Source organism: Pristis pectinata, chromosome 37 (genome assembly GCF_009764475.1).
Source record: "Pristis pectinata isolate sPriPec2 chromosome 37, sPriPec2.1.pri, whole genome shotgun sequence".
NCBI lineage: Eukaryota > Metazoa > Chordata > Chondrichthyes > Rhinopristiformes > Pristidae > Pristis > Pristis pectinata.
The window spans coordinates 11,285,657-11,356,580 of NC_067440.1; the positions used below are offsets into that span (position 1 = coordinate 11,285,657).

Below are 70,924 nucleotides of genomic sequence, written 5' to 3' on the forward strand. Positions count from 1 at the left end.
GGACTTTTGTTGTAATTGTGTTCTTGTAAAAAATTGTGTATAATTTATGTTTAATTTCTGTTTTTCTTGTGAATGCTGCTTATCTGATGCTCTGTGCCTGTGATAATGCTGCAAGTTTTTCATTGCACCTGTGCACACATGGACTTGTGCAGATGAAAATAAACTTGACTTTGACTTTGAATGTCGAAGGTGGGTGATTAGACTCTCTCCCTGGAGATGACATTGCCTGGAACCTCTCACGTGAATGTTACCTGTCACCTGTCACTTGTCAGCCCGTGGCTGTGTGTTGCTGCTCTGTGTACAGTCATTGGCAAACATCCTCCACTTCTGACCTTTTAATAAAAGGAAGTTCGTTGAAGATGAATCTGGTTGGTATGGTTTCGCCTTGAGGCACTTGTCACAGACAGTGTGCTTCCTCTGAACGAAGTTGTTTAATGAGTTAACTCGCCCACACAGAGATAGGCACAGCACAAAAGGTCCTTTGACCAATCATACACATGGTGACCCATAAATCATAGACCATACAACAGTACGGCACAGGAACAGACCCTTCGGCCCACAAGGTCTGTGCCAAACATGACACCAATTTACACCAACCCCATCTGCCTGCACATGGGGCATATCCCTCCATGCCTGGCCTGTTCCTCTGTCCGTCTGAACGCCTCTTCAATGTTTCTATCACATCTGCCTCCACCCCCTCAACTGGCAGCCCGTTCCAGGCTTCCACCACTCTGTGTAAAAGACTTGCCCCACACATACCCCCTTTCACCTTATGCCCTCTAGTATTTGACATTCCCACCCCGGGATAATGGATTCTGACTGTCTACCCTATCTATGCCTCTCGTAGTTTTATTGACTCCTATCAGGTCGGGGGTCCTGTGGTGAGTGAGTCACCTCCTGACTCCCCATCTGCAGGGCACAGGTCAGGAGTGTGATGCAACACTCCCTGCTTCCCTGGGTGGAGTTAGTCCATGCACTCCACATCCGCCACATTACCTTTCCCCCATCCATAAGGGCATGGGTCTGGAACATGACGGGATACCCGACATTTCCCCGGGTGAGTACAGCTCCAACCACTCCCAAGAAGCTCTACACCATCCCGGGACAGAGCAGCCCGCTCGATCGGCACCTCATCCACCCCCTCCTTCCACAGTGCACCGCCTACAGAACGCACCACGGTTACCCGCCCAGGCTATTCCGACAGCACCTCCCGAACCTGCCACCCCTCCCCACCAGGAAGGACGAGGGCAGCAGGGGTGCAGGGGAGCGCCACCACCCGCAGGTTCCTTCCCACGTCCCACACCGTCCCCACTTGCGAACCTATCAACGTTCCTTCGTCGTCACTGGCTGAAGGAGGAGAAGTTTGGTCATGGAGACAGATTGAGTTTGGGATGTTCTACTGAGAGGTAGGGTATATGTCAGCACAACATTGTGGGCCGAAGGGCCTGTACTGTGCCGTAGTGTTCTATGTTGAGAGGTGTAGAACTGTGAGAAGGAAAAAATATTGACCGATTTTTATTGTGAGAGAGGTCGGAGTGGAGGGGACAGGCTCAGATTGACTGGTGGGAGAGTTAGAGGGGAGTTCAGGAGATGTCGTTGGTGAGGCCACGTTTGGAATACTGTGTTCAGGTTTGGTCACCCTGCTGTAGGAAAGATGCCACTAAGCTAGAAAGAGTGCAGAGAGAGATTTACGAGGATGTTGCCAGGACTCGAGGGACTGAGTCATGGAGAGAGGTTGAGCAGGTTGGGACTTTATTCTTTGAAGCGTAGGAGAATGAGGGGTGACCTTATAGAAGGTGTATAAAATCATGAGGGGCATAGACAGGGTGAATGCACACAGTCTTTGTCCCAGGGTTGGGGAATCAAGAACTGGAGGGCACAGGTTTAAGGTGAGAGGGGAGAGATTTAACAGACGTTTTCACCTAGAGAGTGGTCAGTATATGGAACGAGTTGCCAGAGGAAGTGGGTGAAGCAGGTACATTAACAACATTGAAAAGACGCTTGGACAGGTCCATGCACAGGAAAGGTTCAGAAGGATATGGGCCAAACACAGGCAAATGGGACCAGTTTAGATGGGATCTTGGTCAGCATGGGCCAGTTGAGCCAAAGAGCCCGTTTCCCCTGTAATGACTCTGTGTTTCAACTGAGAGTGCGCTGGGGGTCTGGGGGACACTGCAAAGGTTAGAGCCGCTCCAGACACCCCAGTTCGATCCCGACCTCCGGCCCTGTGTGTGTGTGTCTGCGCCTGTGTGTCCAGTTTCCCTCCCATGTGCCAAAACAGACTCCTGCTGTTTCCATGGGCTGATAAAGAGGGAGGGTGGAACTGGAGCTTCGAGAGGCCGGGAAAACTTCCAAAGTTTGAACAACTTTGGAGGAAGCCATTAAAAGCTCTGCCTATAATTGGAATAAACAACAGCTCAGTCCCGGAGAGATGCGAAGATCCCAGATAGACTGCGGAGGAAGCATACTGTCTCGTTATACCATGTCCTCCTATTTGACCTTGGGAAAAAGACTGTGTATATTCACCCTATCGATGCCCCTCGTGACTTTGTACACCTCATTCTCCTGCGCTCCAGTGAATAAAGTCCCAATGAGGAGAAGTTACCTTAATTCAGAGAAGTAACGGACAGTGGAGAAGCTCACTCAGAGCTCTCCAAGCGAAAAGAATTTGTTGGGGAATGTACTTATTCACTTACCGGGATCCGGCACGGCGGGCAAGGCCAGCATTTACTGCCCATCCCTAACGGCCCCTTGAGAAGGTGGGAGTGAGCTGCCCCCTCGAACCACTGCAGTCCTTCTGGTGGAAAGTGCTGTTGTAAGAAAGGTTCTTTGAGGTCTCAAAGGGCAAGGACTCTGGACACAGTCTTTGGAGTTTAAAAATGATTTATTCACAAAGATAAACACGGGACAGAATGAACGGGAACAGATGCACACTTGCGCGCGCACACACACACACACGTGATTGCGAACGTGGGGGAAATCACAACGAGGGTGAGATGCACACACACACACACACACACACACAACAAACTGGGTACAAACAAATCAAGGATGAAACAATATGACACCTGCCACCCTCGTTGACTCACTGCAAGCATCGGCTCTATGGTCCCAGGGATCCTTAACTAATTAAGTAGTGCACAGCTCACCTCAACATCCCTCAGAGATGAACAGAGAGACAGAACCAGGCATGTGGCACTTTTTATACTGCTGGAGGGCTGGGATGGTCCAGCCCAGGTCGTTCAAAAGGGCCAATGGCCCGGTGCCAGCAAGGACGAAGGTGTTTAAACAGGCCAATGGTTCAGGTGTGCACTTGATGGGTGGGGTGGGGTGGGGTGGGGTGGGGTGGGGTGGGACGGGACGGGACGGGACGGGGCCGGGCCAAACCTTGATTGACAGTGGTGTGTCTTCCGACTAGACGGGGTCAGTGTTGTCACGGTCACGTGACAGCCACGACCCTCCATGATACAGGTGCTCCCTCGGTGCCGGTGGGGAGGGAAGTCTCCGGGGTTTGGACCCAGTGGTGAGATATTTCCAAGTGGCGACTGTGTGGGACTTGGGCGGGGAACCTGCAGGTGGTGGTGTTCCCCCTGGAGCCTACCCAACCCCTCCCCCCCCCCCCACTGCCCTCGTCCTTCCTGAAGGCAAGAGGTGGTGGGTTTGGGAGTAGCCTGGGTGAGTAATGGGGGCATTTTGGCACTGCCTCCCCTCACCAACCATTGCCCCTGCTGCCTGTCCATTCCCTTGTTCCTCCCCCTCCTCTTCCCCTATTGCCTCTTGTTCCCCTTGTCCGCAGTTACCCCACAGTGACCCCCTCCCCTTCCTATTACCACCCCCCACCTGCCTGAACTCCCCACCTTCCTGTTACCGCTGCCCCTTCCTCCTGCCTCCCCTCCCCACAGTTGCCCCTCTTGTTGCAGCACGTTGTTCACGCCACTACCTCCTGATTTGTCAGTCTAGTTGCCCCTCTAATTGCCCCACTTCTTGCCCCCCTGTTGCCCCTACAGTTCTCCTGCCCCCCCCCCCCCCCCCCCCCCCCCCCCCCCCCCCCCCCCCCGTCAGTGCTCTGCTCCCTCCGGGCACTGACGTACTGGATCTAAGTCCCACCCCACTGGAAACCACTGTGGCATTAGACAAACCCACACCGTTCAGTGTTAGAGCCACGAACACACAGGACACAGCTCAAGGGGCATGGCCTCTCTCAGGGAAATCTGCTGGCTGAGCTCTTGGTTTGCCCTGGGGTCACTGCTGATGTGGTCGGGTAAGGTCCACGGTTCTGTGGCTGCTTGTTTCCGTTCACCTGTTCCTGCCGATCGCAGGCCAGGCAGTGTCAGAGTCTGGTGGGGAAGGATAGCTTTACGGGGATAGGGAGGGGTGTCAGGGCCGGAGGGGGTTACCGAGACAGGGAGGGTTGTAGGGGAGAGAGGGGGGGTTACAGAGACGGGGAGGGGTGTAGGGGCTGGATGGGGTTACACAGGGAGGGGTGTAGAGGGTTACAGGCACAGGGAGGGGTGTAGGGGAGGGAGGGAGAGGGTTACAGAGACAGGGAGGGGTGTAGGGGAGGGAGGGGGTTACAGAGACAGGGAGGGTGTTGGGGTCAGAGGGAGTTATAGAGACGTGGGAGAGGGGTGTAGGGGAGGGAGGGGGTTACGGAGGTGGAGTGGGGTGTCAGAACTGGAGAGGGTTTCACTCAAGATCGTGAGTTGGCCATCCTCAAGCAGGAAGCCATGAGAAGAGGTTCCCATGAGCAGCACTGTCTCGGGGAGTCTGGTGCAGGGACGGAACGGGAGAGTCTGGGAGAGCAGCTGTCCACCGCCACATCCCCGAATCTGTCACCACATTAGATTCATGTCTCCACAGCCCTGGCTTTTAAATCAGAGTTGCTGGATGAAGGTTGCTGCAAAGAATTTTTTCCGAAAAAATGGAAAGAAAGTGCCTTTGGAGAATTTTCACCAAGTTATAAGATGATAAGACACTGCGCCAAGACACAGTCTGCCCTTCTGTGAGTATGGGCTGCATGATTCTCATTACTGGGGTAACGCAGCTGGGTCCCATTAACAAGCTGCCTCTGACGGGAACCTCCGACCCGTGCTCTCCCTGACCCCGGGTGTGTGTGATGGGACGGTGTGGAGGGAGCTTCACCCTGTCCCTGACCCCGGGTGTGTGTGATGGGACGGTGTGGGGGGAGCTTCACTCTGTGTCTAACCTCAGGAGTGTGTATGGAGGAAGTTTCACACAGTCGCTACCTCACATAAGTTGTACAGAGCAGGCCGTGGTTTGGGGGGCAGTGCCAACCACTCTGGTGGGTCAGCGGACCCCCTGCCCCGGGGTGGATGGGGAAACCCAGCGAGGGAGATACCCATCGGTCCCTTGTCCGCTGCTGAACCTCATCTCCTGTTCCCTTCACAGTGTGAACCACAAGAGGCGGGGGAAGGTGTGCCTGAACTTCAGTCTGCCCTGGGTGAAGAAACTTAAGGATTATATCGATAATGGTAATCTCAGCAGCACTGCAGCACAAACAGAAGCCAGTCGGCCCATCGAGAACATCCCAGCCCCTGGAAGACCATCCCCATTACCACCACTGTGTGAATGGTCCCTCAATGTGTCCGTAACTTTCCCTCTCAACTCTTCCTCCAACCCAGTTGGCACCCTGTCCCGGACGTGCATATAAAAGGCCCCACCCCAACATCTGACCCCTATATTGTGCCCCCAGAAGTTTAACGGCAGATCTCAAAACAGCAAGTTTATTTTGTAATTCACACATCACGTGGAAGACCCAAAGAGTTTGCTCGTAGCTACTGGATAGGAAGATTATGGAGGTTTGAGCTTCATTGTGAAGAATGTGGATCATCAAAGTCGGGAGGTGTTGATGCAATCTAACAGGGCGCTGGTGAGAGGGACCTGGAGAACTGGGTAGAGTTTTGGAGACCACCTTCTCTCGCTCCCACCTAAAGCAGTTGTCTCTTGAATGCCCTTGGTGTGTGCAGGATCTGTAATATTTTGCAGATCCAACAAAGAGGCATTTATCTGACCCCCTTGCTTACAGAGTTCACCCCCACCTCTGTCCACCTACAGAGAGACAATCGGTGGAGACACAACAACATCTTCAGGGTGAGTCCTACCCACCCATCTCGCTCCAGCTCGCGTCCCACAGCGAGGTCTCTCCACACGTGGAGAGCACAAATCTCCCCTGTGCTCCAAGTGTCTCTCCTGCCCTCCCGTGACTCTCCTGTTCTTCAAATGTCCGTCAACCTCCTGTGGAGACGGAGTCACTGTGGAGACCAGCTTCCCCCTCCCCACCTAAAGCAGTTGTCACTTGAATGCCCTTGGTGAGTCACTGACTCTGGCTCCACAGCTCTTAGTGGAGAATTCCAAAGACTGAAATTGGAACTGGTTTATTATTGTCACAGGTACCGAGGTGAAGTGAAAAACTTTGTTTTGCATGCTGTCCATACAGATCATTTCATCACGTCAGTACATTGAGGTAGTACAAGGGAAAACAATAACAGAATGCAGAATAAAGTGTCACAGTTACAGAGAAAGTGCAGTGCAGGCAGACAATAAGGTGCAAGGTCATGACGAGGTAGATTGTGAGGTCAAGAGTCCATCTTATCGTACAAGAGGTCCGTTCAATCGTCTTATAACAGCGGGATAGAAGCTGTCCTTGAGCCTGGTGGTACGTGCTTTCAGGCTGCCGGATGGGAGAGGGGAGACGAGCGAATGTCCCGGGTGGGAGGGGACTTTGATTCTGTCGGCTGCTTTCCCGAGGCAGCAGGAAGTGTCGACAAGAGTCCGTGGAGGGGAGGCTGGTTTCTGTGACGGACCGGGCTGTGTCCACATCTCTCTGCAATTCCTCTTCACCTCGGTCTGAAATGGGCGACACCCCCACCACCATTCTGAAACCATACCCCCAGGTTCTCAAAGCTCCCACCATCCCCACTGTGATTCCCACCCTCATGATCTTTTGTTTCGATACCGTTGCCTCTCACTCTTCTGAACACCATGGGCCCAACCTGCTGAAGCATTCATTAAATGACCTCGCCGTCCCAGCCATTAACCCAGTGAACCTTCTCGCAACTGTCTCCAATGCAGGCAGGTCGTCTCGTAAACAAGGAGACCAAACCTGCACACAGTGCTCCAAGTGTGGCCTCACCAGCTTCTATGCATATCCTGTTCATATCCTGTTCATATCCTTTCACTCATCCTGCTGATATCCCCCCGTGGACTCTGCGTGACCTGCTCAGAAATTGCTAACTCATTGGTCAGTTTGACTGCTGGATTCTTGGCCCCCTACATCCAACCCCGTGTGTGCTCGAGGTCCCGGCTCTGATCCCTGAGACAGGCCGCTACTTACTGAGGGGGAATCGGAAATGATCCGTGTATCCCGTGAGCTTTTTCCACGCAGTGCTCCGGGCTGTCAGTCAGTGGATCAGAGGGTCATGCTCCCTCATGTATGAGTCACAAGTGGGGCTTGCTCCGGGGTACAATCCACGCCACACTGTGGGAGGGACGGTGAGGAGGGAGCGCTGCACTGGGGGAGGGGCAGTGAGGAGAGAGCGCCAGACTGACCCAATGCATCTCCTATACACAACAGCCCAGAACAGAGCCAGCCTCCCGAGAGCAGTGAAACAGTTCGACAGCAGAGATACAACGCCTGGGAGACAGGCAACCACGGGGGCAAATCCGAGATCCGATGGCCTCTCCTCAATCCTGCCCACCACAGCTGTTTGGAATTCCACTCTCTCTGTCAAGACAACACAAAGTAAGATGGCTATTGTGTGTGGAGATGTACTCGCCAGAGAGACAGAGACGGGGGATAGTGTCGAATCCAGGCAGAGGTTGCTGGCGGAAGGATATATTTCCAATTGGAGGTCTGTCACCGGTGGTGTTCCGCGAGGATCAGTGCTAAGAAAGTAGGTTTAATGAGCAAGTCTGCAGACGGTGATGCTGTGGATAGTCAGGAAGGTTGTCTAAGGATACAGAGGGTTATTGATCAGTTGGAAAGTTGGGCAAAACATTGGAATTGGAATTGTTTATTATTATAACGTGTACCGAGGTACAGTGAAAAGCTTGTCCTGCACACCGTTCGTACAGGTCAATTCATTACACAGTGCAATGAGGTAGTACAAGGGAAAACAATAACAGAATGCAGAATAAATGTTACAGCTACAGAGAAAGTGCAGTGCAGGCAGACAATAAGGTGCAAGGTCCAGAACATGATAGGTTGTGAGGTCAAAAGTCCATCTTATTGTACTAGAGAACTGTTCAACAATCTTATAACAGCGGGACAGAAGCTGTCCTTGAGCCTGGTGGTACGTGCTTTCAGGCTTTTGTAACTTCTGCCCACTGGGAGGGGGGAGAAGAGAGAATGTGCAGGTTGGGTGGGGTCTTTGATTATGCTGGCTGCTTTACCGAGGCAGCGAGAAGTGTAGACAGTCCACGGAGGGGAGGCTGGTTTCCGTGATGCGCTGGGCTGTGTCCACAACTCTCTGCAGTTTCTTGCAGTCCCGGGCAGAGCAGTTGCCGTACCAAGCCGTGATACATCCAGATAGGATACTTTCTATGGCGCATCGATAAAAGTTGGTGAGTGTCAAAGGGGACATGCCAAATTTCTATATCAGTAGTGAGGGTCAATGGGGACACTAATCCAGACATGTGCAAGGTGATGTGTTTTGGGAAGTCAAATAGGTGTAGGACATATATTGTAAATGGTCGGGCCCCAGGGAGTGCTGACGAACAGAGAGACCTTGGGGTACAAATCCACAGATCACTGAGAGAGGCAGTACGGGTGGATAGGCTGGTGAAGAAGGCATCTGGCACACTTGCCTCCGTAGGTCAGGGAACGGAATATGAGAGTTGTGATGTTATGCTACAAAGGTTAGGCCCTACTTGGAGTGTGTGTGCAGCTTTGGTCACCACACTATAGGGAAGGTGTGGATAGAATAGACGGTCAAAATCGATGGTAGGACCATCGACAACAAGTGGGCTCAGGCTTAAGTCAAGAGGAAGGAGTTTTAAAGGGGACCTGAGGGGTAAGTTTTTTTACACAGAGTGGATGATATCTGGAACGTGCTGCCAGAGGAGGTAGTGGAATGTACAATCACAACGTCTAAGAGACATTTAGACCAACACTTGAACAGGCAGAGAACCAGTCCTAATGCAAGCAAATGGAATCAGTGTTGATGGGGGAAAGGGTCAACATTGACGAGGTGTGTCCGGGGGCCTGTTTCTGTGCTGTACAATGCTGGTGTTTCCAATGAGTCACGTCAGGAATCCCTCCCTAAACCCACTGGTGTCCGACCACGTTAGTCTGGGGTCGGCCATGTTGGAGAGGAATGAGTGTAAAATTGGCAGGACCCTGGGGTAGATCCACAGTTCTGCTCCCCAGGTTTAGGGATGTACTTGCGTTGGGGATCGTGCAGAGAACGTTGGGTCTTGGGGTGAAGGAGGTGCCTTGGAGAAGCTGAGCAAGGTGCACTGGAGTCTGGAGAGGTGTCCTTGAGTTTGATTCATATCTCCTCTATGAGCTCCCAAACCCAGAGGAATGGAATTCAGGGAAAGTCCGTGTCGATGGAGATAGGATTCAGGGAAAGTCCGTGTCGATGGAGATAGGATTCAGGGAAAGTCCGTGTCGAGGGAGCTGGGATTCAGGGAAAGTCCGTGTCGAGGAAGCTGATTAAAGGGAAAATCCATGATCATTAGCTAGGATTTGGGGAGAGTCCGTGACTTGTGGAGAATCTGTGATCGGGAGCTAGGGATTTGGGGAGAGTCCACGATCGGAAAATGGGCGTGTCCATACATGGGGTCCCGAACCACTGCCCCTTGTCACCAAAGGTCTGAGCCTGTCCACAGCCCCTGAACCGACCACAACCCTCTCCCTGTTGGAGGAGCGTTTGACGTCTCTGGGCCTGTACTCGATGAAGTTCAGAAGGATGGGGCAGGGAATCTCATTGAAACCTACCAGACACAAAGGCCTGGACAGAGTGGACGTGGAGGGGATGCTTCCATCAGTGGGAGAGTCCAGGATCCGAGGGCACAGCCTCGGAATAAAGGGACGTCCCTTTAGAACTGAGATGAGGAGGAATTTCTTCAGCCAGAGGGCGGTGAATCTGTGGAATTCGTTGCCACAGGGGGCAAGTCATTGGGTGTATTGAAGGCAGAGATTGATGGGTTCTTGATCGGTGAGGGGGTTAAGGATTACAGGGAGAAAGTGGGAGAATGCGAGAAAAAAATCAGCCCTGATTGAATGGTGGAGCAGACTCGATGGGCTGAATGGCCTAATTCTGCCCCTTTTCCTTATGGTTCCCAAACAGGCAGCATGGAAACTCCAACATGGACTCCACCAGATCATCGACCAGTGACTGCAACCTCTGACCAAACACCAGGCGCTAACCCCTCAACACCAGAGGAAGAGAAGTCCGTGGTGATCTCGACGGTATTCCCCGGACCCACTCCCCCTCTGGGAATGAGGGGACGGAGCTCGGAATCCTCATCTCTTTCCCTCACCTCCGGTCAGTATTCCATTCCGGACACTCCTCCTCCCCCCTCACTGCCCCTCCTGCAGCGCGCCGCTCCCCCCTCACTGCCCCTCCTGCAGCGCGCCGCTCCCCCCTCACTGCCCCTCCTGCAGCGCGCCGCTCCCCCCTCACTGCCCCTCCTGCAGCGCGCCGCTCCCCGCTCACTGCCCCTCCTGCAGCGCGCCGCTCCCCCCTCACTGCCCCTCCTGCAGCGCGCCGCTCCCCCCTCACTGCCCCTCCTGCAGCGCGCCGCTCCCCCCTCACTGCCCCTCCTGCAGCGCGCCGCTCCCCCCTCACTGCCCCCGCTCCCTCCTCACTGCCCCACACACGTGCTTGTGTGCTGGACATGGGATTTTAACCCACAAGTCTCCAATTTGGAGATGTGAGCAAACAAAGATTGAAGGAGGGAGGGAGGGAAATAGAGAAAGAGGGGGAGGGGGGAGAGAGAGGGAGACGGGGGGAGGGAGGGGGATAGAGGTGGGGAGAGAGAGAGAGAGGGAGATCTATGCACAGCACCAAGGTAGAATGAGCGAGAGAGGGAGAGAGGCAAGAACAGGGTTAACCAGTGTCAGTGAACCACTTGGCCCTGATACACTTTCATTTCTTAATGCAGCCCAGAGTGAATAGAACAAGTGCTTTTCCCAGGAAAACAGGAAGTAGGGATAGGAGCTTTAGAAAGTCATCAAACAGAAGCTGTGCAGCTGGCAATTGTCAACCTCATCAAATAAATGTCCCTCTGCTGCCTGTCAATCTCTGTCGCTCTCTCTCTGTCGCTTTCTCTCTCTGTCTCTGTCTCTCTCTTTCCCTCACACTTTCTCTCTCTCTCCGTCTAATCTGTTTTTCTCTCTCTTTTTACCTTAATCTCTCTTTCTTTCTCTCTTTATCCCTTCCTGCCTCCTTCTCTCTCTTTTTTCCTTACTCTCTCTCTCCCCCTCTCTCCCTTCCTGCCTCATTCTCTCAATCTATTTCTCTCTTTCCAACTTCTCTCTCCCTGCCACATTCCCTCTTTCCTACTCCCTCCCCCCCTCTCTCCCCCTCTCTCTCTCTCTCCCCCCCTCTCTCTCTCCCTCTCTCTCTCCCTCCCCCCCTCTCTCTCTCTCTCTCCCCCCCTCTCTCTCTCCCTCTCTCTCTCTCTCTCCCTCTCTCCCTCTCTCTCTCTTTCTCTCCTCTCTCTCTTTCTGTCTCACACTTTCTGCCAAGGTCACTGGGTCCAAACCCCGGAACTCCCTCCCCAGCAGCACTGCGGGAGCACCTTCCCCAGAAGGACTGTAGCGGTTCGAGGAGGCGTTTCACCCCCACCTTCGGAAGGGGCTATAACTGCTGGCCTTCCCAGAACTCTCCAGATCCCAGGAATTATGAACAAAACATTGGGTTAGACGGAGCACGGGTGACGACGGAGAATGAGGGACAGACTAGAGGGAGCGAACATCCCGTCGCAATGCGTCCTGGTTTCCATCTCTAATTCCTGTGTTTTCCATCCAACAGGGCACAGAGGTTCCAAGGAGAATTTTTCAGAGGGCGGGATGTTCACCACTGATTCCAGTTCGGAGGGGAGCCATGAGTCACGGGTGCAACTATCCAACAGCAAGGCGGCATTGCTGATCTTCATTCCCGTCAGCTTCCTCCTCCTCCTCCTGTCCATCACTGCCTACAAATGGTGCAAGAAGTCCAAGTTAACAGGTGGGGGCAACTTTTTTCCCTCAAGGCAGAAGAAGGAGGCCACTCAGCCCATTCCCCCCTGTGACAACAGCTGAGTCATTTGGCTCTATAACCGCCTGCTGTCCAACACTGCCCTCAGAGAGGGAGCAGGGTCAAGGTCGAGTTTATTGTCATCTGCACAAGTCCATGTGTGCATGGGTGCAATGAAAAACTTACTTGCAGCAGCATCACAGGCACAGAGCACCAGATAAGCAGCATTCACAAGAAAAACATAAATTAAACTTAAATTGTACACAATTTTTGCAAGAAAGAACACAATTAGAACATTGTAGTGCAAAGTGGTCCCAGTGTTGCTGTACTGAGGCAGTGATTAGGGTTGTGCCGGTCAGTTCAAGAACCGAATGGTTGAAGGGAAGTAGCTGTTCCTGAACCTGGTGGTGTGGGACTTCAGGCTTCTGTACCTCCTGCCCGATGGGAGCTGTGAGAAGATGGCACAGCCCGGATGGTGGGGATCTTTGATGATGGATGTTGCCTTCTTGAGGCAACGCCTCCTGTAGATACTCCCGATGGTGGGGAGGGATGTGCCCGTGATGTATTGGGCTGAGTCCACGAATCTCTGCAGCTTCTAATGAGATGGAGAGAGAGGTCCCACTGCAGTTACAATAAGATCCTAGTCCGATAAGACAGACTCCTGACCTCACAACCTAACTCGTCGTGTCAGAATCAAAGACCCCACCCACCCCGGACATTCTCTCTTCTCCCCCCTCCCAGCAGGCAGAAGATACAAAATCCTGAAAGCACGTACCACCAGGCTCAAGGACAGCTTCTATTCCACTGTTATAAGACTATTGAACGGTCCCCTAGTACGATAAGATGGACTCCTGACCTCACAATCTACCTCATTATGACCTTATTACCTGCCTGCACTGCACTTTCTCTGTAACAGTAACACTTTATTCTGTATTCTGTTATTGCTTTACCTTGTACCACCTCTACGCACTGTTGTAATGAAATGGTCTGTACAGACGGCATGCAAAGCAAAGTTTGTCACTGTACCTTGGTACACGTGACAACAATAAACTGAGTTACCAGTTTAGTTAGAACAGCACTCTCTGCTCCTTCACACCTCTGGTGTTCAACCTCAGGAGGTCTGGCTGCTCAGCTTGGGACGGGGGAGTCAGTCTGGACCCACCAGCTAGCGGACCATCCGGAGCCTAGGCTGGACCCTCGACCCTCGACCCTCGACCCATCCAGCGGAATTCCTCCACGTGACCTCTGTCCCTCCCTGCCCCAGGGTGACTGAACCCGTCAACACTGCCACAGCCAACTGGTGTCCACCACCAGAGTGGTAGACCCACCCCTTCCTGGGACTGCGTGTGTTCTCCTGGTTTGGAATCCGCCCTGATTTCCAAGGGGGGAGACCTATCGATCACTTTTATAAGGGATAGCAGACACAGGCTGGAGTGTCCTTTCCCAGGAGGAGGTCTGTCTGCAGAGTGACTCCCCTTCCAACACCCCATCTACAGGACACAGGTCAAGAGTGTGACAGGACACTCCCCTCCTGCCCGGGTGAGTGAGGGTCCAACAACTCCTGAGGAGCTCCACACCGCCCCGGGATGGAGCAGCCCGCTCGATCGGCACCCCGTCCACCCCCCCAAACACCCCCTCACAGTGCACCGTCTACAGAACGCACCGCGGTTACTCGCCCAGGCTACTCCGACACCACCCCCCAAACCACACCCCCCCCCCCGACCCCTCCCCAGCAGGAAGGACGAGGGCAGCGGGGGTGCAGGGGAGCGCCACCACCTGCAGGTTCCCCTCCCGGTCACACACCGTCCCAACTTGGAAATATCTTGCCGTTCCTTCACCGTCGCTGGGTCCAAGCCCTGGAACCCCCTCCCCACCAGCACCACGGGAGCACCTTCCCCAGAGGGACTGCAGTGGTTTGAAGGGGGCGGCTCAGCCTCGCCTTCCCAAGGGGCAGTCAGGGATGGGGAATAAATGCTGGTCTTCCTAGTGAGGCCCAGATCTGGAGAATGAAGACTGCAATCAATGAGAGAGAGGGCACCGTGCTAAAACCTGTCGCCGTTCCCTTTCCTCAGGCACCGAGCACCATTCCAACGCCTCCATCCGGTGACATCGAATGGATACCCATGTGTCGGTCAACGTGAGCCGCAGTGCAGCTGTTTGCAGTTTCAGTCATCGTTCCCTTCCGCCGGTCCCCATCGGTGTAACCCGTGTCAGCCCCATAACCTCCTGGCATCGTCTGATCCTGGACTGCCGGTCACTTCCACGGTGCGGCCGTCCCTTGGCACTGCCTCTCGCGCACGGCTCTCTCCTGGCACTAACCCAGCAAGTGTGGCGCTCCCCCCCCCACTCGCCGCCCGTCCCGCAGTGCGGAACTCCCTCACCGCCCCTCCCACAAGTCCACTGCTCCCGTGCTGCCCCACCAAACTGCTGCCGTGGGATTGTGCCCAGTTTCCCAGCGTGGGGACTCGAACCCTCGACCTCCATCCTCCAGGACGAGACGCCTCCGTTCTGGGCCCCGCGAAGTTTCTGATCACTTGGAAAAGAAACAAGAGAGTCCTGCAAACACTCAGCAGGTCGAGCAGCTACTGTGGAGAGAGAAACAATCCGAGTTTCAGATAAGGAACCCTTCCTTCATCTGCCCTGAGGGAGAAGGGTCAGGATGGGTTTGGAAATGCTGGTGGAACAGAGAGAATTTCTCGGATAAAATTACGCCACGTAGTAGCTGGAGTGTGAAGTAATGGGGGTACAGTTTGCTACTGTTATAGCATGATCTGACTGCACACAGAGGGAGAGAGTTAAGGGGACGGTGGGGGGGGGGGCAGCAAATTATATAAACAGACAGGAAGCCAGAGCAAGTTACTTACAGCTGGAGAATTCGATTCCGAGCCCTGCAGATTGCAGTGTGTTGACCGAAGATGAGGTGTTGTTCCTCCAGCTTGTGTTGGAATTCACCATAACAGAGCAAGAAGCCACAGACCGATTGGTGGGAGTGGGAATTGGACGGACAGTTAAAGGGACAGTGTCCGGAGCGCTGAGGGTCACTCCTGAGGACCGAGCGCAAAGTGGTCACCCAGTCTATGTTCGGTTTCTCTGGTCTCGAGGAGGTCTCATTGTGATCACCGGTACCAGCACAGTTTAAGGTGAGAAAGAGGGGAAAGATTTAAGGTGAGAGGTGAGAGATTTAAAAGGAACTTGAGGGGCAACTTTTTCACCCAGTGGGTGGTCCGTATGTGGAACGAGCTGCCAGAGGAAGTGGTTGAGGCAGGTACATTAACGACATTTAAAAGGTACTTGGACAGGTCACAAGATCACAAGACAAGGGAGCAGAAGCAGGCCATTCGGCCCATCGAGTCTGCTCCAAGGAAAGGGAAATAGAAATGAGAAATGGGGAATGGGGGAAGAAAAAAAACTATTCTAATCCCAATTTCCGGCCTTATCCCCATATCCCTTGATATCCTGACTATGTAGATATCTATCTATCTCCTCCTTGAACGCCCCCACTGATCTGGCCTCCACTGCTGTACGTGGCAAGGAGTTCCACAAATTCACCACCCTCTGGCTAAAGAAATTTTTCCTCATCTCTGTTTTGAAACTGTACCCTCTATTTCTAAGATTGTGCCCTCTGGTCCTGGACTCACCCACCAAGGGAAACAGCCTAGCCACATCTACTCTGTCCTTTCCTATCAATATTTTAAATGTCGCTATGAGGTCCCCTCTCATTCTTCTGTACTCCAGTGAGTACAGTCCAAGAGCCGACAAACGGTCTTCATACGTAAGCCCTTTCATTCCTGGAATCATCCTCGTAAATCTCCTCTGAACCCTCTCCAACGTCAACACATCCTTCCTAAGATGTGGGGCCCAAAACTGCGCACAATATTCCAAATGAGGCCTCACTGTCGCGTAGAGCCTCATCAACACTTCCTTACTTTTATACACTATACCTCTCGAAATGAATGCCAACATAGCATTCGCTTTCTTTACCACCGATCCAACCTGGTGGTTAACCTTTAAGGTATCCTGCACGAGTACCCCCAAGTCCCTTTGTACTTCCGTACTTTGAATTTTCTCTCCTCCTAGATAATAATCTGCCCGCTTATTTCTGCTTCCAAAGTGTACAACTGCACATTTCCCTACATTGAATCTCATCTGCCATTTCCTTGCCCATTCTCCTAAACTGTCTAGGTCCCTCTGCAACCTTCCTATCTCTTCAATACTCCCTACTCCTCCCCCTATCTTGGTGTCATCCGCAAACTTAGCCACGAAACCATTTATTCCATCATCCAAATCGTTAATGTACAAGGTAAAAAGGAGCGGTCCCGACACCGACCCCTGCGGCACACCACTAGTAATCGGTAACCAACCAGAACGAGATCCTTTTATTTCCACCCTTTGCTTCCTGTCAACCAGCCAATGCTCCACCCATTCTATTATCCTACCCGTAATTCCATGACCTCTCATCTTATTAATCAGTCTCTTGTGAGGCACCTTATCAAAGGCCTTTTGAAAGTCTAAATACACAACATCTACCGCCTCTCCCTTATCCACCTTGCCTGTGATTTCTTCAAAAAACTCCAATAGGTTGGTCAGGCAGGATCTTCCCTTCACAAAACCATGTTGGCTAGGACCTATCCTGCCCTGCGCCTCTAGGTATTCCGTAACCCCGTCTTTGAGGATAGATTCCAATAACTTTCCCACCACTGACGTCAGACTAATAGGTCTGTAATTTCCTTTATGCTGCCTCCCACCTTTCTTATACAACGGAACTACATTTGCAACCCTCCAGTCCTCCGGAACCACGCCGGAATCTATCGATTTCTTGAAAATTATCACCAATGCCTCCGCTATCTCTAAAGCCACCTCCTTCAAAACCCGGGGATGCACCTCATCCGGTCCGGGAGACATCAGTCTTTAGCCCATTTAGTTTTCCTAGCACCTTCTCCCTAGTAATCTTAACTGAACTCAATTCCATTTCGTGAGACTCCTGACTAACCGGCACATTGCTGATGTCCTCCACGGTGAAGACCGATGCAAAATATTCATTCAATTCCTCTGCCATCTCTCTATCGTCCATTATAATAGCTCCTGCACCGTTATCAATTGGTCCTATATCAACCCGTGTCTCTCTTTTACACCTTATGTATTTAAAAAAATCTCTTAGTATCCTTTCGAATGTTATCCGCCAACTTCCTTTCATAATTCATCTTTTCTTTCCTAATGACCTTCTTAGTTTCTCTCTGCAGGTTTTTAAAAGCTTCCCAGTCTTCTGTTTTCCCACTAATTTTTGCTTTTGCACGCCGCCCCTTTTGCTTTTATTTTAGCCTTCACATCTCTCGTTATCCACATTTGTGCCTTTTTTCCATTAAAAACCTTCTTTTTTCTTGGAATATATCTATCCTGCAATTTTCTTATTTCCTGTAGAAATTCCTTCCATTTCTCCTCTGCCGTCCCTCCAGCCAGCTTAGTCTTCCAATCAATTAGGGCCAACTCCTCTCTCATACCATTGTAATTTCCTTTGTTCCACTGAAATATCGATACACCAGTTATCAGCTTCTCCTTCTCAAACTTGAAACTGAACTCAATCATATTGTGATCACTGGTTCCCAGTGGTTCCTTTACCTTTAGTTCCCTAATCACCTCCGGTTCATTACACAGCACCCAATCCAAAACAGCCGATCCCCTGGTGGGCTCTTCAACAAGTTGCTCTAGAAAAATGTCCCTTAGACATTCCACAAACTCCCTCTCCTGAGTACTACCGCCATTCTGGATTTCCCAGTCCACCTTCATGTTAAAATCCCCCGTAATTATCTTCACATTGTCACTCTGGCATGCTTTTTCTATCTCAAACTGCAACTTATCGTCCACTTGCTGACTGCTATTAGGGGGCCTATATATGTCCTTTTACCCTTGCTATTTCTTAGCTCCACCCACAAGGATTCCACCTCCTCTGACCCAATATCCTTCCTTTCTATTGATTTTATATCACTACTAACCATCATGGACACACCTCCCCCTCTGCCTACCCCCCTATCCTTCCTATACACTGTGTACCCCTGGACATTCAGTTCCCAATCACATCCGTCATAAAGCCATGACTCGGTGATTGCCACAATGTCGTATTTACTAACCTGTAGTTGTGCCACTAGGTCATCTACTTTATTCCTAATGATACATGCATTTAAATATAGTACGTTTAGTCCAGTATCTGCTATTAAATTTGTTGTACTTCTATTGTTCAGCAGATTATCCTGACTTCTCACCTGCCTGTCCTTCTTACCATCTTCACTACATACTACCTTAGACATGTTCCTATATACCTCATCCCCTATCCTAACATTCTGTATCCTAACATCCTGACTTGTTGTACTTCTATTATTCAGCAAATTATCCTGACTTCTCACCTGCCTGTCCTTCTTGCCATCCTCATTGGACTTGTTTCTATAAACTCCCTCCTTTACCTTAGCATCTTGTAACCTAACATCCTGGTTTCCATCCCCCTGCCAGATCAATTTAAACCCTCCCCTACAACTAAATCAAACATTCCCACCAAGATATTGGAACCTCTGGAGTTTAGGTGCAACCCATCCTTAGCGAATAGGTCATGCCTCCCCCAAAAAAGCTCCCAATTATCCAAAAATCTGAAGCCCTGCCCCCTGCACCAGTCACTCAGCCACGCATTCATCTGCCAGAGCTTTCTATTCTTCCTATCATTGACACGTGGCACAGGTAGTAATCCTGAGATTACTACCCTTGAGGTCCTACTTCTCAACCTTCTCCCCAACGCCTTGTATTCCTCCTTCAGGACCTCTTCTCTTTTTCTACCTATGTCATTGGTACCTACATGTACCAAGACTTCTGGCTGCTCACCCTCTCCCCTCAGAATATTCTGGACCCGGTCCATGATATCCCGTACCCTGGCACCAGGGAGGCAACACACCATCCAAGACTCATTGTCAGTATTGCAGAATCTGCTATCCGTACCCCTTACTATAGAATCCCCAATAACCACTGCATTTCGCTTCCTCCACTGGACCACAGTACCAGGCACGGTGCCAAGGTCCCGGTTGCTGAGGTCTTCCTCTATCAGGTCATTCTCTCCAACCGAATCTAAAATGAGATATCGGTTTTTGAGGGGGACCGCCACAGAGGTGCTGTCTACAAACTCTATATAACTCCTATCTATTTCCTGCTCGCTCTCCCTAACCAACCGAAGGTCATCGAGCTGCAGCTCCAGACTCTCAATCCATTTCTTGAGGAGCCGCATCTCGGTGCACTTTGCGCAGATGTAGTTATCGGGGAGTCTGGTAGTCTCCCAGGGTCCCCTCATCTGACACTCCAAACATAAGACCAACCCTAGATGCATCTTGCTGAATACCACTGAGTTCAACAAATAAACTAATAACTTACCCCCTCTCTATTAGTCTCGCCTCTTTCCCGCTCTCGCCGAAGCCCATTGAGCCAAAGCCTAACCCAATCTGCTCCCTCACGTTCCGCTGCCCGCTCTGACGCTGCCCGCTAGATATGTTGGTCTGCTATTTAAATCGCCCGCGCGCTTCCGAGTGACGTCACACGCCTGCGCAGTCACTTGCCGCTATCCCGAATGCTAGAAGAAAAAAAAATCGCTCCTTGTTAATTTCTGGCATTCTCCGCTCTCTGGTCGCTGGAAAGGATACGGATAAGAAAGGTTTGGAGGGATAAGGGCCAAATGCGGGGAATGGGACCAGCTTAGATGGGAATCTTGGTTGGCATGGATCAGTTGGGCTGAAGGGCCTGTTTCCGTGCCCTGTGACTCCAATAGGAGAGGCTGGTGTGAAGCTCTGTCGCAGGCTTGAAGCTCTGCAGCTGTTCAATGCTGTAAATGTGCAATATTTTGTAATAAAATTATTATTTTTGGATGACCATGCAAGTATGAGCTTATCTTCACAACATTTTTTTCCAGTCTGTATTCTGTTTTAAGCCCGTTGAACATGGGCTCTCGTGCTGGGACCCACCCAAACTTTGCTGCCCCTTGTCCCAACTCACACCATTCATCCAGGAAGGGGAACTTTGCACATGGTCCCTCAGCTTTCACCAGGAAGGAGCACTTCGCACATGGTCCCTCAATATTCTCCACGAAGGGGACTACGCACACGGTCCCTCAGTGGCCTCCTCTCTATTGGACCAAGACCTCAATTGGTGTGGTCCACGTGGTAACTGGTGGGCAACTGCTATTCCACTCCAGAAGGAATCACGCAGGGCACTTTCTGTTCTGCATTGGCAGCGACATATCCTCAATCCCGAGGGACTGCCAATGGAAAAAGGAGATTAGTTGATTCTGATCTCCTGTAAAGGTCAACATTCCATTTCCCTCCCCAACTGCTTGATTAACATTGAGTCAGACAGCATAGAAACAGGCCCTTCGGCCCATCGAGTCCATTAAGCACCCATTTACATTGATCCCATGTTATTCTCCCCGCATTCCCATCAATTCCCCCCAGATTCTACCCCCTCACCCACACACTAGTTGGGATGTGGGAGGAAACTGGACCATCTGGGGCTGTAAACTCCACACACACACACACACACACACACACACACACACACACACACACACACACACACACACACACACACACACACACACACACAGCGCCGGAGGCTGGGATTGAACTCTGCTCTCTGGGGCTGTGAGGCAGTGGCTCTGCCTTCTGCGCCACCCTTTATGGGAGATGTTCTCATTTTGAATTGGCCCTGTCTGTATCGATGGTGCTGAGGTGAAGATGGATGACAGCTGAGGTTCCTCGGGTGTAAGTATCACCAACAACTTGTCCTGGTCCGATCACATAGACGCCACGGCCAAGAAAACACGCCGACACCTCTACTTCCTCAGAAGATGAAGGAAATTTGGCATATCCCTGATGACCCTCACCAATTTTTACAGATGAACCACAGAAAGCATCCCATCCGGATGCATCACACCTTGGGACGGCAACCCTGCGCGAGTCGTCAGTGGCTCTACTTCGTTAGGAGTTTGAGGAGATTCGGTCTGTCACCAAAGACTCCTGCAAATTTCTACAGATGTACGGTGGGGAGCATTCTGACTGGTTGCATCACCGCCTGGTGTGGAGGCTCCAATGCACAGGATCACAAGAGGCTGCAGAGGGGTGTAGACTCAGCCAGCTCCATCACGGGCACAACCCTCCCCACCATCGAGGACATCTTCAATAGTCGGTGCCTCAAAAAGGCGGCATCCATCACTAAGAACCCTCACCACCCGGGACATTGCCCACTTCTCGTTACTACCATCGGGGAGGAGGTACAGGAGCCCGAAGACCCACACTCAGTGATTCAGGAACAGCTTCTTCCCCTCCGCCATCAGATTTCTGAACGGTCCATGAACCCATGAACACTACCTCGTTATTCCTCTTTTGCACTATTTATTTATTTTTGTAACTTGTAGCAATTTTTACGTCTTTATGTCTCGCACTGTACTGCTGCCGCAAAACAATACATTTCACAACATATGTCAGTGATAATAAATCTGATTCTGATTCTGAACATAATCAAGGATCCCTCCCAGCCTGGACATTTTCTCTTCTCCCCCCTCCTGTCGGGCAGAAGATACAAAAGCCTGAAAGCACGTTCCACCAGGCTCAAGGGCAGCTTCTATCCTGCTGTTATCAGAGACTTGAAGAGACCTCCCAGACATTAAAAGTTGAGCTCTTGATCTCACAATCTACCTTGTCGTGCCCTTGCACCATATTGTCTGCGTGCACTGCACTTTCTCTGCAGCTGTAACACTACATTCTGCATTCTGTTTTCCTCTTTACTACTTCAATGTATTTCTGTACAGAATGATCTGTCTGGAAGGCATGCAAACAAAAGCTTTTCACATGTACACGTGATAATAGTCTTATCTCAGTACATGTGATAATAATAAACTAATTACCGATTCTGGTATTCTGGAAATTCTTGGCCAGTCACATCACTGTCTAATGCACAAGACCCTCAGAAAAATCTTGGCCTAATATAAAACACAGAACACAGAACAGTACAGCACAGGAACAGGCCCTTTGGCCCACAGTGTTGTGCTGAACTAATTAACCTAGTAATTAAATGCTTAACTAAACTAATCCCTTTTGCCTGCACAATGTCCATCTCCCTCCATTCTCTGCGCATTCATGTGCCTGTCTAGGAGCCCCTTAAACCCCTCTATCATATCTGCCTCCACCCCCACCCCTGGCAGCACATTCCAGGCACCCACTACTCTCTGTGTAAAAGAAAACTTGCCCTGCACATCTCCTTTGAACTTCCCCCCCTCACCTTAAATGTATGCCCTCTAGTATTGGACATTTTGACCCTGGGAAAAGATACTGGCTGTCTACTCTATCTGTGCCTCTCATAATCTTATAAACCTCTATCAGGTCTCCCCTCAGCCCCCGCCGCTCCAGAGAAAACAACCCAAGTTTGTCCGACCTCTCCTTATAGCTCATGCCCTCTAATCCAGGCAGCGTCCTGGTGAACTTCTTCTGCACCCTCTCCAAAGCCTCCACATCCTTCCTGTAACGGGGCGAACAGAATTGGATGCAATACTCCAGATGCAGTCCAGATGATATCTTGATGTTTACAACAGTTGCGTTATCACAATGGAGAACAAGGCCTGTTAACTTGATGTTCTCACCCTGGGAACTCTCCTAATACCCCGGAGAGCTTCTATTTTTTATGTTCCATTGAAGATGAATAAAATTAATCATTAAGCAGTGTTCAGCAGGGACTGTTGACTGCATATTTCAACCCAATTTCCTGTCCAACATGATATTTAATCCAAGACGAAGTCTGGCGAGATCTGTAAAACATGATGATGCTGGAACTGCAGCTGCAGTCCTTTGTGTCGCTGCCCAGTTCTGTAGCTGACAGACAGTTGTCCCACATTTGCCGCGACTCCATATGTTCGTGTGGGATCCCCGCACACCAGCTCCCTGGGAGCACAGTGGCGTAGCAGAAGAGGTGCTTCCTCACTGCTGCAGAGACCCTGGTTCGATCCCGACCTCCGGCGTGTGTGTGTGTGTGTGTGTGTGTGTGTGTGTGTGTGTGTGTGTGTGTGTGTGGAGTTTGCACTTTCTCCCTGTGACCGCGTGGGTTTCCCCCCGGGTGCTCCGGTTCCCTCCCACATCCCAACCACGTGCGGAGTCGGTGGGTTAATTGGTCGCTGTGACTCGCCCCCTGAGCGTGTGTGGGTGAGGGGTAGAATCTGGGGGGAGTTGACGGGAATGTGGCGAGATGAAATGGGATCGGTGCAAATGGGTGTTTGAAGGTTGGCATGGACTCGATGGGCCGAAGGGCCTGTTTCTGTGCTGTGCAACTCTGTGACTTGAAGAACTTTGCTCTGTCTCACAGTCATCCAGCCAGAAACACCTAAGCTACTCCCATTTGCCTGTGTTTGGCCCCTAAACCTTTCCTATCCGTGTACCTCTCCAAGTGCCTTTTAAATGTTGTTAATGTACCTGCCTCAACCACTTCCTCTGGCAGCTCGTTGCAATTACGGACCACCCTCCGGGTGAAATATTGCCCCTCAGGTCCCTTTTAAATCTCTCCCCTCTCACCCTAAACCTGTGCCCCCCCCCGTTCTTGATTCCCCAACCCTGGGGAAAAGACTGTGATCATTCACCCTGTCTACGCCCCTCATGAGTTTATACACCTTAAGGTCGCCCCTCGGCCTCCTTCGCTCCAGGGAAAAAGGTCCCAGCCTCTCGTTATACCTCAAGCCCTCCAGTCCCGGTAACGTCCTCGTGAATCTTCCCCGCACCCTTTGGCAGATGCCTCAAGGAGCAGGGGTTGAAACATTCAGGAGAAAGGGTAGTTGATGGTCGGCATGGATTTGATGGGCCAAAGGGCCTGTTGCTATGCCGTATATCTCTCTCTCACTATCTATCCCTGCCCTGGATACGTTCACCGACTCTGCCCCCACCCTGCCCCCCGCCCCCGTAGTTCCAGAGATCCCAGAGTGATCCCATTTCGGATGTCGGGATCGAACCTGGGTCTCCGAAGCTGTGAGTCAACAGTTCTACCTGATGTACCGCCCTTCCTGCCTCCTGACAGGTCTGAGTGTGAAACTGTATAAGATTGGCCTTTCTGGGATATTTCCAGTTCTGGTCGCCTCATTATAGGAAGGATGTGGAAGCGTTGGAAAGGATGCAGAGGAGATTTACCAGGATGCTGCCTGGCTTAGAGAGGATGCATTATGAGGAGGGACTGAGGGAGCTCAGGCTTTACTCTTTGGAGAGGAGGAGGATGAGAGGAGACATGATAGAGGTGTACAAAATATTAGGAGGAATAGATAGAGTGGACAGCCAGCGCCTCTTTCCCAGGGCACCAATGCTCAATACAAGAGGGCAAGGCTTTAAAGTAATGGGTGGGAAGTTCAAGGGAGATATCAGAGGGAGGTGTTTTACCCAGAGAGTGGTTGGGGCATGGAATGCGCTGCCTGGGGTGGTGGTGAAGGCAGGTACATTGGTCAAATTCAAGAGATTGCTAGATAAGCATATGGAGGAATTTAAAATAGAGGGATATGTGGGAGGAAGGGGTTAGATAGTCTTAGGCTGGGTTTAAAGGTCGGCACAACATTGTGGGCCGAAGGGCCTGTATTGTGCTGTACTGTTCTATGATTCTATGAAACGTGTCTGGGCTGAGCTGTGGATTACTGGGCTTGCTGAAGGTTAATCTCCACATTTATTCCAATTTCTTGGTGGGATTTAACTCCCTCTGAAGAGTCAAGGCCTTAGATGCTACTCCAGTAACTTCTGCCTGAAGAAGTTGGATCTGTACTCTTTGGGAGGTCAGAAGATCGAGGGGGTGACATGATTGAAACGTCTGAGGTCCTGAGGGGTCACAAGAGGGTAGATGTGGAGATAGTCCCACCAGCGGGAGTGTCTTCAACGAGGGGACACAGTTACCAGATGAGGGGATGGTCATTTAAAATGGAGGGCGGTTGGGGATTTAGAGTCATGGAGAGATACAACAGGGAAACAGGCCTTTCAGCCCATCGAATCCATGCTAACCATCAACTGCCCATTTACACTAATCCCACAATTAAACCCACAATCTCATCAGCTCCCCCCAGATTCTACCCCTCACCACACTCTGGAGACAATTCACAGCAGCCAATGAACCCACCGACCACCCCCCTGCCCCCATCTTTGGGATGTGGGAGGGAACCGGAGCACCCGGGGGGAAACCCACGTGGTCACAGGGAGAACGTGCAAACTCCACACACACACACACACACACACACACACACACACACACACACACACACACACACACACACACACACACACACACACACACACACACAGCACCAGAGCTCAGGAGTGAGCCATTGTCCTCACTGTGCTGTGCCTGAGCAGATAGCCTCAGATATCGGCAGGCACGGTAGTGTAGCGCTTAGCATAACGCTGTTACAGCGCCAGTGACCAGGGTTCAATTCTGGCCGCTGTCTGTAAGGAGTTTGTACGTTCTCCCCGTGTGTCTGCGTGGGTTTCCTCCAGGTGCTCCGGTTTCCTCCCACATTCCAAAGACGTACGGGTTAGGAAGTTGTGGGCATGCTATGTTGGCGCCGGAAGCGTGGCGACACTTGCGAGCTGCCCCCAGAACACTCTGCGCAAAAGGTGCATTTCGCTGTGTGTTTCGATGTACATGTGACTAATAAAGAAATCTTAAAATCTTAATCTTAATATCATCCTTTATTTTCCAATATTCTTACCCACTGTCTTAATCTAACTCCTTCGTCCGGATTTTGCACATAAGCTTGCCTTTGCAGGCTTTCTAATTCCTGGAAGAGCTGGTAGCCATTCAGCAAGTAATCATGCAGTTTACTGCTGGAAAACCCACAGCAGTAACTTCGTCACACGGATCACGAGGCATGGACACAAACAACAGTTCAAATTGCAGCTGTAATTAGAAAGTGATTTCATCTCAGGTTCAGTGTAGCTTTATTCCCCTCTGAGCTTTTCCAAGTTGATGGATCTTTTATTTGGAAACTCCCGGGATTTTCCCAGGAGGCTAAAGAAAGGAGCACATATCACCATGTAAACATTCAGCTCATTGATTGCTGGCTCTCAATCCCCGGCTAATTCTCCCACTCATCTGCACTCGTTCCTTTCCAAACAAGATTCCACCCCTCACCCACACACTTAGGGGGCAAGTTACAGCAGCCGGATTAACTCACCGATTCCACACGTCGCTGGGACATGGGAGGGAACCGGACCCCCCGGGGGAGACCCACAGGGTTACAGGGAGCACGTGCTAACTCCACACACACACATAGACAGTGACGGAGGTTGGGATCAAACCCAGCTCTCTCGCGCTGGGAGGCAGCGGCTCTACCTGAAAGAAGTTTACAAGAATCATAAATAGACAGCCAGTAACTTTTTCCCAGGGTCGAAATGTCAAATACCAGAGGACATGCATTTAAGATGAGAGGGGGGAAGTTCAAAGGAGATGTGCAGGGTAGGTTTTTTTTACACAGACAGTGTGGGTGCCTGGAATGTGCTGCCAGGGGTGGTGGTGGAGGCAGATACAATAGAGGCTCCTATATAGGCACATGAGTATGCAGAGAATGGACCGATGTGGACATTGTGTAGGCAGAAGTTCGAAGTCGAGCTTATTGTCATCTGCACACGTCCATGTGTGCACAGTTGCAGTGAAAAACTTACTTGCAGCAGCATCACGGGCACAGAGCATCAGATAAGCAGCATTCAAAAGGAAAACAAAAATTAAACATAAATTATGCACAATTTTTACAAGAAAGAGTACAATTAGAACAACAAAAAATCAATTTCAGTGCAAAGTGATCAAAGTGGTCCCAGTGCTGCTGTACTGAGGCAGTGATTAGGGTTGTGCAGGTTGGTTCAAGAACCGAATGGATGAAGGGAAGTAGCTGTTTCTGAACCTGGTGGTGTGGGACTTCAGGCTTCTGTACCTCCTGCCCGATGGGAGCTGTGAGAAGATGGCACGGCCCGGATGGTTTAGTGTCATGGTTAGCGTAACACTATTGCCGCGCCAGTGACCCGGGTTCAATTCCAGCCGCTGTCTGTAAGGAGTTTGTACGTTCTCCCCGTGTCTGTGTGGGTTTCCTCCGGGTGCTCCGGTTTCCTCCCACATTCCAAAGACGTACGGGTTAGGAAGTTGTGGGCACGCTATGTTGGCGCTGGAAGCGTGGCGACACTTGCGGGCTGCCCCCAGAACATTCTACGCAAAAGGATGTATTTCACTGTGTTTCGATGTCAATGTGACTAATAAAGAAATTTTACTTATCTTAGATGATCTTTGATAAAGGGGCTAGTGTAGTTAGACGTTCAATTACTAGTTTAGTTAGTTCAGCACAACACTGTGGGCCAAAGGGCCTGTTCCTGTACTGTACTGTTCTATGTTCTAACTGTTCCATACTTCTTCACCTCCAGGTTAAGATGTGTCCAAACACTTTTATACTACGTTTGTGAACCTACCTTGAATGCAGATGTTATGCTTTAGGTCAAGAGCAGGATTGACAGAGTCTTCTATGTATACCATGAAAAGTAGCTTCTCTAAGCTTTTTCTATACAAAAGTAAACCAGAGACCAGTACAGAGATAAAGACAGAGAGATACAGCTTCCTGCAACTCTTTGCCAAATTCAAAGTTCAGGAGGGAAAGTATGTTAAAGTTCTTGGCACTGCCAATTTAAAATATTTCTATTTGAAGCCCATTTAGCAGTCCAAGCTCCCCAAACTTCCTCTTGGTCAGCAAGGAACATTCTCAGCTGGAGCTGATCCCACGAACAGAACGTCATGATAATCAGGTGGATGGAATTGCATGTAATTTTCTCAGGAATATTCTGCCACCAGCCCTCGGAAGTCAGGCCCCTGGACTCGGGGGTTTGTGTCTTGTTGAAGAGGTGGTATCACTCCAGGGAGCTCCCTCCTCACCGCCCCTCCCACAGTGCGGCACTCCCTCCTCACTGCCCCTCCCACTGTGCAGTGCTCCTTCCAGACCAGGAGACTCAACCTGACCTCCGGAGAGGCATTTAACCAGAGCATTTACAGTCAAAACCAAAATACTGCAGATGCCAGGAACCTGAAGCAAAAACAAGGAAGGCTGGGAACACTCAGCAGGTCAGGCAGCCTCTGTGGGGAGAGAACAACGGTTAATGTTTCAGGTCAAGCAGACAAGCAGAGTCACAACAGAAGGACACGACCATAAACGAGTAGGCTTGTGGATGACACAAAAGTTGGTGGCGTTGTAGATAGTGGGAAGGTTGTCCAAGGATATAGCAGGATATAGATCAGTTGAAAAACTGGGTAGAGCAGAGGCAGATGGAGTTAAATCCTGACAAGTGTTAAGTTATACATTTTGGGACGTCAGATAGGGGAAGGACGGACACTGTAAATGGCAGGGCCCTAGGGAGTGTTGATGAACAGAGGGGCCTTGTGTTACAAGTCCTGAGATAGAACCATAGAACACTACAGCACAGAAAACAGGCCATTTGGCCCTTCTAGCCTGTGCCAAAACTTTATCCTGCTAGTCCCATTGACCTGCACCCAGTCCATAACCCTTCAGACCTCTCCCACCCTTGTATCTATCCAATTTATTCTTAAAAATTAAGAGTGAGCCCACATTTACCACGTCAGATGGCAGCCCGTTCCACACTCCCACCACTCTCTGAGTGAAGAATTTCCCCCTAATGTTCCCCCTAAACCTTTCACCCTAAAGCCACGTCCTCTGAAAGTGGCCACACAGGGTGGTGGCGGAGGCATAGGTTGTGGCGTAGAGACACGTTGCAGCTTTGCAGGTTAGACCACAGCTGGAGTACTGTACGCAGTTCTGGTCACCCCACTACAAGTGTTGCTGGAGAGAGCGCGGAAAGATGCAGGGATTTATCAGGAGAGACTGGACAGGCTGAATTTGTTTTCCCTGAGGCGAGAGCGGCTGAGGGGGAACCTGATAGAGGTATTTAAGATGATGAGGGGGATGGATAGGGTGGGTAGTGACAATCTTCTTCCCATGGGTGTCTAAGATAAGGCACAGGCATGAACATTGAGTTCTCCCACTTCAGGTAATCCTCACCCCCCCTTCCCCTCAACACCACCCCCCCCCAACTATGCTTCTTCCCTTTTTTTCCCTACATTTCTCTACTTACCTGTGACCCATCTCCCGGTAGATCTGCTCTCCCCTCCTCCCCCGCACCTGCCCGTCACTATCTCTTACCTGCATCTACCTATCACCACCCTGTGCCCACCCTGCCTCCCCTCTTTTGTCCACCTATCACTGCTCTGCTTTTCCCTCCTATATATCGGGCTTCCCCCTTTTCCTCTCTTCAGTCTTCAAGAAGTGTCCCGAGTCGAAACGTTGACCGCCTGCTTTTCTCCACGGATGCTGCCCGGCCAGCTGAGTTCCTCCGGCATCGTCGTGTTTGTCATTGGCACATGTTTAGTGTTCAGGAGGGAGCTGTGGGACACTTTTCACTCAAGAGCATGGTTGGAATGTGGAATGTGTTTCCAGAAGAGGTGCTGAAGGCAGGAACTCTCACATCATTTACAAACTGGAATTGGAATTGGTTTCTGCAACTGCAGGTCTGAGGAAACATTTAAGAAAAAAAATTGCAGAGTAGGTTTAGCCAAGACTGGAAGTTGGCAGGAAATTGCTTCAGTTACAACTCAAAAGGGAAGAGAGAGGCATTAATGGACCCAACAAGCTGTTATGTTACAAAGGCCGGATAACCCATAGTGATCTTTGTTAGATCTGCACACTCTTTCCCTCCTACTCTTGTAAATTATCTCACTCTAGCACCTGTCAAAGTCCCCTTTTAAAACAGGTAAATTGGTTTATTATTGTCACATGTACTGAGCAACCTGTGAATATCTTGTCTTGCATACCGTCCACACAGTGCATTGTGTATTGAGCCAGGTTGCCACTTGGTGAATGTCCCTTTAAGGCACCTGGACAGTAGAGTAGTGGTGTGTGTGTGTGGCGTTATCTACAAGACGGCAAGACTATAATTGGAGCTGGACTGGCTGTTTGCACAGAGAGAGGGAGGGAGGGAGGGAGGGAGGGAGGGAGGGAGGGAGGGAGGGAGGGAGGGAGGGAGAGAGAGAGAGAGAGAGAGAGAGAGAGAGAGAGAGAGAGAGAGAGAGAGAGAGAGAGAGAGAGAGAGAGAGAGAGAGAGAGAGAGAGAGAGAGAGAGAGAGAGAGAGAGACTCTGCTGGTCTCTGTATTGATGGGTCTGTCACTACAATCCATGTATGGATTTTTGGAGCAATCAAGTGGACTCCACTTTGTCGTTAACCTGCAGTGGGAAACAGGTATTTCTGTGGACGGCCACGTATCAAATGACTTCAGGGTGGCAGAAACTTTGGAACAAAGCAGTGGAGATCTTCGCAGATTGAGGTGTCGTATGGGTCCCATCGTGGAACATGTGGATTTCGTAAATTCTCTCTACATTTTCTCTTCAGTCAACAGTGGTTTTGCAAAAGCCTTTGCTCACATTTCACCTTATGACTTGCTGAACTGAACTTTGAGAACTATTCCAGGACTTGGGGTTTGAGATTTTGCCACACACACACACTTCGAGTTTAGTTTTGGGGTCAATGTTTAATATCTAACATTTTTACTTTTCTTATTATTACAAGTAGTATTACTAAAATAGTTTCTAACACTTAGACATGACTCGTTGTGTTTCTATTGTTGCTGGTATGTAACAATTGAGGTAGTACAAGGTAAAACAGTACAGAGTGCAGAGTGAAGTGTCACACCTACAGTACAGGTAGATAATAAGGTGAGTACCTGAATCCTAAGGAAGAGAAGGATATGAACTTACTGATGGTAAATGAAATTAATGTGGACAGGTGCCATGCACATGGAGCACAGAACAGTACAGCACAGGAACAGGCCCTTCGATCCGCGATGTCTGACCTGAACACAATGCATAATGAAACTAAATCTCTTCTGCCTGCAGATGATCCATATCCCTCCATTCCCAGCACATCACAGAAACCAGCCTCCCCTCCACGGACTCTGTCTACACTTCCCGCTGCCTCGGGAAAGCAGCCGACATAATCAAGGACCCCTCCCACCCCGGGCGCTCTCTCTTCTCCCCCCTCCCATTGGGTAGAAGATACAAAAGCCTGAAAGCACGTACCACCAGGCTCAAGGACAGCTTCTATCCCGCTGTTATAAGACTATTGAACGGTTCCCCAGTACAATAAGATGGACTCCTGACTTCACAATCTACCTGATCGTTGCCCTTGCACCTTATTGTCTGCCTGCACTGCACTTTCTCTGTAACTGTAACACTTTATTCTGCATTCTGTTATTGTTTTCCCTTGTACTACCTCAATGTACTGATGTGATGAAATGATCTGTATGGTTGCATCATGGTCTAGTACACCAACTCAAATGCTCAGGAATGTAAGAAGCTGCTGAGAGTAGTGGACTCAGCCCAACACATCACAGGCACATCCCTCCCCGCCATCGGGAGTATCTACAGGAGGCGCTGCCTCATGAAGGCAACATCCATCATCAAATACCCCCACCACCGGGGCTGTGCCATCTTCTTGCAGCTCCCATCGGGCAGAAGGTACAGAAGCCTGAAGTCCCACACCACCAGGTTCAGGAACAGTGACTTCCCTTCAACCATTTGGTTCTTGAACCAACCGGCACAACCCAAATCACTGCCTCAGTACAGCAACACTGGGACCACTTTTATGTGTTTCTTGTGAATGCTGCTTATCTGATGCTCTGTGCCTGTGATGCTGCTGCAAGTAAGTTTTTCATTGCACCTGTGCACACACGGACTTTTGCAGATGACAATAAACTTGAGACTTTGACTTTAGAACAAAGTTTTTCACCGTACCTCGGTACACGTGACAATAATAAACCGATTTACTAATCCCATCTGCGGTGGGTATGAATGAGTTGGGCCAAAGGGCCTGGTTCTGTGCTGATGGCAATGCAGGTGAGAGCAGAGAAAACACAGAAGGAAACTGCACGTTTCTAGATTTTTCTGTGGCATGTGGGCTTTAGGTTCTGCAAGGGATGTGGTGAGACAGCCAGCTTGGGGCCAGACAGGAAGATGACGCAGTAAGGTGGAAAGTACGCCGCATTGTTGAAGGAGAGTGTGCACAACGTCTCTCGGTGGATGTTCCTCAGCACTCGTAACCTCTCCCTCACAAGGATGGCATCTTTCCTGTTCCTTGTGTGCTGCTGCAATTTCTGGATCACAGGTACGTCCACCCCAAAGCTCACGATTGAGAGTTACTGGGGTCCCAAGAGATCCCAAGACTCTGCGTACACAGGTCACTGAAAGTTGGTCTTTACTTCAAGAGGATTTGAATACAATAGTGCAAGCATTTTTCAGAACCCTGGGGATATTCCATCAGGAATATATCCACAGTTTCCCTGCGTGAACAGCCTGCCACAGAGGGAGAAAGCTCCAGAGATGATGGATTTCAGCATAAACTGACTGGCGCCAGAGTTTAGAATAAAAGTTAATTTCAATGAACACTGACAAACTTGACTTAGTGCAGTTCTGGTCACTCCCGTTACAGGAAGGATGTGGGGTCTTTGGAGAGGGTGCAGAGGAGGTTCATTAGGATGCTGCCTGGATTAGACGGCATGAGCTATAAGGAGAGGCTGAACAAACTTGGTTTGTTTTCTCTGGAGCGGTGGAGGCTGAGGGGAGACCTGATAGAGATTTATAAAATTATGAGAGGCACAGATAGAGTATACAGAAACATTTTTTCCCAGGGTGGAAATGTCAAATACTAGAGGACATGCGTTTAAGGTGACAGGGGGGAAGTCCAAGGGAGATGTGCAGGGCAAGTTTTTTTTACACAGAGAGTGGTGGGTGCCGGTAACGGGCTCTCAGGGGTGGTAGTGGAGGCAGATACGATAGAGGGGCTTAAGAGGCTATTAGATGAATATAAGTTGATTTCTTTATCAGTCACGTACATCGAAACACACAGTGAGACGCATCTTTTGCGTAGTGTTCTGGGGGCAGCCCGCAAGTGTCGCCACGCTTCCGGCGCCGACGTAGCACGCCCACAACTTCCTAACCCGTATGTCCTTGGAATGTGGGAGGAAACCGGAGCACCCGGAGGGAACCCACGCAGACACGGGGAGAACGTACAAACTCCTTACTGGCAGCAGCCGGATTTGAATCCCGGTCGCTGGCGCCGTAAAGCGTTACTCTAACCGTTACGCTACCGTGCCTGCCCGGTATGTAGGGAATATGCAGGGAATAGAGGGATAAGAATCATTCACAGGCAGGAGAGATTTAGTTTAATTCAGTATCATGTTTGGCACAACAATGTGGGCCAAAGGGCCTGTTCCTGTGCTGTACTGTTCTAAGGTTCTAAGACTCAACAGGGTAGCTGCAGAGTAGATGTTCCTCTGGCGGGGGCGGGGGGGTGGGGTCTACAATCAGGCCTCAAAATCAGAGCACTCGGCACAGAGAGGAGAAGTTCCTCAACCCAGAGGGTGCAATCTTTGGAGTTCTCTCCCCGAGTGGCTCAGTCACTGAGGGTGTCCAGGACTGGTAGACTTGTGGATATTAAGGTGAGTTCAGGAGGGTGTGGCTGAGGTGGACAAGGTTAGCCATGAACACACTGAATGGTGGGGCAGAATCGAGGGGCAGAATGTCCTCCGGGTTCTTCACTTTTGTCTGTTCTCCTGCTCGCCCGGTACCAGGAGGTACAGCACCCTGAGACCTCCATTTTCATCTGAAATTCTCACCAGATCCTGGGAAGGGAATTGGTTTATTATTGTCACTTGTACCGAGGTACAGTGAAAAACTTGTCTTGCAAACCGATCGTACAGATCAATTTATTACACAGTGCATTGAGGTAAAACAATACAGAATGCAGAGTAAACTGTCACAGCTACAGGGAAAGTGCAGTACAGGCAGACAATAAGGTGCAAGGTCATAATCAGGTAGATTGTGAGGTCAAGAGTCCATCTTATCGCACTAGGGGACTGTTCAATAGTCTTATATCTGTGGGATAGAAGCTGTCCTTGAGCCTGGTGGTACGTGCTTTCAGGCTTTTGTATCTTCTGCCCGATGGGAGGTAGGAGGAGAGAGAATGTCCAGGTTGGGTGGGGTCTTTGATTATGCCGGCTGCTTTACTGAGGCAGCAAGAAGTGTGGGTCTGGTGGGAATGCGATGGACAGGTCCGTAGAGGACCTTTCCCACCACAGGACGTCCCAGAATAGTTCAGGCCCATTGGGACTTACAACGTGAACCACATCTACTGTAGAGACTGGACAAGAACAAAACACAAGGACAAAATCCCCAGTGTTCCCATCCTGCTACCCCCTGTGGGGGTATTTTTTTGTTCCTGAATCCCACAGCAAGATCCAACAGCTACCAATTACTGACTGATGGGTCTTGGGCGGGGGACTGATTTTGGCCACAGGAGGTGGTGCTTCTCTGAGATGGCAGTGGTGGGATTTGGGGGCAGGGGGCAGATGGTGCACACACAAGGTCTCTGACAGAGACACAAGAGGTTCTGCAGATGCTGGGATCTGGAGCAACACACACGAAGTGCTGGAGGAACTCAGCGGGTCGGGCAGCATCCGTGGAGGGAAATGGACTGTCCTGATGAAGGGTCTCAACCCGAAATGTCCATTGGTTATTTCTCCCCACAGATGCTGCTCGACCTGCTGAGTTCCTCCAACACTTTTCGTGTGTGTTGTCCCTGACAGAGTGGCTCTCCCTCCTCACCGCCCCTCCCGCAGCGCGGCGCTCCCTCCTCCCAACCCCTCCCACAGCACGGCGCTCCCTCCTCCCAACCCCACCCACAGTGCGGCGCTCCCTCCTCACTGCCCCTCCCACAGCGCGGCGCTCCCTCCTCCCAACCTCTCCCACAGCGCGGCACTCCCTCTTCCCAACCCCTCCCACAGCACGGCGCTCCCTCCTCACTGCCCCTCCCACAGCGCGGCGCTCCCTCCTCCCAACCCCTCCCACAGTGCGGCGCTCCCTCCTCCCAACCCCTCCCATAGTGCGGCGCTCCCTCCTCCCTGCCCCTCCCACAGTGCGGCGCTCCCTCCTCACTGCCCCTCCCACAGCGCGGCGCTCCCTCCTCCCTGCCCCTCCCACAGTGCGGCGCTCCCTCCTCCCTGCCCCTCCCACAGTGCGGCGCTCCCTCCTCCCTGCCCCTCCCGCAGCGCGGCGCTCCCTCCTCCCTGCCCCTCCCACAGTGCGGCGCTCCCTCCTCCCTGCCCCTCCCGCAGCGCGGCGCTCCCTCCTCCCTGCCCCTCCCACAGTGCGGCGCTCCCTCCTCCCTGCCCCTCCCGCAGCGCGGCGCTCCCTCCTCCCAACCCCTCCCACAGTGCGGCGCTCCCTCCTCACTGCCCCTCCCACAGCGCGGCGCTCCCTCCTCCCAACCCCTCCCACAGTGCGGCGCTCCCTCCTCCCAACCTCTCCCACAGCGCGGCACTCCCTCTTCCCAACCCCTCCCACAGTGCGGCGCTCCCTCCTCACTGCCCCTCCCACAGCGCGGCGCTCCCTCCTCCCTGCCCCTCCCACAGTGCGGCGCTCCCTCCTCCCTGCCCCTCCCGCAGCGCGGCGCTCCCTCCTCCCAACCCCTCCCGCAGCGCGGCGCTCCCTCCTCCCAACCCCTCCCACAGTGCGGCGCTCCCTCCTCACTGCCCCTCCCACAGTGCGGCGCTCCCTCAGCACGGTTATTCCAACAATGGGAAGGGTGTCGGCCGGGAATTTGTTCCCGTGTCCGTTTTCTACAATAGACCTGGTTGGGGACCTGAACACCGACAACTCAGGTTGTCACTGGGTATTTCCCTCGCTGCTAAACGAGTAAAATTGAGCTTGGAAATCCCCCGGCTCTGTGCTGTACCAGAGGCTGATGTAACTGCTTGTAATTTCTGTGCTGGAATATTTCAGTGAGGTGCAAAGTCAACCTTTACTCTGCTTCTGTCAGCTCTTGTGCCCAGAGTCTGTGTGTATTCTGTCGCCGTTGGAGTGGCTGTGGGGATCCCTGCTTTACCTGCACATTCTCTGAGGTTTAAGGACTGCCGGTGTGCTGACGGAGACTGGTCCCTGAGTGTTTCCTGCCTCTCTCTCCGTGGTCCCTCCCTGCGTACTCTCCCTCGACCCCTGCGTACTCTCTTTCCCTCTGTATTCTCTGTGTGTGGGGGCCTTCGGTCACTCTCTGAAGAATCTCTCTCTCTGTTTAAGGACTCTTTGCCTCTCTCTCTCTCTCCCTCTCTCTTTGTCTCTCCTCTCTTTTCCTCCTCTCTCCCTTCTCTCTCTCCTCTCCCTCCTTCTCTGCCTCCCTCTTTCTCTCTCTCCCATCTCTCCTCCCTCTTTTTCTCTCTCTCTCTCTCCTTTCTCTCTGTGAGGACTCTCTCTCCTGTGTTTGACAACTCTCACTCTCTCTCTGTAATAACTCTGTGCCTGAGAATTCCCTTCCTCCCTCCCTCTCACTGAGGAGAACTCTCTCCGGGTCCCCCCACCGAGCCTCCTTGCCCTAAGCTGAAGGCTCTCTCTCTCCCCCGACCCTGCCCCTCTCAGCGATGGACCCCTTCCCCTGGACTCTGCTCGGCTACCTCCTCCTCAGCCTCCAGGTGACTGGTAAGTGACTCTTCTCCCTCAGATGCTGCTGGGACTCTGGAAATCTCTTCCTCCCAAGAAGCAGAGTCTGTGAATATTTTTAAGATGGGGGGGGGAATATTGGTTCATGATAAGAGAAGGTCACAAGAGGTGGGCAAGGATGTGGAGTTTAGGTCCCAGCCAGATGTCAGGATTAAATGATAGAATAGATTTGATGGGCCAAATGGCCTCTTGCTTCAAACGTCTATAATCCTCCCTCATTTTGCCCCCCAATGTCTTCAACCTCCTGCCCCCAGTGATGGAGACACCTGTGTCCCAACCTCTGGGGATCACTCCTTTATCCCCACCGATGCTCCCCCCTACCCCGAAAAGCGACCCCTGAGTGACTTTCCCCAACCACCCCGCATCTGCCAATACTTGACCACAGTAAGTTAAGCTTTAATCAACTGTGGTTGAGATGGGGGCGTCAGAGGGTTGCGGGAATGGACAGGGGCAGGGAAATCTTGGATGGGACGTTTAAAACTAAGGTTCGCAAAGATGTTCCTGGGATTGGAGGGCTTGAATCATCAGGAGAGATCAGATAGGCCTGTTTTCCCTGGAGCGAAGGAGGCTGAGGGGTGATGTGATAGAGGTGTGTAAAATTATGAGGGGCTTAGATTATGGTAGGTAGTCACCATCCTTTCCCCAGGGTAGGGGAGTCTAAAACCGGAGGGCACAGGTTTAATGTGAGAGGGGAGGATCTGAGGGGCAAGTTTTTCACACACAGGGTGTATGAAATGAGAAAGTGGGTGAGGCATGTATAATAACAACACCTAAAAGACCTTTGGACAGGTACACGGGAAGGTTTAGAGGGACATGGGCCAAATGCAGGCAAATGGGATTACCATATGTCAGCCTGTTTCATGCTGTACAACTCGATGGATCTAGGAATATATTTAACCAGAGGCTGATATTGTCGGTGAGTATGGCAGGAGATCACCCTGAACAGCAAGGATCACATTTTAATTTAAAATTGTTGTGAGTATTGTATTGGTATTAATATAGAACATTACAGCACAGTACAGGCCCTTCGGCCCACAATGTTGTTACTGTGAGTGATGCAAAGTTATTTCTATAAAAAAAATTGACGGTGATGGATCACAGTTTTGAAACCTTCTACCTTTATGTAATGGAAATTCTTGTTAAAACCACATGAACTAATGGTTTTAAGTTTGCAAGTGAATGTTAAACTGATGACTCACTAATGCTAAGCTGTGGAATAATGTCACTTTATTGTGACAACTTGAACGTTCTGAGTTTAGAATTTTTTTAGTGAAGTGTATTTTACACAGAGCAGTACAGCACTGGACAGGTCTTTCAGTCCACGATGTTGTGCCGACCTTGATGCCAATTTATACTAAACGTCCTCCTCCTGTGTATCATCCACATCCCTCCGTTCCCTTCATGTGTCTGTCTAAAAGCCTCTTCAACTCCACCAAACTGCCTGCCTCCACTGCTAACCCCTGGTAACCCATTCCAGGCACCCACCGCTCTCTGCGTAAAAAAAACTTGCCCCTCATGTCACCTTTAAACTTCCCCCCACCTTAAATTAAAAAGCACGTCCTCTTGTGTTTGACATTTCTACACCGGGGAAAAGATTCTGACTGTCTACTCTATCTCTGCCTCTCATAATTTTAAAAACCTCTTTCGGGTCTCCCCTTCAGCCTCTGCCGCTCCAGAGAAAACAACCCAAGTTTGTCCAACCTCTCCTTATAGCTCATGCCCTCTAATCCAGGCAGCATCCTGGTGAACCTCTTCTGCACCTTCTCCGCAGTCTCCACGTCCTTCCTGTAATGGGGTGACCAGAACTGCACACAGTACTCCAAGTGCAGCGTGACTAAAGTTTTATACAGCTGCAGCATGACTTAGAAACATAGAACATAGAAAACCTACAACACATACAGGCCCTTCGGCCCACAAAGCTGTGCCGAACATGTCCCTACCTTAGAAATTACTAGGCTCACCCATAGCCCTCTACTTTTCTCAGCTCCATGTACCTGTCCAAAAGTGTCCTGAAAGACCCTATCGTATCTGCCTCCACCACCGTTGCCGGCAGCCCATTCGACACACTCGCCACTCTCTGAGTAAAAAACTTACCCCTGACATCTCCTCTGTACCTACTCCCCAGCACCTTAAACCTGTTGTGGCCACTGTTTCAGCCCTGGGGAAAAGCCTCTGACTATCCACATGATCAATGCCTCTCATCATCTTATACACCTCTATCAGGTCCCCCCTCATCCTCCGTCGCTCCTTCCTTACTCTTGTACCCCTACCAGTGAAGGCGAGCATGTGGTACACCTTCTTTCCCACCTCATCCACTTGTTCAGCCACTTTCAGTGAACTATGGGCTTGGACCCCGCGATCCCTCTGTACTTCAATGCTATTCAAGGGCCGACCATTAACTGTAAATTTTGAGAAAAGAGTGGGAGGTTTGCAAGTTATGTAGATATTGGAGATAACTCTCACTGCGGAGGAAGCAGGAAGCAGCATCTCTGCAAAGATCAGTTATCTAAATCTCGTCTGCTAACACTAAATGTGTGATTGCCAGTTGACCGGGGTATTTTATCTCCAGTTCTAGGTGTTCGTCTCTCAGGAAATACAGGAGTCCAGCAGTGTGAGCGGATCCTGCAACGTGAACTCCCCAAGGATATCTACAAAATTCTGAAAAGTTACAGGTTGATACCAAGCATTGGACACCATCCAGAATATGTGGAGTAAGTACTGGGCGACTCACGGTGGGTAAAGCAGGTTCTGAGACACAATTTCATGCTGTAAATACTAGGATATAACACAGTGTAACACCGGGATACAGTAGCAGTGGGCATGGGTCTGTCGCTGTATAACACTGGGGTACAGTACCGGTGGGGACGGGTCTGTCGCTGTATAACACCAGGGTACAGTACTGGTGGGAACTGATCTGTCACTGTATAACACTGGAGTACAATACTGGTGGGGACTGATCTGTCACTGTATAACACTGGGGTACACTACCGGTGGGGACGGGTCTGTCGCTGTATAACACCAGGGTACAGTACCGGTGGGGACGGGTCTGTCACTGTATAACACTGGGGTACACTACCGGTGGGGACGGGTCTGTCGCTGTATAACACCAGGGTACAGTACCGGTGGGGACGGGTCTGTCACTGTATAACACTGGGGTACACTACCGGTGGGGACGGATCTGTCGCTGTATAACATTGGAGTACAGTACCGGTGGGGATCCATAGTGCTGAATGAGACCATTCTGCTCATTGTGTCCATACTGGTTTGTGCTACACCGACCCCATTGTTTCCCGAGCATCTGCTGACCCAGTCAGCACCTCCCTCAGCCTCAAACCTGAACCCCCGCCTCACTGCCGCCTCATCTGTTGATCTCCAACTTCTTGCCACAGGTTCACGACCACCAAAGGGTGGACATTATGTGTGAATCCACGCATGGCGCAGTCAATGAAGGAATATGTCGATTCCAGCACCAGAGGTGAGAATTTCAATCCCACTGTGATCTCCCTGGCGAGTTAGGGTCTGGCTCACCGCACCAGAGACCCGTGTTCCATCCCCAACCTCCGCCAGTGTGTGTGGGTGTGCGCGTGTGTGTGTGTGTGCGTGTGTGTGTGTGGAGTTTGCACGTTCTTCCTGTGACCGTGTGGGTTTCCCCCCGGGTGCTCCAGTTCCCTCCCACATCCCAACCACATGCCCCCTAGTGCGTGGGTGGGGGGGTAGAATCTTGGGTGGGGTGGGGTTGATGGGAAAGTGGGGAGGATAACATGAGACCGGTGTAAATGCCTGGTTGATGGTCAGCAGGGGATCAGAGGGGCGAAGAGCCTGTGTCCGTGCTGTACGATGCAAGTTCCTCTCTCAAGCCAGCATTTATTGTGCATCACTAACTGCCCCCTTGGGAAGCAGGGACTGAGCCACCTCCTCGAACCACTGCAGTCCTCCTGCTGACATTGCTCTTGGGGAAGGAGTTCCGGGTTTCAGACCCAGTGACGGTGAAGGATATGTAGCAAGGGGAATAAAACAATTGTGATTAGTGCTGTTGCCTTGTTGACGGTACAGTGGTAGTAAATTAGACTAAAGCCCCAGACTAACAATTGAGAAATCAAGTTCAAATCCCAACATGGTAGCAATGATTCTTAACCAGTTAATAATCTGGAATTTAAACAACTAGTCTTAGTACCGATGGTCTTAAAGATCACCTAATTGTCATCAGTAATACATCTGTTTCACTCTTGGCCTTGGGGAAGGGATTCTGCCATACTTGGGCCTACAGACCATAAGATATAGGAGCAGATTTAGGCCATTCGGCCCATTGAGTCTGCTCCGCCATTCAATCGGGCTGATTTATCTTCTCAACCCCATTCTCCTGCCTTCTCCCCGTAACCCTTAACCCCCCTTACCAAACAAGAACCTATCAACCTCTGCCTTAAATACACCCAGTGACTTGCCCCCTGTGGCAACGAATTCCACAGATTCACCGCCCTCTGGCTGAAGAAATTCCTCCTCATCTCAGTTCTAAAGGGATGTCCCTTCATTCTGAGACTGTGCCCTCAGATTCTGGACTCTCCCACTGATGGAAACATCCTCTCCACGTCCACTCTGTCCAGGTCTCCAGTGACTCCTGACCCACTCTTAAAATGGCCAAGCAGCCAACTCTATTCAGGGGCAATTAGGGAGGGGGATTAAAGCTTGTCCTGCCCAGTCCACCCACATCCTGATAGAAGTGGTGAAAACAGAGACTCTTGCAATGTTTAAGAAGTATCCAGACAAGCGCTTGAACCATCAAGATGAAGAAGACCACAGACCAAGTTCTGGTCAATAGGATTAGTATGGATAGCTACTCTCACCTTAAACCTGAGAGTCATACAGCATGGAAACAGGCCCTTCGGCCCAACAGGTCTATGCTGGCAAAGATACCCATCTAAGCCAGTCCCATTTGCCCGCATTTGGCCCATATCCCTCTAAACCTTTCCTACTCATGTACCTGTCCAAATATCTTTTAAATGTTAACATACCTGCCTGAGCCACTTCCGCTGGCAGCTTGTTCCCTATACGGACCACCCTTTGGGTGAAAAACTTACCCCTCATGTCCCTCCCCTCTCACCTTAAACCTGTGCCCTCTAGTTCTTGATTCCCCAACCCTGGGGAAAAGACTGAGTGCATTCACCCTGTCTATGCCCCTCATGATTTTATACCCCTCTATAAAGTCACCCCTCATTCTCCTACAGTCCAGGAAAAACAGTCCTAACCAACTAAAAGTTGGGCTACTCCACAGAGGAACAGACTCAAGGGGCCGAATGGCCTGGCATGACAGGGTAATGAAGGCGGGCGGGCAGGATTTCCAACCACGGCAGTTTTTATCCAGATAGTCCAAACTTTCTGCCCGTCAGGAAAAAAGGGGAATCTCGCCGCGTTCCCCACACTTCCCTCCCTGGAAGGGTCTCGTCAGAATGAAATGGGCAGTTGGGAAGCGCGGGCAACTGTTGACCTTGCATTTCGTTGTCACAGGTTTCGCGAAGCAGAGGGCGATGCCCAGAGCTCCCAGCTCAGCGCTACCCAATGCAGCACCAACTGGTCCGGTGGGAGAGGAAGGAACTGCCACCCCCAGTCCGTCCACCACACTGTTCCCCGGGTTGGAGGAACAGGACCCTGGCATTGGTCTTTCAACCTTTACTTTCCTTCGGTCAATGGTGACTGGACCTCCTGAAGAGGAAGGAACATCAGCCATTGGTCCATCTGCCAAGCCCCTCCCTGGGCTGCAAGAACAAGAAATTGGCACTGGTCAGCCAACTCAACCTTCCCACCAGCAGTCAGCGGCCAGGACCCACGAAGATGAGGGAGCACCGACCTCCAGTCTGCCCATCACACCGTTCCCTGGGCTGAAAGATCAGAACCCTGGCATTGGTCCATCAACTTTCCCTTTCCCTCGGTCAATGCTGACTGGACCTCCTGAAGAGGAGGGAACACTAGCCATTGGTCCATCTGCCAAGCCCTTCCCTGGGCTGCAAGAACAAGACATTGGCACTGGTCGGCCAACCCAACCTTCCCACCAGCAGGCAGCGGCCAGGACCCATGAAGATGAGGGAGCACCGACCTCCGGTCCACCCACCACACTGTCCCCTGGGCCGCCGGAACAAATGGGGGAGCCGTCACTCCAGGTCAACACCCAGGGCCAACCGGTGACCCGCGGAGATGTCCCAACTGGGCAAGAGCCGACAGAAACTGGCAGGGCGAGGTACACGGGTGCCCCGGTAAACCATCCGGACGGGAGCGAGGCGGATAAAGGCAGGACCACTGCACGCGTCCCCAGTCCAGGTAAGGATCACATTCTCAAGGTAGGGAACTGGGAACAGTAACCCCTGTATACCCTGCAGCCCCTGTACAAATCATACGGAATAATATCTGGGGCTATCCGCAGTAAAACTCCAATAATCCGGCATCCTTGGGATTTTGCCGGCACTGGATTGGCAGATATTCCCACAACGGATGCTGCTCGACCCACTGAGTTCCTCCAGCAGATTGTTTGTTGCTCAAGATCCCAGCATCTGCAGTCTTGATTTTCCGAACTGTCGGATATCACTATTATTACTCATTTCACTTTTTTTCTTACAATTTTCCAGTAAATCCGGTGGGTTTAAAGGGAGTGGGAAACATACAAATCTCTGGACCCTTTCCCCCACTTCAAACCTTCCCGCATTCTGGACCCTATGTCCCAGATCCCCAATCCCGGCTCCCCACCACTCTTCCCACTTCAACTCCAGACCTCCTGGTTCATGTTCCAAGAGCAGCAAGGGTTTCCGAAGAATTTGGATGCCGGATTATCGGAATGTTAAAAATAGGGAATGATATTCCTTCTGTACTTTAAGTACCGCTGTGTAAGTTATGGGGAGTGGTGTATCCTAAAGCCAGAACATGAGACCATTAGATATAGCAGCAGAATTAGGCCATTCAGCCCATCGAGTCTGTTCCGCCATTCAATCATGGCTGATTTTCTCTTTCAACCCCATTCTCCCACCTTCTCCCCGTAACCCTGAACCCCCCATCAACCTCTGCCTTAAATACACCCAATGACTTGCCCTCTGTGGCAACAAATTCCACAGATTCACCGCCCTCTGGCTACAGAAATTCCTCCTCATCTCAGTTGTAAAGGGATGTCCCTTTATTCTGAAGCTGTGCCCCCGGATTCTGGACTCTCCCACTGATGGAAACATCCTCTCCACGTCCGCTCTATCCAGGCCTTTCAGTATCCAGTCCACTTATACTGACCGTGGACCCACTGTTCCTCTGAAAGAGCTCCCCAGTTAATCCCGCCTCCTCGTTTCCCACACATTTATTTCTGCCCGAACATTTATCCGACTCACTGCTGAAACAATCCAGATGAAGCCACCTCAGGCAGCCGGTTCCCGATCAGGTCCTGGTTCGCCTCCCTGCCTCTCCCCCTTCCCATCCGTCGCTCCCCTCCCGCCACCCACTCCTTCCCTGGTGAGCAACTGAGTCAGCAACCCACCCGCACAGCAAGATCTCAGCTCCAACCGCTTTCAAAGGATCCGTATGTGTCGATGTTCCCGCAGGGACCACGAGGAGAGGCGGGGGTCCAAGATCAGGGGAAGGGGTCTTGTTCGGAATCACTCCCGACCCCGGATCTTCCCAGAAGCGTCACGGAGGCGCAGGAGATGGAGGTGGAAATAAGTCAGGTCTTCATGTGTTCCTGGGAATTCTAGGAGTCCTGACCTTTCTGATCATCCTCGGAATGATTGCCCACAAAAACTGCAAGCGTACAAGAGTGCTGCAAGGTAGGTCAACGTGCGAAGTGAGTGAGGCATGACTGCCATGTATTGGTAAATCAGTTTATTATTGTCACATGTACCAGGGTACAGTGAAAAACTTGTTTTGCATGCCACCCAGACAGATCATTTCATCACATCAGTACATTGAGGTAGTACAAGGGAAAACAATAACAGAATGCAGAATAAAGTGTTACAATTACAGAGAAAGTGCAGTGCAGGCAGACAATAAGGTGCAAGGTCATAGTGAGGTAGATTGTGAGGGCAAGAGTCCATCTTATCGTACTAGGGAACCATTCAATAGTCTTATAACAGCGGGATAGAAGCTGTCCTTGAGCCTGGTGGTACGTGCTTTCAGGCTTTTGTATCTTCTGCCCGATGGGAGGGGGGAAGAGAGAGAATGTGCAGGTTGGGTGGGGTCTTTGATTATGCTGGCTGCTTTACTGAGGCAGCAGGAAGTGTAGACAGAGTCCGTGGAGGGGAGGCTGGTTTCCGTGATGTGCTGGGCTGCGTCCACAACTCTCTGCAGTTTCTTGCGGTCCCAGGCAGAGCAGTTGCCATCCCAAGCTTTCAACTCTTCAACTTCAACCAGCTTGAAAGGTTGGTGGGGCGGCAGAGTAGCAGAGCTTCTCAGCTCCAGAGACACGGGTTCGATCCCGACCTCCGGCGCTGTGCGTGTGCGTGCGTGCGTGCGTGTGTGTGTGTGTGGAGTTTGCACGTTCTCCCTGTGACCATGTGGGTTTCCCCCCGGGTGCTCCAGATCCCTCCCACATCCCAACGATGTGCGGGTCACTGTAAATTGCCCCCCTAGTGTGTGGGTTAGGAGTAGAATCTGGGGGTGGGGGGGGGCGCAAGTTGATGTGAGAAAGAATAGGTTACAGGGGAACAACAGGGGGATTGGAACTTTGATCACTGCATAGACTCGATGGGCCGAACAATGTTGTAAGGAAAATAGGTCAATGGCTAATCTAAGACCAGGAACTGGGGGCAAGGATATTAAATGGGAGCTGTATCTATAAGTGGAATCTTACTTGAAGCCTGACACAACAGTCCGATACAAATGGGTCACGGAGGGGTCTCAGCCCGAAACATGGACTGTCCGTTTCCCTCCACAGACACTGCCTGACCCGCTGAGTTCCTCCACCTTGTGTGTTGCTCCAGATTCTAGCATCTCTTGTGTGTCTGCCCCCTGGCGGAGGTTTAACCTATCCCTTCTCCTTCCATGAATGGACACAGGGTGGACCAGATGCCTCTGGGCCTGTACTCAATGGAGTTCAGAAGGATGAGGGGGGAGATCTCACTGAAACCTCCCGGATACTGAAAGGCCTGGATAGAGTGGACGTGGAGAGGATGTTTCCATCAGTGGGAGAGTCCAGGATCCAAGGGCACAGCCTCAGAATAAAGGGACATCTCTTTAAAACTGAGATGAGGAGGAATTTCTTCAGCCAGAGGGCGGTGAATCTGTGGAATTCGTTGCCACAGAGGGCAAGTCATTGGGTGTATTTAAGGCAGAGATCGACAGGTTCTTGATTGGTAAGGGGGTTAAGGGTTACTGGGAGAAGGGAGGAGAATGGGGTTGAGAGAAAAGTAAAATAAGCCATGATCGAATGGCGGAGCAGACTCGATGGGCCGAATGGCCCAATTCTGCTCCTATACCTTGTGGTCTTACGAGTTTTCATATCCAACAGCTCAGAGGGACCTCAGTGGGTAGCAGATACCCCTGACACTGCTGCACTCCCAATGGATTGTTTATAAATGGGTTTATGTAATGCCTCTATTTGTGTGATGGACTGGGCACACAAACCAGCCTCCCCTCCATGGACTCTGTCTATACCTCTCGCTGCCTCTATAAAGCAGCCAGCATAATCAAAGACCCCACCCACCCCGGACATTCTCTCTTCTCCCCCCTCCCATCGGGCAGAAGATACAAAAGCCTGAAATCACGTACCACCAGGCTCAAGGACAGCTTCTATCCTGCTGGTATAAGACTATTGAACGGTTCCCTGGTACGATAAGATGGATTTTTGACCTCACAATCTATCTTGTCATGGCCTTGAATCTTATTGTCTGCCTGCACTGAACTTTCTCTGTAACTGTAACACTTTATTCTGCATTCTGTTATTGTCTTCCCTTGTATTATCTCAATGCACTGTTGTAATGAATTGATCTATATGGACGGTATGCAAGACAAGTTTTTCACTGTTCCTCGGTACGACCATAATAAACCAATTTCCAGTTTGGTTCCACAGAGCAAGCTTTGCTCTGGGATCCCACTGTAGTCATTTCTAATATAGTTTCTTTACCCATCTGCACTTAGCTGCCCAGATCAGACTGATCCGTTACTCCAGGATTATCGGCAGTGGCGATGAGATCGTTTGAGAAGGGAGGTGGGCTGCGCAGTGAAGAGGGAAGATTGATCGACATCTGTCAATACGTCCAAGCCAACCATCATCCCTCCAACCTCCACTTGCCGATTAAGACGCCAACTGCAAAATCCCTTGCTCAGGATTCGGAGTGGAGAAATCCAGGAAGGACATTGGCACTGTTGGAGAGAGTCCACTGAATACTGCAGATTCTTTAATCCCTTCCATTCTCCCAGAAGATGTAACACCTCAGTATCTCTCTGGGTCACAACCTCATCCTCTCCTGGTGACGTGGTCCATTTACAAAATGTCCCCCCACCCCGACCCGGGACCATGGGGGAAGGAGGCAATGGGAGAGCACTTCAGGTCTGAGAACCATCTCCCCAACTTGCTCCAAAGTTGACCCCCACGTCCCCAACCGCCTCTTGCACTGCTGCTCTTCCGCTGTGGAGATCGAGGAGGGATGTGGTGTTGAAGCTGAGGTTGGACCGGCCAACAGAGACCAGAGCCAACTTCCTGATGCTTCCATGGCCGCGATTAATCCCACAGGAGGACCTTCGGATTCTCTGGCGGATCGACGTTAGGGGCCGCTCCTCCGAGACACTCCAGGGACTCGCACCCCCCCTCCCTCACCCCCCCGCCCAGGCTCCCTGAGGAGGTCCACGCCCGTCTGGCATGAGGGAACACGGCACAGCAAGATCCCATCGTCCAGAGAATCTGCTCTTTGAGTTCAGTGCGGATGGGGTGCAGAGGGGAGGGGGGGAAACATATTGGCACCACTCTCTTCGTACACACATCCCCGTGACCCCCAGGGTGAACCCCACCCACACAAGATCCACAGGGTCAATGGGATCTTGTATGTATGACTGAGAGTGCGGATGGGGGCACAGGGTTGGTGGTGTTCTTGGGATAAGGGGAGAGGCAGAAACACGCTTGGACCCTTGAAGTGAAGTATTATTTTACTACAAATCACCAAACACCAACTGTTCCTGCTGCCTGAGCATGGGGTTGCTGCTTGATGGTGCCTGTTGTAACTATTTCCTGATGGGACCTTCCAAATGCTGATTTATTTTGGAACTTAACAACTACTGATTTACTTTTGATTAATTTATGCTTGTTTGTATTTTAATTAAAGTGGTGATTTTGGTGATCTTTCCTGAGTGTGGTCCTTGCTTTGGGGAAGTGAGAACAAGGGTTTATGCATTTACTAATGACGTGCAAGGTTTTAATGTGTGTGTGTATGGATGGGTGTTACTCTGGCTGGAGGTCTGTGATCAGTGGTGTTCTGCAGGGCTCACTGCTGGAACCTCTGTTGTTTAAGAATTGGATAAAAATGTAAGTGAGCTGATTGGTAAGTTTGCAGAGGACACAAAAATTGGCCCTGCCGTTCGCTGTGCAAGTCCTATTTTGATTTGACTTCCCAAAATGCAGCTTCTCGCTGTGCCTGCGTGGGGTTCCCCCGGGTGCTCCGGTTTCCTCCCACATCCCAACCACCTCAGTGGGTGAGGGGGTAGGATCTGGGGGGATGGATGGGAATGGGTTACACGGAAATAGGTGGGAGAATGAGATTGATTTGGGAGAGCTGACATGGACTGGATGGGCTGAACAGCCACCTGTTATGAAATGATGCCGATTTCAGATTAGGTTATTGTCATATACACCAGGGTGCAGTAATATTCCTTGCTCCTGTGAATATCACAGAATAAACAGTGTACGTGGTAATACTAAATACATCAAGTGCAACAGAATGGTGCAGAGAACGTAGGGCAGTCTGAGGTAGTGCAAAAAGAAATATTAACGTGACGTTAACGGAATAACCAAGAGAGGGAGAGTTAAGAGTCTGAGGATGTGACAGTACGTTGGGGACAAGGTCTACTCACATTTGGAAAAGCATGGCCTTATTCGGGACAGTCAGCATAGCTTTGTGTTGGGGAGGTCCATGCCTCACAAACCTTGATCAAGTTCCACCGAGGAGGCGACAAAGAAGATTGATGAGGATGTTAGTCTACATTAGTAAGACCCTAGTAAGTCCCTCATGGTAGGCTGATTCAGAAGATTAAGGCGTATGGAATCCACGGAGACTTGAATTCAAAAACCGGCTTGGCCATAGAAAGCAGGGCAGTGGTGGATGGGTGTTATTCTGGCTGGAAATCTGTGACCAGTCATGTTCTGCAGGGCTCACTGATGGGACCTAGAACCATAGAACACTACAGCATAGAAAACAGGACATTCGGCCCTTCTAGTCTATGCCAAAACTTTATTCTGCTAGTCCCATTGACCTGCACCCAGTCCGTAACCCTCCAGACCGCTCCTGTCCATGTATCTATCCAATTTATTCTTAAGAGTGAGCCCGCATTTACCACGTCAGATGGCAGCTCGTTCCACACTCCCACCACTCTCTGAGTGAAGAAGCTCCCCCTAAACCTTTCCCCTTTCACCCTAAAGCCACATCCTCTCCTACTTATCTCTCCTAATCTAGGTGGAAAGAGCCTACTCGCATTTACTCTGTCTATACCCCTCGCAATTTTGTAAACCTCTATCAAATCTCCCCTCATTCTTCTACACTCCAAGGAATAAAGTCCTAACCTGTTCAATCTTTCCCTGTAACTCAACTCCTGAAGACCCGGCAACATTCTAGTTAAGGCCTATCTTGATTTGACTTCCCAAAATGAAACACTTCGCGCTTATCCGAATTAAACTCCGTTTGCCATTGCTCAGCCCACTTACCCAGATGATCAAGATCCCCCTGTAGTTTTTGATAACCTTCTCCACAGTTGACAATATTACCTAGAGAAACAAAAGGATTGCAGATGCTGGAATCTCAATGAAAAACACGATGATGCTGGAGGAACTCAGCAGGCCAGGCAGCATCCGTGGAGAAAAGCAGGCGGTCAATGTTTCCGGTCAGGACCCTTCTTCAGGACTGAAGATAGGAAAAGGGGAAGCCCGATATATAGGAGGGAAAAGCAGAGCAGTGATAGGTGGACAAAAGAGGGGAGGCGGGGTGGGCACAAGGTGGTGATAGGTAGATGCAGGTAAGAGAGTGATAGGCAGGTGCAGGGGAGGAGGGGAGAGCAGATCTACCGGGGGATGGGTCACAGGTAAGGAGAGAAAGGAAAAAAAAAGTAGAGAAAAAAAAGGGAAGAAAAGAAGCACGGTGGGGGGGTGTTGTGGGGAAGGGGGGGTGGGGATTACCTAAAGTGGGAGAATTCAATGTTCATGACATTAGGCTGCAAGGTTCCAAGATGGAAAATGAGGTGCTGTTCCTCCAGTTTGCGCTTGGAATTCTCCTGGCAGTGGAGGAGGCCGAGGACTGACATATCTGTGATAGTGTGGGAGGGGGGAGCTGAAGTGACTGGGAATGGGATGTATCAGTGACAGTGTGGGATATGTCTGACGACAGGTTCGTAGCTGATGTCTGACGATATTACCTACTTTAGTGCCATCTGCAAACTTACTAACTGTGCCTCACACACTCTATTCTGAACCGTTGGTTTAGATGGAGGTTCAAAACAGAATGTTTCCCTTAGCTCAGCAGGGGACGTGGCTTTGAAGGAGTCAGAAACATAGAACATAGAAAATACCTACAGCACAATACAGGCCCTTTGGCCCACAAGCTGTGCCAAACATGTCCCTACCTTAGAAATTACGAGGCTCACCCATAGCCCTCCTATTTTACTAAGCTCCGTGTACCTATCCAAAAGTCTCCTTAAAAGACCCTATCATATCCGCCTCCACCACCGTTGCCTGGCAGCCCATTCCAGACACTCACCACTCTCTGAGTAAAAAACTTACCCCTGACATCTCCTCTGTACCTACTCCCCAGCACCGTAAACCTGCATCCTCTTGTGGCCACCATTTCAGCCCTGGGGAAAAGCCTCTGACTATCCACACGATCAATGCCTCTCATTATCTTATACACCTCTATCAGGTCAGTTGTGGAGGAGAAATAAGAGGAGAAACTCCCCAAGAGGGTGGTGAGGGTCTTAAGAGTGGGGTCCGAACAGGAGGGTGCGGAGATTGACGGGAATGGCTCCAGGGATTTCAGCTCCAGGGTTAGATGGAAGAAGATAGGAAGGTAAAGTGGAGATGTAGACAAGACTGAGCTGGGTCAACAAAGCCCTGAGCTGAACCCTTCAGCTAAGTGGTGATGATCTGGAGCTCACTGCCAAAGGAATCATGAGGGATGGGATAATTCGTAGGGGAAGAGCAGGGAAGTGGGACTAACGGAGGATGTTCTACCTGGGGGCCAGCATTTGAAATGATAGACTGAATGGCCTGCTTCCGTGCTCTGATGGCTTTAAGACTCACAGCTCTACAAAACTCTGGTTAGACCACACTTGGAGTACTGTGTCCAGTTCTGGTCAGTTCTTATAGGAAGAATATCGAAGCGTGGATAGGGTGCAGAGGAGATTTACCAGGATGCTGCCTGGTTTGGAGAGTATGCATTATGAGGACAGACTAAGGGAGCTAGGGCTTTACTCTTTGGAGAGGAGGAGGATGAGAGGAGACATGATAGAGGTGTACAAAATATTAAGAGGAATAAATGGAGTGGACAGCCAGCGCCTTTCCCAGGGCACCAATGCTCAATACAAGAGGGCATGGCTTTAAAGTAATGGGTGGGAAGTTCAAGGGAGATATCAGAGGGAGGTTTTTTTACCCAGGGAGTGGTTGGGGCATGGAATGCGCTGCCTGGGGCGGTGGTGGAGGCAGGTACATTGGCCAAATTCTAGATAAGCATATGGAGGAATTTAAAATAGAGGGATATGTGGGAGGAAGGGGTGAGATAGTCTTAGGCGAGGTTTAAAGGTCGGCACAACATTGTGGGCTGAAGGGCCTGTATTGTGCTGTACTGTTCTATGATTCTAACCCCCCACTCCCCGCCAGCAGGCGCCAGCTCGCCATTGTGTCTCTGTGAGGATTTCCTGCAGTAAACCACAGCCCAGATGTGGCTCAGCAGCTCCGAGGCTTCCAACACACACAGCACGTCCCACAGCCCCTGTGCACCCTCTGCAGTATCATCAAACACAGGGGCACAGCAGCAACAGACAGCCACTAACCACAGCCCCTCCCTGCAAAGCAGCAGTGCAAGACAGGAGCCACAGCTTATACCAGAGCTACCGCTGTACACCGTCCTCATTAGCAAGTCAACCTACACTCAGCCGGGTGGTCATGGGAGCTAATTTTCTAAATCAACTTGTGGCAAAGCCAGCATTTATTGCCTATCCCTAACTGCCCCTTGAGGAGGTGAGGCTGAGCTGCCTCCTCGAACCGCTGCAGTCTTCTGGTGAAGGTGCTCCCACGGTGCTGTTGGAGATGAATTAGACCCAGCGACAGTGAAGGAGCAGCAAGATATTTACAAGTGGGGATAGCGTTGTGGGACTTGGAGGGGAACCTGCGGGTGGTGGTGCTCCCCTGCTGCCCTCATCCTTTCCTGGTGGGGAGGGGGTAGCGGGTTTGGGAGGTGGTGCCAGAGTAGGCTGGGCGAGTAACCGCGGTGCTGTCTGTGGACGGTGTGCTGTGGTGGAGGGGGGGGGGGTGCTTAGGGGGGTGGATGGGGTGCCGATCAAGCGGGCTGCTCTGTCCTGGGAGCTTTAGGAGAATTGTTGGAACCGCATTCACCCAGGCAAGTGGGGAGTCTTCCGTCACACTTGGAGATTGCGGAAAGGCCTTGGGGGTGTCAGGAGGTGAGTCACTTGTGGTAGAAATCCACTTCCCCACACGTCTGCTGTTGGCTTGACCCAGTTCCAACCAACGCAGTTCCTGTTGGAAGTGAGCTGTTGAATACACCCCCCGACAACAACCAACTCCTAACCCCCTCCTCACCCAAACCTTGGCAAATAGGCAACAAACCAGCCAAGAGTGTCTTTCCCCGATGTATTGAAGCAGTCAACCCAACACGCTCTAGAAGGACAAGTGGTTGGGTCCCACCACTTCCAGAGAACGTTTTCCCAGAGTCCTTTCTATTTCCGGACCATCCCACCCAATCAGAGACCCTCCCTTCACTCTACCAGAGAGGGCAGGGATGGTGAGCTTCAGTGTGCTGGAAGAGACGAGTCGACTGTTTTGTCTGGGAGGTGCCTAATGAGTAAGATTAAGGAGAATCCCAAGGCATTTTATACGTATGTTAGAAACAAGAGGGTAATTAGGGAGAGGGTAGGACCACTTGAGGACAAAGGAAGGGATTTATAACTGGGACCAGAGGAACTAAGCAAGGTACTATTCACCAAGGAGAAGAACTTGGGACGATAGCGAGATCAGGGAGGGATATTCTAGGGCATGTTGAGATCAAGGTGTTGGGTCTTTTGAAGAACATTAAGGTGGATAAGTCCCGGGGGCCTGGTGGGATCGATCCCAGGTTATTGAGAGAGGCAAATAAGGAGATTGCTGGGGTCTTGACAGAGATCTTTGTATCCTCTTTAGTCTCAGGGACTGCAGAATAGCCAAAGTTGTTCCTCTGTTTAAGAAAGGCGGTGGAGACAAACCGGGAAATTATAGGTTGGCGAGCCTTACGTCAGTGGTAGGGAAATTATTAGAGAAGATCCTTAGGGATGGGACCTACATCCGGAAAAGTATTGACTTATTAGGGACAGTCAGCATGGCTTTGTGTGCGGATGGTCAAGTCTTAAGACACAATTGAGTTCTTTTGAGGAGGTGACAAGGATGATTGATGAGGAAGTTGTCCACACGGACTTTAGTAAAGCCTTAGTAGGCTGATCCAGAAGATTAAGGAGTATGGAATCCATGGAGACTTGAATTCAGAACTGGCTTGGCCACAGAGGGTAGTGGGTGGAGGGGTGTTATTCTGGCTGGAGGTCTGTGACCAGTGGGTTCTGCAAGAGTCTGTACTGGGACCTGCTGTTTGTGATATGTATAAATTACCTGGATGAAAAAATAGACGTGCTGATTAGTAAGTCTGCAGATAATACAAAAATTGGCAGAGTTGTGCATTGCTTGGAAGGTTGTCAAAGGATTCAACAAGATGCAGATCAGTTGGAAATATTGGCAGAGCTTTGCCAGATGGAGTTTAATCCGGGCAAGTGTGAAGTGTTGCACTTTGGGAGGTCAAATGTAAGGGGAAAGTATACAGTAAATGGCAGGACCCTTAGGAGCATTGATGTCCAGAGGGATCTTGAGGTGCAAGTCCATAGCTCCCTGAAAGTGGCCACACAAGTAGATAGGGTGGTAAAGAAGGCGTATGGCATGCTTGCCTTCATCGGTCAGGGTGCTGAATGTAAAAGTCGGGAAGTCAGGTTGAGCTGTATAAAACTTGGGCTAGGCCACACTTGAAGCATTGTGCGCAGTTCTGGTTGCCCCATTACAGGAATGATGTGGAGGCTTTGGAGAGGATGCAGAAGGTGTTCACCAGGAAGATGCTTGGATTAGAGAGTATTAGCTATAAAGAGAGGTTGGACAAACTTGGATTGTTTTCTCTGGAGCGTCTGAGGCTGAGAGCTGACCTGATAGGTTTATAAAACTATGAGAGGTACAGATAGGGTAGACAGTCGGGGTGGAAATGTCAACCACTGGAGGGTGTAGCTTTGAGAGGGGGAAGTTTAAAAATGATTTTTTACGCAGAGTGGTGAGTGCCTGAAGCATGCTGCTGAGGGAGGTGGTGGAAGCAGATATGATAGTGGTGTTTTGGAGGCATTTAGACAGGCATGTGAATGGGCAGGGAATGGAGGAATATTAAATTGGCATCGTGGTCAGCACAGATATGGTGGGCTGAAGGGCCTGTTCTTGTGCTGTACTCTTTTGTGTTCTAACCTCAAAAGGATAAGACCTTCCTCTCTGCTGTTACGGGGAAGGAGTGACAACCTATCGGTGTGGACCCAGGAACATCTAGATCCTGTGGCTTTACAGTTAAAGTTACTGGGCCACAAATCCCAAGTTGTGTGTTTGAATCGCAGCCAAGTAATTTAAATACAAGTAATTAAATGAATCTGTTGTTGGTTTTTCTGAGCTAGTGTTTAGGAGGAGAACACTAATTTTCCCTGTAACCAATTCTCCCCACATTCCCACCAACTACCCCCCCCCCACCAGATTCTACCCCTCACCCACACACTGGGGGTAACTTACAGTGGCCAATTAACCCACCGACCCGCACGTCTTTGAATTGAAGCTGGAGCACCCAGGGGAATGACCGGCACAGTGGCACTGCAGGTAGAGCAGCTGCCTCACAGCTCCAGAGAGATAGGGGTTCAATCCCGACATCCGGCACTGTGTGCGCGTGTGTGTGGAGTTTGTGACCGTATGGCTTTCCCCCGGATGCTTTGGTTCCCTCCAACATCCCAACGGCATGTGGGGGTCAGTGGGTTAGTTGGCCGCTGTAAATTGTCCCCCAAGTGTGTGGGTGAGGGGCAGAACCTTGGGGGGGAGGGTTGATGGGAATGTGGGGAGAATAAAATGGGATTGGTGTAAATGAGTGGTTGATGGCTGGCACACACTCGATAGGCCGAAGGACCTGTTTCTGTGCTGTATCTCTCTATAATTACTACCAATTTGTTTTAAGAACCCACCCAATTCACATTTGTCCCACAGGAAGGAAATCTATCTCTTTAGCCAGTTAGGACTTGGCATTGAGTTCAAGAGTCAGGAGGTCACGTCACAGCTTTATAAAACTCTGGTTAGGCTGCATCTGGAATATTGCAATCAATCTTGGTCATCCCATTATGGGAAGGATGTGGAGGCTTTAGAGAGGGTGCAGAAGAGGTTCACCAGGATGCTGCCTGGATTAGACGGCATGAGCTATCAGGAGAGGTTGGACAAACGTGGGTTGTTTTCCCTGGAGCGGCAGAGGCTGAGGGAGACTTGATAGAGGTTTACAAGATTACGAGAAGCACAGCTGGGGTACACAGCCGGTACCTTTTTCCCCAGGGTCGAAATGTCTAATACTAGAGGGTGTGCATTTAAGGTGGGAGGGGGAAAGTTCAAAGGAGATGTGCGGGGCAAGTTTTCTTTTACACAGAGAGTAGTGGGTGCCTGGAATGTGGTGCCGGGGGTGGTGGTGGAGGCAGATACCATAGAGGGGTTTAAGAGACTCTTAGATAGGCACATGGATGTGCAGAGAATGGAGGGAGATAGACGTTGTGTAGGCAGAAGGGATTGGTTTAGTTAGGCATTTAATTACCAGTTTTTAATTAGTTCGGCACAACATCGTGGGCTGAAGGGTCTGTTCCTGTGCTGTACTGTTCTGTGTGATTGAGGAATTACCAATGTTGTTGGTTTGTAACTTCCTCCTCACTTCAAGAACTATTGGTTATGGACAACAAAGGTCACCAATTTCCCCATCCAGTAACAGAGTAACTAATACCAAGCTTGCATGATTAACTACTCTAGCAGCATCCATCACAACTACGTGGACGCCACGGCCAAGAAAGCACACCTGTGCCTCTACTTCCTCAGAAGGCTAAGGAAATTTGGCATGCCCCGTCAACCCTCACCAATCTAATGGATGCACCAGAGAAAGGATACATCACGGCTTGGTACGGCAAGTGCCCTGCCCAAGACCGCATGGAATTGCAGAGAGTTGTGAACGCAGCCCCGTCGATCACGCAAACCAGCCTCCCCACCATTGACTCTGTCTGCACTTCCCGCTGCCTCGGGGAAGCAGCCAACATAATCAAGGACCCCTCCCACCCCAGACATTCTCTCTTCTCCCCTCTCCCATCGGGCAGAAGGTCCAAAAACTTGAGAACACGTACCACCAGGCTCAAGGACAGCATCTATCCCACTGTTATAAGATTATTGAACTGACCTCTTTTACGATAAAGATGATGTTGACCTCACAATCCACCTCATCATGGCCCTGGCACATTATTTGTCTGCCTGCACTGCACCTTCTCTGTAACTCTATATTCTGCATTCTGTTATTTTCTTTTCACTTGTACTACCTTAATGTACTTATGTTTTGGAATGTCTGTCTGGGTGGCATGCAAAACAAAGTTTTTCACTGTACCCTGGTACATGTGACAATAATAAACTGATTTACCAATACATGGCAGTCATGCCTCACTCACTTCGCACGTTGACCTACCTTGCAGCACTCTTGTACACTTGCACTTTTTGTGGGCAATCATTCCGAGGATGATCAGAAAGGTCAGGACTCCTAGAATTCCCAGGAACACATGAAGACCTGACTTATTTCCACCTCCATCTCCTGCGCCTCCGTGACGCTTCTGGGAAGACCCAAGGCCGGGAGTGATTCCGAACAAAACCCCTTCCCCTGATCTCGGACCCCCGCCTCTCCTCGTGGTCCCTGCGGGAACATCGACACACACGGATCCTTTGAAAGCGGTCAGAGCTGGGATCTTGCTGTGCGGGTGGGGTGCTGACTCAGTTGCTCACTTGGGAAGGAGTGGGTGGCGGGGAGGGTGACCAGGGAGTGACGGGCGGGGAGGGGAGAGGCAGGGAGGCGGAGCAGGACCTGATCGGGAACTGGCTGCCTGAGGTGGCCTCACCTGGAATATTTCAGCAGAGTCGGATGAATGTTCAGGCAGGAATAAATGTGTGGGAAATGAGGAGGCGGGATTAACTGGGGAGCTCTTTTAGAGAAACAGTGAGTTTGGAATGATCTGTCTGGATAACACGCAAAACAAAGTTTTTCACTGTACCTCAGTACATGTGAAAATAATAAAACAATTACCTACATAGCCACAACTGGGGAGACTGAGTATTTCTTTAAATGGCAAAAGATTGGGGCAGTGTTGAAAGAGTCACAGTGAGGTACAGCACAGGAATAGGCCCTTCAACTCAACAAGTCTGCACCAACCACTCATTAACACTAATCCAACATCAATCCTGTCTCTAATTCTCCCCTACTTTCTTGTTCAAAAGGAAATGGGTATCCTTGTACATGTCACCAAGAACTACTGTGCGTAGGAGCAACGACGGATTGCAAAGGCAAATGGTATGTCATGAGGAATAAGGAATCAGGAAGTCTTGCGAAATTACACAGGGCTTGGTTAGACCGCACCTGGAGTGTTGTCTACAGTCTCCCTAATCGCAGAGGGAGCTCGGTGAAGGTTCACCAGACTGGTTCCTGGATTGGTAGGTTTGACATTCCTCCCCATCGGGAGTATCTACAGGAGGCACTGCCTCAAGAAGGCAACACCCATCATCAAAGATCCCCACCATCCGGGCCGTGCCATCTTCTCACACCTACCATCGGGCAGGAGGTACAGAAGCCTGAAGTCCCACACCAGCAGGTTCAGGACTTCCCTTCAACCATTCGGTTCTTGAACCAACTGACACAACCCTAATCACTGCCTCAGTATAACAACAGTTTGATCACTCTGCACTAAAATGGATTATTTTTGTTCTAGTGGTGTTCTTTCTTGTACAATTTGTTTACGTTCAATTTATGCTTTTCTTGTGAATGTTGCTTATCTGATGCTCTGTGCCTGTGATGCTGCTGCAAGTAAGTTTTTCACTGCACCAGTGCACACATGGACTTGTGCAGACAATAAACTCGACTTTGATTTTTGAGGAGAGGTTGGACAGGCTGGGGCTGTGTCCCCTGGAGTTCAGAAAAATGGGAGATCTCAAGTGAAATTCTGAGAAGGATCAGTAGGCTGGATACAGTGAGGGTGTTTCACCTTGGCTGAGGAGTCGAGGACCCAGAGTCTCAGAATAAGCTGTTGGCTCCTTGGGAGAGGGATGAGGAGATAATTCTTTACTCAGAGAGTGGTGAATCCTTGGAATTCTTTCCCCAGGCTACTGTGGAGGTGCAGTTGTAGAGTTCACTTGAACCAGATGTGGATAGATTTCTGGACATTCAGGTAGGGGAGGAAGGTACTCAGTCAACTGAAGGCTCTCCTGAACAACAGCCCTATCCATTTTCCAGAGTTTTACACTCGGCTAAAATTATCTCCATAGTCATACAGCATGGAAACAGGCCCTTTGGCCCAACTGGTCCATGCCAACCAAGATGCCCCATCCAAGCTAGTCCCATTTGCCAACGTTTGGCCCATAACCTTCTAAACCTTTCCATCCGTGTACCTGTTCAACTGTCTCTTAAATGTCATTATTGTACCTGCCTCGACTACTTCCTCTGGCAGCTCATTCCACATAGTTACCACATTTCACGTGAAAAAAACTTGCCCCTCAAGTTCCTGTTAAATGTTCCCTATAGCAGGGCGACCAAAACTGAACACAATGCTCCAAGTGCGGCCTCACCAGCGTCCTGTACAACCGCACTGTGACCTCCCAACTTTTATACTCAATGCCCTATGAAGGCCAGCATGCCAAAAGCCGTTTTCACCACCCTGTCTATCTGTGACTCCACTTTCAGGGAACCATGTTCCTGTCCCTCTGTTCTACAACACTCTCCAGGGCCCTGCCGTTCACTGTGAAAGTCCTACCTGGATTTGAACTTTCCAAAACGCAACTCATCCAAATTAAACTGCATTTGCAGCTCCTCAGCCCACTTACTCAGCTGATCAAGATCCCCCTATAATTTTCGATCACCACCTTCACTGTCCACTATACCACCAACTTTAGTGTCATCTGCACACTTACTATCCATGCCCTGTACATTCCTATCCAAGTTGTTGACATAGGTGACAACAATGTTATGCGGAGGCAGTAGGAAGCAGACGACCCAATCCAATTCCACTAACTTTATTCTGTACGAGAACACAAACACCTACACTCCCGCAGTCCGTGTGTGGGAGGGGAGACCTCTGGCTAACGAAACACGCTCGGACTGGCACAGACCGTGTTCAGGTTGCCTCAGCGTCTCTGGGCCGGGGTAGCGGCCTGTCCCTTTGCCCCGACGGAAGGGGGAAGACTGCGCCCAGCGGGCGCTGACACTGGGTGTTGGGGGGTGAAGGGGGAGAGGAAGCCACCGCCCCCTCCCTCTGCATTGTGTGGCCGTCAGCGGGGGTGCTTCTCCGTGGCCTGGGCCAGGCTCTCCTTGGCCACTTGTTCTTCCCAGTCGCGTCGCTCCTGGCCTGGAAGAGGAAGAGAAGGTTGGAGTTGGGCGATTCCCACTCGCCAGAACGCCCCCTTGCCTCGGAGGGAGGGAGGTGGGCCGAGCTCAACATTCAGGAGCGCTACACTCCCAGTGCAGTGCCGAGAGAGGGCCACACTGCCAGCGACACCTACTGTTAGCCCAGGGGAGTTCCTCAGGGAGTAAAAGATCCCCCCTGGTGTCCTCAGCGGGGTGGGGGCGAGACACTTCCCTCGACCAACATCACAGAAAGCCAACCACAACGTCATCCTGGGATCTTGCCGTGCCCAAACCAGTCACTGCATCTCTCATGCTGCAGAACTTAATTCCAGGGGAATTGGTGGGGCCCTCTCCCCAGAGAGGAGGGAGCAGCAAGGCACTCCCTCAGCGGTGGAGGGTCTGGGGCGAGGCACCCCAGGCACCGAGGGGGAGGGGGGTGCCACCGGTGGTGGGGTGGGGTCGATCGGCCTGGGTCAGGAAGTCAGTGAAACTCTGGCGAGAGAAAGGCTGACAGGCCCTTCAGCCCATCGAGTCCGTGCTGACCATCAGCCACCCATTCACACCGATGCTATTTCATTCTCCCCACATTCCCATCAACTGCCCCCCAGATTCTACCCCTCACCCACACAGTCGGGGGGCAACTAACCCACCGACCCCACACGTCATTGGGATGTGGGAGGAAACCGGAGCACCCGGGGGAAACCCATGCGGCTACAGGGAGAAGGTGCAAACTCCACACACACACACACACACACACACACACACACACAGAGGTGCGTGCGCGCGCGCACACACACACACACAAAGGCACACACACACACATGCACACACACAAAGGCACACAGAGGCACACACACGCACACACACACACACACCACACACACACAGCGCCGGAGGTCAGGATCGAACCCGGGTCTCTGGAGCTGTGAGGCATCGGCTCTCCCGCTGTACCACCGAACAGCCGCGGAACATCTCACCTCTCCTCTTCCAGGTCAAGTAAATCGCCGCAGCCATCAGCAACATGACCAGCCCTACGAAGACTGCGGCCACGATGATATCGGTCTCTATGTTCTCGCCGAGGGTCTCCGCGGTGCCAGGCAGGAAGCCGGGCTCCAGGGTGGTGTTCCCCCGGGAATCCCCCAAGGACATCTGGATGGTGGACGTCCCTGGAAGTACAGAGAGTGTGTCGTTAACACCGAGGCAGCCTCTGCTCACTTTCTTTCCCTGGGGAGGGGTTTGAGTCCCGTTCTCTGCCACTGAGGAGGTGGGGAGGTGCGAGACTGGGTGCAGGGTGGAAGGTAAAAGCTTAGGATAGAGGGAGGGGTTTGTAACGTGGGGGGGGGGGTGGGGGGGGCAACAAACCCCCAGCAGGGAAAGTGGGGGGCAATGGTGGGGAAGAGGGTGTAGGGAGGGTGTGGGGGGAGAAGGGCAGGGGGGAGAGCAGGTAGGAGGGGGAGAGGGGGAAGGTGGGAGTAGAATGGGGTGGGGAAAAGGGGGTGGCAGGATGGGGGAGGGGGTGGGTGGAGGAGTGGACGGTGGGGGGAGAGGGAGGGTGGGGGGGATGGGGGAGAGAAGAAGGGGAGAAGGTGGAAGGGAAGAAGGGTGGGGGGAAGAGGGGAGAAGGGGGGGAAGCTGGGTGGAGAGGGGTGGGGGGAGGGGGGGGGTGGGAGTAGAATGGGGGGGGAGAAGGGGGTGGCAGGATGGGGAGGGGGTGGGTGGAGGAGGGGAAGGTGGGGGAGAGGGGGAAGGTGGGGGGAGAAGGGGAGAAGGGGGAGAAGGGGGAGAAGGGGGGGGAAAGGTGGGGGGAGAAGGTGGGGGGAAGGAGTGGGAGGGGAAGGTGGGTGGAGAGAGGGGTGGGGGGAGGAGGAAGTGATGGGCAAATAGTTACCTGGTGAATCGAGCTGATCAGCCGCCATGACCCCACCCATCAACACTGAGAACGACAAAAGGAAAAGTTTGGTCAAGATGCCGGGAACCACCAGACCAAACGTTCCCACCCACGGAGAACCCGGGATGGTGAGAAACGTCCCCAGGGTTATCGGCCAAACACAGACAGGGAAGGGGAGATGGGGGCGGTTGTCAATAAAATAATGGGGGGGGGGGGGTCTGCCCTTCCCCACCTACAGATCTCCCTCCCTCCCTCGTTCCCCTTCAGCCTCCATCCTCCCACTGTCATCCTTCCCTCCCCTCCCCTTACCACCACCTCCCCCCCTCCCTTCATGCCCTCCACCCTTCCCCTTTCCCGCACTCCCCTGTGTCCCCTTCCTCCCCTACCCCGCCTCTCCCTCCTACCTCTCCCCCTTACTCACCCTCCCCTCCCTTCCTCACCCCCTCCTTCCCCTCACCCCCTCCTCACACCCCTTCCCTCCCCTCCTTCAACCCCTCCCTTCCTCTCTCCCTCCTCCACCCATGCTCCCTGTCCCCTCACCAATCCCTCACCTCCCTCGACCCTCATCCCCCTCCCCTCCCCCTCATTCCCCTCATCCTGCTCCCCTCATCCTGCCCCATCCCTCCCCACCATTCCGCCCCCTCATCCCTTATACCCTCATCCCCATCTCCCTCATCCCCCTTATCCCTCCCCCATCTCCCTCATCCCCCATCCTCCCCCTCATCTCCCTCATCCATCCCCTCATCTCATCCCCCATCCCTCCCCAGCTCCCTAATCCCATCCATCCCCATCCCTCCCCCCCATCCATCCCCATCCCTCCCCCTCATCCCCATCCCTCCCCCTCATCCCTCCCCCCATCCCTCCCCTCATCCCCCTCATCCATCCCCATCCCTCCCCTCATCCCCCTCATCCGCCCATCCCACCCCCTCATCCCTCCCCCTCATCCCCTCATCCCCCTCATCCATCCCCCTCATCCCTCCCCCTCGTCCCCTCATCCCCCTATCCCTCCCCCTCATCCCTCCCCCTCATCCCTCCCCCTCATCTCCCTCATCCCTCCCCCTCATCCCTCCCCCTCATCTCCCTCATCCCTCCCCCTCATCCCCCTCATCCCTCCCCCCATCCCCCCCCTCATCCCTCCCCCTCATCTCCCTCATCCCTCCCCCTCCTCCTCATCCCTCCCCCTCATCCCTCCCCCCTCATCTCCCTCATCCCTCCCCCTCATCCCTCCCCCTCATCTCCCCTCCCCCCATCTCCCCCCATCCCTCCCCCCCCCCCCCCCCCCCACCCCCCCCTTCCCTCCCCCTCCCCCTCCCCCCCATCCCCCCCCTCATCCCTCCCCCCCCCCCCCCCCCCCCCCCACCCCCCCCCCCCCCCCCCCCTCCCCCTCATCCCCCCCCTCCCTCCTTCCCCCCCCCTCCCTCATCCCTCCCCCCATCCCCCCCCCCCTCCCCCTCCCCCCATCCCTCCCCCCATCCCCCCCCTCCCATCCCCCCCCTCCCCTCCCCCCCCCCCCCCCCCCCCTCATCTCCCCCTCATCCCCCCCCCATCCCTCCCCCTCATCCCTCCCCCCTCCCTCCCCGTTGCCCTGACGACCACCTCCCGCCACCAGCACGGGCCACCGTCGCGAGCGCCGCATCTGCTCCGCCGGCACCGGAGCGGAAGTGACGACTGTGAGGCGGGTGGGGGCGGGACATGCCCGCTGTCACTCAGCCCGCGGGCAGCAACCGCGGCATCCGCTGGGTCCTGCGCCCGCCTGTCACAACCTGATCAAGTTCAAGTTACCTTCTTGTCATTTCACCCATAGGCTATAAAAACACAGCATATGTTTCCCCCAGACTCACGCACCAGAGGACAAACATAAAACAGATGCAATAAACGCAAACAAAAATTTGTGCAAGTGCAAATAGTGCAAAAAAAAGTTTTATACACAATACAATTTGGTGCAGAGTTAGTGCGAACGGAGTTGGACAAAGAAAATACAGACCTCATTGTGTTGCACTAAGTGCATAAACATGTTCAGCAACTGCCAAAGTTCTTATACGCTGTTGTGAAAGCCAGGGCTTTTGACGCGACATTTGTCTGAGACTATCTTTAGAGTCTTCAGGCATCTGAAAGCCCGGGGGGAGAAACTGTTGTACAGTCTAGTTGTTCTGGCCTGGATGCTCCGGTACCGCTTGCCAGATGGCTGTGGGACAAACAGGTCATGGGAGCCATTCAACCCCTTAAGACTACCCCACCGTTCAACATGACCACGGCTAACTTCTGCTACCCTCAGCTCTTCTACTGTGCCAACCTTCAATTCTTTCAAATATTTACATATCTCCACTTTAAATGAAGTCATACAGCACTGAAACAGGCCCTTCGGCCCTACTGGTCCCTGCCGACCAATATTCCATCTAAGCTATTCCCATTTTGCAGAATTTGGCCCATATCCCTCTATACCTTCCTATCCCTGTACCGGTCAAGTGTCTTTTAAATGTTGTTAATGTACCTGCCTCAGCACTTCCTCTGGCAGCTCGTTCCATATACTGAGCACCCTCTGGGTGAAAAAGTTGCCCCTCAGGTCCCTCTGTAGAGAGAACATCCCAACATCTACCTTTCCAAGCCCCTTGGGATCTTACATGTTTGAATAAGGTCACTGTCTTCTACTTGGCAGAGAGTGAGCCCAACAGATTCACCAGACTGGTTCTAGGGATAGCGGGTGGTTGGGGGCGGGGGGGGGGGGAGAGAGGTTCTGGCACTGTGGAATTCAGGAAAATGAGAAGACATCATTGAAATTTGCAAATTTCTTACATGGATCCCAGGGAGAGAGTTTCCCCTGACCGAGATGTCTAGAGCTAGGGCTCATGGTCTCAGAATAAGTGTTGGCCACTCGGGACAGAGATGAGGAGAAATCTCCTCACCCAGGTGGGTGCTTGGATTTAGTACCCCAGAGGTCCATCACTGGAATGATGCAATATTAAGGGCATGAGAAAGCCATTGACGATCTTGATGAATGATGCTGCGGATTGAGTGCCTGCTCCTGTTTCCAACGTCGATCGAGCCAAGGACATGGAAGGGATTCCTCTGAGTTTCCGCGTTGGCCGGGGGAAGGCATAACTCAACCACCTTCCTATCCCAAGCAGCTGAGAGGGCAAATGGTGCTCCCACCAAAGGAGTGCTCCGCTGACAGGGGTCAAATGCCCAGAGGGGTCAGAGACCCAGACTATAGTCCCTTCCACTGATCCCACCAATCAGTGAGAAGAAGCTGCTGTGGTTCTCCTGGTGAAAGACTGCCCCCCCCAAAACACAACAAGCAGTGGGCCATTCGGCCCATGTTCCTGCTACCCCATTCATAGAGATCATGGCTGATCTTTCAACTAGAATATTTTACCTTGGAGCATAGGAGACTGAGGGGAGACCTATTAACATCATGAGGGGCATAGGTGGGGTGAGTGAACTCAGTCCTGGCGTCCAAAACTAAGAGGGCACAGGTTTAAAGTGAGAGGGGAAAAGGTTTAAAGGGGACCTGAAGGGCAACTGCTTCACCCAAAGGGTGGTCCATACATGGAACGAGCTGCCAGAGGAAGTGGTTGAGGCAGGTACGTTAATAATATTTAAGAGGTATACGGATAGGAAAGATTTAGAGGGATATGAGCCAAATGCGGGCAAATGGGACTAGTTTAGATGGGGATCTTAGTTGGCATGGATCAGTGGGCTTGTTTCTGTGCTGTATGAATGACTCTATGACAATGACTTTACTGCATTAAACCTTTATCCCTTGTCTCCCTTGGTAATGAACCATCTAACAAAACACTGAACCAGGCACACGGAGTCTGTGCCAACCATCAAGCATTAACGTGTCCAAATGACGTTGGACTGTGTGCCAGGACTGGAATTTATTGGATCTGTCCTGCCTGTTAAAATTCTGCTCCTGACGCTGGGAAAGTGTCACAGAGGAAGATGAAGTAAATTGACTTGGCATTTGTTTCCACCGATGCTCAGATCTTAATTAAAAAACTCCCAGATCCCACCTAATAGATACAGAGATCCTCCCTGTGGTAAGAGAAAATGAGATCTTGGCCAGAACTACACAGATAACAAAACAAAACTGTGGGAGGTGAGGTACGGATGTCGGCAGATGTAGGAATCTGGAAGAACGGGAAAGTAAGCAAGTCAGGCAGTGTCCGTGGAGGGCGAGAGGGTGAGTTAATGTGAGAGGTGAAGGACCTCTCATCAGAACTGGCCAGTCCTGGCACAAACAGCAAAGGCAGGTTATCTGAAGTTGGTGTAACTCAAGTCCTGAGGTGCCGGGTTTGAAGTTGGGCCGTACCTTGTGTTGGGCATCGTAAGGGGCAGCAGCAGTCAGGGTAAGAATGGGACAGTCAATGAAAGAGGGAGGAAACTGGTAATTGGTTTATTAATTGGTTTATCATGGAAACCAGCCTCCCTCCATGGACAACCTCTCGCTGCCTTGGTGAAGCAGCCCGCATAATCAAAGACCCCACATTTATTTATGGAATTTATTGGATCTGTCCTGCCTGTTAAAATTCTGCTCCTGGACCCTGGGAAAGTGTCACAAAGGAAGATGAAGTAATATTGACTTGGCATTTGTTTCCACCGATGCTCAGATCTTAATTACAAAACTCCCAGATCCCACCTAATAGATACAGAGACCTTCCATGTGGTAAAGAGAAATGAAATCTTGGCCAGAACTAACATCTGTTTTCCTGTAACCCAGAGGTCTCATGGACTGGCACTGATATTCCACTCCCCTCCTTAACTTCTCTGGGTGAAGGTGTCCTTTAAGAAATTGAGAAAGTCCCACATTCTGATGGAGCAGTGTAATACTTCCTTGTCCAGCTGCAATATATAACCCAATGTTTCGATTTGCCCAAGTTCTCTGCTGATCTCACTCAAGTTCTCTGCTGATTACCGTGACTGTGCCCTTGAAGTTATGAAATCTCCCACTCCTGTTCCAGAAGAGCTGATTCCCAGGAATATGAACAGGTCTCGCTTACAGCTATTGGCAGCCATTGCTGCCCATCTCCTGCTCATCACAGTGGGTGAGTGATCACCTGCGCCCAATGGGGTGTGAGTGAGCCAACGAGTGTGATTGTGAATGTGTGTCTGTGTGTGAGGGAGTGGAGGTAGATGTGTGAAGTGTGTATGTCTGTGAGTGTGTGTGTGTGTGTGTGTGTGTGTGTGTGTGAGAGAGAGAGTGACTATGTGAGAGAGTGTGTGTGAGTGCGTGTGAGTGTGTGTGTGTGAGTGTGTGAATGCATGAGAGGGTGTGTGTGTGAGTGTGTGAGAGAGAGAATGAGTGTGTGTGTGAGTGTGTGTGTGAGAGAGAGAATGAGTGTGTGTGTGAGTGTGTGAGGGAGAGAATGAGTGTGTGAGTGTGTGAGTGTGTGAGAGAGAGAATGAGTGTGTGAGTGTGTGAGTGTGTGAGGGAGAGAATGAGTGTGTTGAGTGGGTGAGTGTGAGAGAGAGAATGAGTGTGTGAGTGTGTGAGTGTGTGAGAGAGAGAATGAGTGTGTGAGTGTGTGAGAGAGAGAATGAGTGTGTGAGTGTGTGTGTGTGAGAGAGAGAATGAGTGTGTGTGTGAGTGTGTGAGAGAGAGAATGAGTGTGTGAGTGTGTGAGAGAGAGAATGAGTGTGTGAGTGTGTGAGTGTGTGAGAGAGAGAATGAGTGTGTGTGAGTGGGGAGTGTGTGAGAGAGAGATGAGTGTGTGAGTGTGTGAGTGTGTGAGAGAGAATGAGTGTGTGAGTGTGTGAGTGTGTGAGAGAGAGAATGAGTGTGTGTGAGTGGGTGAGTGTGTGAGAGAGAATAAGTGTGTGTGAGTGTGTGTGTGTGTGAGAGAGAGTGAGTGTGTGAGAGAGAGTGAGTATGTGTGTGTGTGTGATAAGATAAAATATTTTTTATTATTCACGTACATCGAAACACACAGTGAAATGCATCTTTGTGTAGAGTGTTCTGGGGGCAGCCCGCAAGTGTCGCCACGCTTCCAGCGCCAACATAACATGCCCACAACTTCCTAACCTGTACGTCTTTGGAATGTGGGAGGAAACTGGAGCACCCGGAGGAAACCCACGCAGACACGGGGAGAACGTACAAACTCCTTACAGACAGCAACGGGAATTGAACCCGGGTCGCTGGCGCTGTAAAGCGTTACGCTAACCGCTACATACTGTACCACGACAGTGTGTGTGTGTGTGGTGTGTGTGTGTGTGTGTGTTTTCAAGTTCAAGTTTATTGTCGTGGGCACACACATCCAGGGTATAAATGCCATGTAAATGAGCTACCTGTGGTGGCAGCTTGGTACATTACAAACATAAGTTAACATTAACTTAAATAAATTATACATAACTTACAGACAAAATAAACCTAACACCAGTGCAAGTTGAGAGAGAGAGAGAGAAAAATCTAGTCCAAGGTGGTGTTGGGGTTTTTCAGGTGGGTTCAAGAACCTGACGGCAGTGGGAAAGAAGCTGTTGTTGAACCTTGAGGTGTGGGTCTTCAGGCTCCTGTACCTCCTGCTTGATGGCAGCATCGAGAAGAGGGCACGACCCAGATGGTGAGGTTTGGGGTGTGTGTGAGAGACCATAAGACACAGGAGAAGAATTAGGCCATTCGGCCTATTGAGTCTGCTCTGCCATTTGATCGTGGCTGATTTATTTTCCCCTCCCAACCCCATTCTCCTGCCTTCTCCCCGTAACCTTTGACGCCCTTACTAATCAAGAACCTATCAACCTCCACTTAAATACACCCAATGACTTGACCTCCACAGCCGTCTGTGGCAACGAATTCACAGATTCACCACCCTCTGGCTGAAGAAATTCCTCCTCTTCTGTTCTAAAGGGAATTAACCTGAGGTTTTATTCTGAGGTTGTGCCCTCGGATCCTGGACTCTCCCACTGATGGAAACATCCTCTCCATGTCCACTCTATCCAGGCCTTTCGATATTCAGTAGGTTCAATGAGATTCGCCCCCCCCCCCATGCTTCTAAACTCCAGCGAGTACAAGCCCAGAGACATCAAACGCTTCTCATATGTTAACTTTTTTATCCCCTGGGATCATTCTTGTAAACCTCCTCTGGACCTTCTCCAAGGCCAGCACATCCTACCTTTGATACGGGGCCCAAAAGTGCTCACAATACTCCAAATGTGGTCTGACCAATGCCTTATAAAGCCTCAGCATTACATCCTTGCTTCTATATTCTAGCCCGCTCGAAATGAATGCTAACATTGCATTTCCTTCCTTACTCTGTGTGTCAATGTGTGTGTGTGTGTTTGTGTGTGTGGGGGGGGTGCTTCTATGTGTGTGTGCACATGTGTGTGTGTGCACATGTGTATGTGTGTGTGCATGTGTGTGTGTGTGCATGTTTGTGTGTCTCTGTGTCTCTGTGTGTTTGTGTATGTGTGTGCGCATGGGTGTTTGTGTGTGGGGGTGTTTGTATGTGTGTGTGCACACGTGTGTGTGTGCACGTGTGTGTGCACATGTGTGTGTATGCAAGTGTGTGTGCATGTGTGTGCATGTGAGTGTGTGGGGGTGTTTGTATGTCTGTGTGTGCATGTGTGTGTGCGTGGGTGTTTGTGTGTGTGCACACGTGTGTGTGCATGTGTGTGTCTGGGTGTTTGTGTGTGTGTGCATGTGTGAGTGTGTGTGGGGTGTGTGTGTGTGTGTGTGTGTGTGTGTGTGTGTGTGTGTGTGCGCGCGCGTGTGTGTGTTTCCTGGTCATCAGTCCAGGTGTATCCGGAGTTCCCCGTCTCCGAGCCCAGTGGAACTACCTCTGTGCACTGCTCCGGCACCCAGAGAAACTCGACAATGTAAACCTCCTCTCCCCCTCCCTCTCCCAAGCCCGGGCTCCCTACTGCGGACCCCTCTCTGTACTGGGACAGTGGTCTCTGTGTTGAGGGGATGCACAGGGAACCCCTTTCAGTTGGGGTTACGGAGGATCCGTCTGTACGGGAGGGAGGACGCCCTTTACAGCAGAGGTATTAAAGTACTGTTGAAACTTTGGGGGTGCAAGGAGAACCTCTTTGTTGGGGTAAATGGAGCGGTTATGAGGAGTGAACAGTTACATGGGGAGGGGGCTGCCTGCCTGTGGGGGCAGCAGAATGAATTAGTGACTGTCTACATTTCCCGCTGCCTCGGGAAAGCAGCTGACATAGTCAAAGACCCCCCCACCCCAGACATTCTCTCTTCTCCCCCTCCCATCGGGCAGAAGATACAAAAGCCTGAAAGCACGTCCCACCAGGCTCAAGGACAGCTTCTACCCTGCTGTTTAAGACTATGAATGATAAAATGGATTCTTGACCTAACACACTACCTCATTATGACCTTGCACCTTATTGTCTGCCTGCACTGCACTTTCTCGTAGCTGTGACACTTTACTCTGCATTCTGTATTGTTTACCCTGTACCACCTCAGTGCACTGTGTAATGAATTGATCTGTATGGACGGTATGCAAGACAGGTTTTTCACAAGTTGCTCAGTACATGTGACAATAATAAACCAATTTACCTGTTTTAAAAGGGGACGGACAGGTGCTAGAGTGAGATAATTTACAAGAGTAGGAGGGAAAGAGTGTGCAGATCTAACAAAGATCACTATGGGTTATTCGGCCTTTGTAACATAACAGCTCCATAACAGTGTGCATTAATACCTCTCTTCCCTTTGATTGTAACTTAAACAATCCCCTGCCAACTTCCAGCCTTGGCTGGAGCCACTCTCCAACGTTTTTTCTTAAATGTTTCCTCAGATTTGCAGTTGGCACAAACTCAACACAAACAACAACTCATTGTTTGCCGCAGATTCCACATCCAAATACGGGATAAAGTCCTGTCCCCCAGGGCCCGCACTGCCACACAGTCTAGGGGTAGCTCGGGGTGTTTGAGGCGGAGGAGGTCTCTTGCTCCCACACCGCCCGTGCTCGGAGGCTCTGACCTCCGGCTGAGGATTTAGTCCGACGCCCAGTCTGAGCGAGTGACAGACGCCCTCAGGGATCCGGCTGAGTGTCCCAAATTGCCCCCTGACTGAGCGTTTCGGCATTCTGCCTTCTGGAGGCGGGGAAAGTCCGAGGAGCCCTCAGAGTCATCTGAAGCAAAGGGTATAATATTTTAAATATGCTGTAAAAC

General features: G+C 51.3%; 2 protein-coding genes across 3 annotated transcripts; both read left to right on the forward strand.

The window, feature by feature from the left end:
* Nucleotides 1–4,169: 4,169 nt before the first annotated feature.
* On the forward strand, nucleotides 4,170–15,082 carry LOC127586531 (uncharacterized). The gene is made up of 7 exons (XM_052044550.1): nucleotides 4,170–4,261; nucleotides 4,861–5,002; nucleotides 5,410–5,492; nucleotides 7,595–7,762; nucleotides 10,314–10,511; nucleotides 12,003–12,197; nucleotides 14,279–15,082. Exons 1-7 carry the CDS (start codon nucleotides 4,192–4,194, stop codon nucleotides 14,311–14,313), a joined length of 891 nt encoding a protein of 296 aa, XP_051900510.1. The 5' UTR covers nucleotides 4,170–4,191; the 3' UTR covers nucleotides 14,314–15,082.
* Nucleotides 15,083–33,682: 18,600 nt separating this feature from the next.
* LOC127586530 (translation initiation factor IF-2-like) lies at nucleotides 33,683–48,116 on the forward strand. Of its 2 annotated transcripts, none has more exons than XM_052044549.1 (6): nucleotides 33,683–33,771; nucleotides 39,393–39,534; nucleotides 40,213–40,298; nucleotides 42,326–43,132; nucleotides 44,389–44,610; nucleotides 46,919–47,966. In XM_052044549.1, exons 3-6 carry the CDS (start codon nucleotides 40,256–40,258, stop codon nucleotides 46,978–46,980), a joined length of 1,134 nt encoding a protein of 377 aa, XP_051900509.1. In that variant the 5' UTR covers nucleotides 33,683–33,771; nucleotides 39,393–39,534; nucleotides 40,213–40,255; the 3' UTR covers nucleotides 46,981–47,966. The 2 variants fall into 2 exon arrangements, with proteins under 2 accessions (XP_051900509.1, XP_051900508.1); XM_052044548.1 differs by lacking the exon at nucleotides 33,683–33,771 and adding an exon at nucleotides 35,889–36,802 and having other exon boundaries at nucleotides 46,919–48,116.
* Nucleotides 48,117–70,924: the final 22,808 nt, after the last annotated feature.

Excerpts from the sequence above, each read along its gene's own strand:
- LOC127586531 (XM_052044550.1), top strand. The coding sequence starts at position 4,192 with ATGGCCTCTCTCAGGGAAATCTGCTGGCTGAGCTCTTGGTTTGCCCTG. Across the intron at positions 5,493-7,594 it reads TAAGGATTATATCGATAATG|CCCAGAACAGAGCCAGCCTC; the intron begins GTAATCTCAGCA and ends TATACACAACAG. Across the intron at positions 7,763-10,313 it reads CTCTGTCAAGACAACACAAA|GCAGCATGGAAACTCCAACA; the intron begins GTAAGATGGCTA and ends GTTCCCAAACAG.
- LOC127586530 (XM_052044548.1), top strand. The coding sequence starts at position 36,745 with ATGGACCCCTTCCCCTGGACTCTGCTCGGCTACCTCCTCCTCAGCCTC. Across the intron at positions 39,535-40,212 it reads CACCATCCAGAATATGTGGA|GTTCACGACCACCAAAGGGT; the intron begins GTAAGTACTGGG and ends TTCTTGCCACAG. Across the intron at positions 44,611-46,918 it reads GCGTACAAGAGTGCTGCAAG|CTGCCCAGATCAGACTGATC; the intron begins GTAGGTCAACGT and ends ATCTGCACTTAG.